The 70,642-nt window shown below is 47.1% G+C and overlaps 2 protein-coding genes across 2 annotated transcripts; one reads left to right on the top strand and one right to left on the bottom strand.

Annotated features, from left to right (window-relative positions):
- Positions 1 to 12,970: 12,970 nt before the first annotated feature.
- On the top strand, positions 12,971 to 31,401 carry Ap3m2 (adaptor related protein complex 3 subunit mu 2). The gene is made up of 9 exons (XM_052751836.1): positions 12,971 to 13,083; positions 14,580 to 14,924; positions 18,493 to 18,664; positions 21,296 to 21,433; positions 25,294 to 25,379; positions 25,602 to 25,735; positions 27,592 to 27,799; positions 28,050 to 28,194; positions 29,237 to 31,401. The coding sequence occupies exons 2-9, from the start codon at positions 14,652 to 14,654 to the stop codon at positions 29,335 to 29,337; spliced, it is 1,257 nt and encodes a 418-aa protein (XP_052607796.1). The 5' UTR covers positions 12,971 to 13,083; positions 14,580 to 14,651; the 3' UTR covers positions 29,338 to 31,401.
- A 4,251-nt stretch (positions 31,402 to 35,652) lies between these two features.
- Plat (plasminogen activator, tissue type) lies at positions 35,653 to 60,332 on the bottom strand. The gene is made up of 14 exons (XM_052751831.1): positions 60,107 to 60,332; positions 49,222 to 49,309; positions 48,198 to 48,240; positions 45,580 to 45,717; positions 45,053 to 45,163; positions 44,575 to 44,749; positions 43,636 to 43,727; positions 42,002 to 42,176; positions 40,620 to 40,705; positions 39,209 to 39,404; positions 38,947 to 39,083; positions 38,719 to 38,859; positions 38,098 to 38,261; positions 35,653 to 36,536 (listed from the first exon to the last, which is right to left on the bottom strand). Exons 2-14 carry the CDS (start codon positions 49,294 to 49,296, stop codon positions 36,378 to 36,380), a joined length of 1,692 nt encoding a protein of 563 aa, XP_052607791.1. The 5' UTR covers positions 49,297 to 49,309; positions 60,107 to 60,332; the 3' UTR covers positions 35,653 to 36,377.
- Between the last annotated feature and the right edge of the window lie 10,310 nt (positions 60,333 to 70,642).

Here is a 70,642-nt window from a genome sequence, read left to right as displayed (position 1 = left end):
GGCTGAGACCCACAGGTTGAGAACTGCTGCACTAAGGGGAGAAGTGTGCCACCTGCATACACAAAAGGTAGCCTGTACACTAAGTGTCCTTCTTGCTAACTGTAGACTCGCTGTGTCTCACCCCAGTTTGGGAAAGCTACAGACTCATTCGTCTGGGTGTTGCCGAGAATGGGTAAGATTGCTCCTGAACTTGAATGGAGAGATCTGAAACTTTTGCACAGGGCAGGGTCATCTAAAGAGACCGTGGGATATTTGGGGCTATTGTGATGTTAAGAAGAAGGAAGGAAAAATAAAGGGAGAGGAGGAAGGAAGGAAGGGAGGGAGGGAGGGGGAGGGAGGGAGGGAGGAAGGAAGGAAGGGAGGGAGGGAGGGAGGGAGGGAGGGAGGAAGGAAAGAAGGAAGAAAGGAAGGAGAAAGGGAGGGAGGGAACGAAGGAGGGAAGGAGGGAGGAAAGGAGGAACAGAAGGAAGGAAGGAAGGAAGGAGGGAGGGAGGGAGGGAGCAATGGAAGAAAGTAAGGAAAGAAAGAGGGAAGGAATCACTTATTTTGTAGGATTAGGTCCTTCTGCCTCAGGATACTTTCACAACCACCAATAAGAATTTTAGAAAGAAATGGAAAATGGGCTGGAGAGATGGCTCAGAGGTTAAGAGCACTGGCTCCTCTTCCAGAGGTCCTGAGTTCAATTCCCAGCAACCACATGGTGGCTCACAACCATCTGTAATGAGATCCGGTGCCCTCTTCTGACATGTAGGCATACATGCAGATAGAACACTGTACTAAATAAATAAATCTTTAAAAAAAAAAGAAATGGAAAATAAAGGTTTTGTGTGGTGACATACCTGCATCCCGACACTTGTGATGCTGAGGCAGGAGAGTCTGTGCAAGTTCGAGGCCAACAACCACAACCAAAAGTAGGAAATAAATCCATGAGGCACAAGCATTTTTTAACAAAATCTTGAGGAAGGTAAACAACTTACATTGAACCCATGTAGGTCACCCATAGCAGGGTAGGAAATGTTTAAAGATAGGAACACAGTCATAAGTACTCCTGTCTGGGTTGGTTAGGGTTAATAGTCCAGAAAGTTCACTCATACTCAGGAGTTGCCTCTGATGTCCTAAGTCAAGGTGTCAACACGTGTTCAGGGCGGTTGGGTGGTCTTTTGTTTGGCTGGATCATGCTGTCATTTGGATCTCCCATGTTCCCCAGAGGCTTGTGTGTTGGAGGTTTGGTCCCTAGTTTGGAGCTGTTAGGAGATGATAGAACTTTCAGAAAGTGGGGCATAGTAGAAGGAAGTTAAGTAATTGGGGACTTGCCCTTGTAGGGGGGATGGGGACTCCAGTCCCTCCCTCGTTTCTCTGCATTTTTGCCACCGAGAGATAAACAAGTTCCTTCAAAGGACAGAAACCCCTGTAACTGAGGAAACCTTCCTTTCTGTGATTTGACATTTTCAGGTATCTTGTTATCCCCAGGAAGCTGACACAGCCCCTGTCTGTCGACTGGTAATCTCCCAAACCCGCGCCCCACCCCACGACTTGCATTCTCTGGTTTTTGCAATTAAATTTAGAAGATTTCAGAAAATTTATCAATATTTTTTTTTCCTTAAGGAAGAATGAACTGATGGCAGTGAGATCTAGAAAACCACACTCAAGAGATCATCACAAACAATTCAGGAATGCAGGGGTCGATGGTGAGCAGACTGTAATTGGCACAGAAAGTGGAAAAGTGTAATGAATGAAGTCTACAAAGGATGAGTTTTGGAGAGACTGAGACGTAAGGATTCAGTCTGGGAATGTAGCTCAGTCCGTAGAGTGCTTTCCTAGCATGTAGGAGGTCTTGGGTTCTAGCCCACCATCACAAAATTGGATGTGGTGGGGCGCACCTGTGGTCCCAACAGTCCGGAAGTAGAATCAAGAAGATCACAAGCTCAAGGTATCCTCGGTGAGTTCAAGGGCAGTCCAGGTTACAGGAGATCTTGTTTCAAAGAGGAAAGAACAAGCAAGCAAGCAAAGCTAATAATTTCCTCATCTCCCAAGCAGAAAGGCACTGGATGGGATCTGAAATGGAACTGTACTAACTTCATCTTTTCATTAGCTCTCCTTGTCCTGTCCCCCACCCCCCACTTCCCTTCTTCTCTATGGACAACTCTTAACTTAGCTTTTAACTTTTCTTTGAATAGGAATAATGCATTTCACTACGAAAAAAATCATTGAAATTTTTGAAAATTTACTTTAGTGTGCTTCATTTTCATTTAAAAAAATCTGTCAAGTGAAAAGAAAAATTAAAGTATGTATTTTTCATTTAAAATGACATTTAGGCTGAGCACTGTAAGGCACACCTAAAATGGTAGTAGTCTGTTGTAGAATATTATTATAAGATGTGCTACATTTGTTTATGCTGTGGAACATTTGTTTAATGATGCAAAGATGTGTTGCATTCTTTTATGTTGCATTTGTTTAACTCTGTGAAGCTGTATTACTGTGCCTGTCTAAAACACCTGATGGTCTAGTAAAGAACTGAACAGCCAATAGCGAGGCAGGAGAAAGGATAGGAGGGACTGGCAAGAAGAGAGAATAAACAGAAGGAGAAAATGAGAGAAGGAAGGAGCAAGAAAAGGAGAGGAGGACTCCAGGGGTCAGCCACCCAGCCACCCAGCCAGCCATGGAGTAAGAAGTAAAGAAAGGTATACAGAATAAAGAAAAATAAAAGCCAGGGGCGGGAGGGGGGAGAACAAGGGAATCCGTGGCTGATATGTAGAACTGAATTGTATTTACAAAATTAAAAAAAAAGAGAACTCAAAAAAAAAAAGAAAAGAAAAAGAAAAGCCCAGAGGCAAAAGACAGATGGGATAATTTAAGTTAAAAAAAAAAAAAAAAAAAAAGCCGGGCGGTGGTGGCGCACACCTTTAATCCCAGCACTTGGGAGGCAGAGCCAGGCGGATCTCTGTGAGTTCGAGGCCAGCCTGGGCTACAGCGCGAGATCCAGGAAAGGCGCAAAGCTACACAGAGAAACCCTGTCTCGAAAAACCAAAAAAAAAAAAAAAAAAAAAAAAAAAAAGCTGGCTAGAAACAAGTCAAGCTGAGGCTGGGCATTCATAAGAAATAATAAGCCTCCATGTGTGATTTATTTGGGAGCTGGGTGGCAGGAACCCCCAAAAGAGCTGAAAGCAAAAGAGTAAAGAAAACAACCATCAATAGTAATCAGTAGGCTGAACCAGGAAGATCACAAGCTCAGTGCCAGCCTTGACTATGTAATGAGACCCTGTCCAGAAAATAAAAGCAACATCTGTACTTAACTTTACTCTAATAAAATAATTTGTTTTAAATAAATATAATAAAATAAATAAAAATAATAAAATAATAAGTTCCACACACTTGAGTGTGTGTGTGTGTGTGTGTATACCATATATGGATTTAATATTCACCTGAAGGTAATAATTGCTAGAATTTGGGGTTTTTCACCTCTGAAATTTGTTGTATTTTTTTGTTTGTTTTGTTTAATTTTTGAGACTGGATCTCTGGGAACCCAGACTGACCTAGAGCTCACTTTGTAGAGGTCAAAGTTGGCCTTGAATTTTTGATCTACTACCTCTGCCTCCTGAGAGTGGGGATTCCAGGTATGAGTCACGGCACCCAGCTTCACTTTCTTAACAGGTTTTACATAATTTGCGTTCTGAGCAAGCCATGAGGAGCAAGCCAGTAAGCAGCACTCCTCCATGGCCTCTGTATCAGTTCCTGCCTCCAGGTGGCCCTCTTCTCCTAAATTGCTTTTGGTCATGGTCTTTATCATAGCAATAGAAACCTAATTAAGACAGTGTCATGCCTAAAACTCCTAATCTAAGGTCACAGAGACTTCTACTGTTTCCTCATAACAGTTTTAGTTTTTAAAAATTATTTATTTTATGTGTATGTGACCAGCTGCCTCAGGCTCCTGCTACTGTGACTTTCCCACCACGATGAACTATGATCCACACTAAGTTCTTTCTACCTTAAATTGTGTTAATTCCACCTTGATGAACTGTGAGCCACAGTAAGTCCTCTCCTCCTTAAGTTGTGTTCATCAGGTATTTTGTAGCAGCAACAAGAGAAGTAACTAATATACCACTAAGCCACACCCCTGGCTATTTTGATTTGTTTGGGGCTTTTAAAACAAGGTCTCACTTTACAGTCTGGCTGACCTCTACTCCTCAATCCTTCTGCCTCTGCCTCCCAGAGCTGGGATGACTGGCGTGTGCCCTACCACATTTTAGTTTTATTTTTAATAGAAGCCATCCGGTGTATGTATGGCATACAAAAGTAAAACAATACAATAGTCAGGCATAGTGGCATGAGCCTATAATCCCAGCTACTTGGGAGGCTGAACTAGGAGGATCTCAAGTTCTGAGCCAGCCTGATGCACAGAGTGAGCAAGGCAAACCTGGGTGTTTAGTGAGACCTTGTCTCAAGAACAAACAAAACAAAACTACAAGCAAGTAAGCAAGCAACAATACAAACCCAGCACAATGGTACCACTCAGGACATAGACCCACAGCATTTAGGACTGGGTTCGTGGATGCACTGTCTAGCAGAGAGCTGGAAAGAGCATAGTTTTTAAAAAATGCCTTTTAGACATATAAGAATAGCTTAGTCAGGAACCCCACTACACCCAAGGCTGCACCTGATAACCAGAACCCAGTGACATCACTCACTCAAGATAACCAGACACAGTCCCAGAACCCATGTTGCCCACTGGACAGTATATAAGCAGAGACCAAGAGAAATGCTCTGCTCTGCACATCTGGAGAGATGTCGCCTTGATCTGCCCTGTAGCTGGAGAAACCCCCCCGCCCCAGGATCCCCACTTTCGAACCAGAGACCACCATGATAGACTAGACCCCATCTTCTGCTAAGATACCTCACACAGGTGAGCATCCTTGGAGAGATAGGCTTAGGATTGTAGTTAGGAATTTAGAGTGTGAATCTTGTGTGATGACCCTCAGCATAATAAATGATAGTATGCTTGTCTACCTTCTTGCTCTCGTCAGCACTCACAAGTAGACTTCCCACCTGGAGGTATGCTTGGCCTGGACACAGCAGTTCCACACTACAAGAAGAGCTAGCTGCCTTGCACTGCTGTACGTGTTTATAGGGGAGAGGAAGAGAGGAAGGATGGGAAATGCGTCAGCTGAGGAGGAGCAGGAACTTCCTGGGGGAGAAAATGGGCAGTTTCACAGCTGAGCGTGTGGGATCACCACAAACCACTGGTTCTATTGAGCTAACTCAGACTTGCTCAGCCAGCCCTTTGATGCAAACGTGTGGAGGTGGAAAGAATCAAGCTCCAGGCCCACTCTCCTTTTGTCTCACAGAAATAAGCAAAGACTGATTCTCTACACTACCTCAGCCCCTGTGTCCCACAGGCAAGCAACCTTCTTCCCTGTCTCTGTATAGCAGGACTGAGGCTAAGTATTCTTTTGTATCCATCCCTCTATTTACTGAGTATTAAGTAGAGAACACTATTGCCCAGGCATTATCACAGGTGCTGGAGATTCATTAGTAATTGAGCAAAGCTCCCATGTTGAACTAAAACATTATAGATAGCTAACACATGCTCATAATGAGCCAGGTAGCTTGGTGGTGACATTTCTTTCTACATTACGTTTATATTATTTATTTCTATATTATGTTTTCCTGTTCCATATCAGTTCTGTTGTTTGCTCAGTTGTTATTGTGCCCACATTCTTCTTCTCCCTTTCAACAGGACTGTGTGGCTTCTCTTTACTGTTTCACATTAGGTCAAATGCACAAGATATAAGTCAGTTCTTCTTTTCTCCTTTTTCTCTCTTAAAAATTCATGTGGATCACCAGACATCAGGACTCCTGGAACACAGAGGCAGCCAGATCTCTGTCAGTTCAAGGCCAGCCTGGTCTATACAGAGACTTGTAGGCCAGCGATGCTGGGTGTGGTGACACACACCTTTAGTCCCAGCACTTGAGAGGCAGTTGGGTCACTATGAGTTTGAAGCCAAATCTGGTTGACATAGCAAGTTCCAGACCATCCAAAGCTACACAGTGAGACCCTGTCTCAAGACATTAACAATAAAAAAAGAACCCAATCCCCCCAAAAAACAAACAAACAAACAAACAAAAATCCACATAGGTTTTACACACATCCTTTTCTATGGGTTTGTTTTCATTTGTTGACCTGCACATGCAGTGATTTCTTCCAGTTTAGATGCTGGTTACTTTCTCTTCATCATTAGCAAATCTCCTAGACTTTAAAACATAGCTTCCTTTCACGCATTTTCTCTTTTATCAATAGGTATTCCTGGTAGTAAAATAGCAGAGTCTGCACCGGTCTTCTGTGTTCTAACTGGATTTTGATTGTTGTTGCTGTTTGTTTTTAATTTTTTACCCCCACTCCATTTCTGCAGACTTCCTAGGCTTAACCTCTGAAAATTTTCTTATTCTTTGTTATTTTCTTTTCATATTATCTTGTTTTCATCCGTATTTCACCATATCTTAAAGGATGATATCTAACTAACTTTATTTCCCATTTCTTCTGTTATAATGGACCATTCTGATTTTCTTCTTCTTGAGTCACTATTTTTAATTTATGTTCTGCTTGGAAAAGAGCTTTGGATTTATTTCCATAGAACCCTATGAAGGAAATGTTTATTTTCAAGTCTTTTGTATAGCTGGGGTTATATGATTCATATTCATCTACATTAATTTCAACGTTTGTTCGTTTCATTTCTTCCTCTTCTACTTTTCTTTTTTCTCCAGTTTAGTGAATAAATACTTAGCTCCTTGTACCCTTATCATGAGATTTTAGTGAAGTATGGCATTGGGGTTAGCGGTGCTACATCAGTATATTAATATGAAAAATACTACTAAGCTAAGAATAGTCATTAAGGCTAATCAGCTAAGTACAAAATGTTCCTTCATCACTTCCTACTTTCTTCTATCTATTTATATGTGTGCTGAAATGTGGATAGAATTGAAGTCAGTGAGGAGTTGGCAGCCGTGGGTAGAAATGAAAACATACTTGTAGAGATAAAGGAACGAAAGAGGTAGCTTCGGCATTGATCTGTCTACGTGGTCAGACTCCTCAGCAAATTCTGCCAGATGACAGCATGCAAAGATGGCTATTTGATAGACGGGAACCATTAAGGAGTGGACATTTAAAACTGAGTGGAAGGGACCACATTCCACTCTCGCACGCAATTAGTGCTATAGCCATTCACTGATAACCCAGCAATAATACTGGGAATTATTTTACTAGAATATGTCCAAATACTTCCCTCAGAGTGTCTCCAAGCTCCAAGAAAAGGCCACTGAAATTATCACAATGTCTGAAATCTTGTATTTTTATTTTTCTTAATGTCCTGTGATCTTAACTGATGAGTTTTTTTTTTAAGGGGGATAATTATATATGTTTTTAAACAAAAAATTCTAATAGTTCTCTAAATTTCAATCTGTTTTTTTTTCCTCATAAAACTGGAGAAAATGGGGACTTCAGATCAGAATCCTATTTTTTTCCCAACACGATTAGAAAAAAAAATCCAAACATACCAAATGTGTGAAAGAAATGTAGGTACCCATATACTAACCACCTGAATTCTATAGTCAGAATTTCACCTTTATCAGCTAGAAGCCACATTTCCCTAGGCTTATGAGTGACATTGAATGGAGTTAATGTTCCACTGTAATTACACAGAAGAATTCTCTGTGCTTCATGAGAGTTCTGTACTATGGCCAATTCCCCGATTGCTTTCAAACAAGTCAACACAAGCCAGCTATTAGCTGGGTGGAGCAGCTTCCAGAGATGTCTTCCCAGCTTAAAGAAACAAAGTTTCAAAGTCATCTGGCTTGCTTCCTAAACATACCTACAGCTTTTGACTCTGAGAAGCCGGTGATAGCCACAGCATAAACTTAGAGCCTTCTTGGCTGGGCAACATGGGAGCAACTGCCACTATTCTGTCCCTGAAAAGGGACCTAGACTATGCGAGAGAGGAAGTGGTAACTGGTGTGGACTTCCTCTCAACATCAATTTTTCTACTCCAGGTTTACAGGCAACTGTCAGCCTGGATAATGCACATTCTCTCCACATTTGCACAACCTTCTCTGCTTTCCAGAGCATTAAAACGTTGTAAAGGCTAATGCAATTCCTCTCTTTAAAATATTTAATGTGTGTGTGTGTGTGTGTGTGTGTGTGTGTGTGTGTGTGCGTGCGCGCGCGCGCGCGCGCGCGCTTGAGTGCATTGCTCAGGAGCACACAGAAGTCAGAAGAGGGGATTCGATCCCCTAGAACTGGAGTTACAGGTGGTTGTGAACCACCAGGTGGGTGTTAGGAATCATACCCGAGTGCTCTGCAAGAACAGAAAAGTGCTCTTAACTACTAAGCCATCACTCCAGCCCTATTTCTTTTAAATATAAGGACAGCAGTGGCAGTCACCTCTGTAAGCCAGTTCCAGCTGTGGTATGTGATATCTGAGGGCTGACTGCACAGAGTTTGGGTTTTCAGACATGAGTTCAAACCCACACTGTAGCTGCCTTAGCTGCGTGAAATACAGCCATTAGAGAATGTAACTGTCTCTTCCCTTGTAAAATAGGAAAAGTTTTATAGATGAAATAATACCCATCAAATTCCTAATGTAGTGCTCAATGAGGGACACAAGTGTTCAGTCGATGAAACTCAAAATCACTGTTCATTAATTGCTAAGGATAATATTATTTTTGAATTCTCTGATTTCTTTTCAAGCTCTTGTACATGTATATATTTGTATGTTGAGCCTATTCCTTCTACCCTCCCCTTACTTACCTCTTTGGCCTCCTATCGGTCACCTTTGTCACCCCAAGGAAATGACTTTCGTCTGTGTAGAAAGATCATCCGTGACATTGGAATTCAAACGTTCATTATTTGGGCTGGCGAGGTGGCTCAGTGGTTGGAGGCGCTTGTGTGCAGACCTGGGGGGCGGGGCCTGAGTTTCACTCCCAGATCCCAGGAGGGTGGCAGGAGTGACTGACTCCTGAGAGTTGTCCTCTAACCTCCACGTGTGTTGTGGAGGTGTGTGCACATGCGCGCACACACAGATAGTCAAATACATTTTTACCTTTATTACTTTTTATTTCGATTGGCTCCCTTCCCCTCTCCCAGCTCCTCCCAGCTCCTCCCCACCTTGTACCCACCCAACCTCATGTTCTTTCTCTCTTCCTTGAATTCTTTAAAAGTTAATTCCAACGACGATACACTATTTTGCGTGAAAAAAAAAATGTAATGTCTGTATCTGCTTGATTTAGGATCCCTGTGGTTACTTTGATATTACAATAGATAGAGGTGCTATAGTTAAGATCTGAGGCCCTCCCTCCTCCCCCCCGCAAAAAGTCTATGTGTTGAAGATTGATCCCCAGTTCACGATGCTGTTGGTGGCTGAACCTTTAGGAAGAGGGACCTACTGGAAGGAAGCAGAACATCGGGAGTGTGTATTTGAAAGAGGTGTTGGAAGGTAGACTCTGGCTCTGTCTTTGCTTCTCACTGAAAGGAAAATGGCCAAATTAGTGGCTCGACCACCATACTCTGATAGGTTTGGCCACAAGCCCCAAACCAAGAGACCATAGACCCAAACCTTTGAGACAATCCCTCCCTGCTTACAAACTGTCTCTAGTACGCTGCCGTGGCTGGATTATGCAATGTGCTCCTCAAATGATCCAGGTCTCCTTCCACACCCTACAAGTTGAGAGGACAGGCAGGATTTGCTGTTTGGTTTGCCTTTATGACTACCTTTACTGTCTGTGGGCTGATGGTATGAATTTATGCCTGCACATTTTAAAACACATTAAAGTATTCAATAAACGTTCAGATGCCCTCAAGTGTTCCAAATCCCACTAGACAGAGAGTATTCAAACAGTTGCAGTTTTATTTTAAGTTCCTTGTTTAAACTTTTGCTTCTACAGATAATGATGCCTAGTACACCCGGCAAAACCGAAAACGGCAGGCTGTGCGGAGAGTTTTCATTTCCCTGACTCCAACCCCTGGTCTCACAGCTGCCCCAGCAACCACTTCCTGAAATGCAAACACCAACTCGTGCACACACTACCCCATACCATACAGGCTGATGATGGAGTACTCGGGAAGGCTCCACACCTTCGGTTCGCCCCCAGGGACCGGCTCTCATGGTGGAGAGACTAGCTCCAGCAACTTCTGGTCTCTCTACGGTGGTCCCTTTCTGCTTTTCTTCCAGTGACATGATTCTGTGTGGCTTTCCCGAGCCCGCTGGCCGGAGTCGCTGCTTGCAGAGCGGACGGGAAGCAGGTGTCTGGCGCCATCGGAGGGCAGGCCCGCGTGGGAGCCGCCTGTCCTCGCCGCGCATCCCAGGTGACTCCGGCCCGACCCGCCTCCCCTGGACCGAGGCGTTTAGAAGCACCTTAGAAACTGCACCACCCGTCAGCTGGCTTCAAAACAAAGAGTCCTTTCAGCCGCTTCAGATGCTGGCTCGTCGCCATGGCAACCGTCCTCCGCCTGCCTCCCTCCCCTCCCCTCCGCCGGGCGCCCCGCAGCTGCGTGGGTGGAGGCGCCGCTTTGTCCCCGGGGGCCGGCTTTATTTCCCGCCTTTGTGGTGGACCAGAGAGGAGTCACCCCCGGGAATTCACTGTAGAAATGCCAAGTTTCTTTTCAACCATCCTGGTTGGGTCCAGGAGAGTCCGTCCCCCTCAGGCCCAGCAGCGCCACCTTCCGTGGAGAAGAGCGCACTGCCCGGTCCGCCGCTGCGCAAAAAGCAGTATGGGTTCTGGCCATTGTCACTTTTCTAGTGGCGCTCAACATTTGAGCAGCGAGAGCTTTCTTGGCTGAAAAGACAGAATGGTTATGTAAACAATTAGGGCGTGTTTTCTGTTTGTTTTTTCCCCTCCCAGATGCTTATTTTAAATGATTATGTACTTTCAAAATTTTTGTATTAACTTTGATGACGTCCTCAATATTTACTTTCTCTTTTCTATGGAGGAACTCTTTTAAACATTAAAAATTAAAGGAGCCAGAAATCAATCTTTGGCTGCCATGTGAATTTGGGAGTTTGGGGGTCCTTCTAGGTAGACGCGTCTATAAGCTGTCTGAGGAATTGTAGAATGGGGACAGATGGGGCTTACAAGATCTGCCTGGAAATTTAAATAAAAAAAAAAAAAAGGAGTACAGCCTGAGAGCAAAAGATCAAGAGAGAGAAGGCAGAACAGTGTGCAGAGAAAAACAGACCGGTGTCCGTGTGCAGAGGAATATAGAGCGACATACTATGAGCTATGTGAAGTCACTTTTCAGCATCTGTGGGAGTGGTCACAGTTTTCCCAACGTTGTATTTCATAAAGGTAGATGCTGGAAGAAGAGTCTGAGGCAGCTGCATCATATTTCATTGAATCAATTTTTAATGTAACTTGAAAGCCATTGCCAAATGATAAAAAGGCTATCTGAAACACTCGGGGAATGCCGAGCGAGCGAGCCACGCACAGAAGAGAAGTCCAGCGGGTGAGAGAGGGAAGTTTTTCTCCTCTCGGTTCACAACTACAAAAAACCACATTTGATGAACAGGAAGCAGCCGGGTCTGGCACACAGTAGACAAGTGTTTGCAAAGCAGAGGTTTGGGTTTTCCTTCTGAGAGCAATCTTTATCTAAATAACTACTTAGAAAATAGTATGTTACTTGCAAACCTTTTTTTTTGTTTGTTTGTTTGTTTTTAGTCCAGGCTTTTTCCTTCCCTCAGGAAATCTTTTCATTTGATGAATATTTCTTCTCTAATTTCAAACGAGAGTTATGAAGCAATGTCACAAATTGCTCTTTTTATTATTTAGCTTTGAAATTATTTTTTTAATTTTCTTTTACAATCCCCCTCCGCACCCCGACTCTGCTCGGAGGCAGGGTGGGTAGCTCAAGCCTTTAATCCCAGCACTCGGGAGGCAGAGAAAAGCAGTTCAAGTTTAAGGTTAGCCTGGTCTACATAGTGACTTTCAGGCTAGCCAGCTGCCCAGAGAAACTCTGTCCCCAAAAATAAAACAAAAGGGAAAATCTTTTTTTTTTTTTTTTTTGCACGTACGAAATATGTGTTTGCATTCGTGCATGGAAGCCCCTTGTAGGAGTCGGAAGACAATTTTGAAGGTCACTCCTCACCTTTCACCTTGTTTGAGAAGGGGCCTCTGTTGTTTTCTTTTTGTTGTTTTTGTTTTGTTACTGCCAGAGACCTTCTGGAGACGAGTCTAGGTTGGCATTGCCATCATCACTACAGCTTGCCATTTTATCTTACAATGTGCCCAGCATTGCCGCAAAACCCTGTCACACCTCATCTTACCGAATGCCTCATTTTAGTGTAATTGAAGGTAAATTTTTCCTCTGACCTCTGCTTCACACCTTTCCGAGTCACAGGGACCCGGACCGCTTTAAATGTAAAGTGCTTTCAAAGATCTTTAAAACATCTTTATTTTACGATCGGGGAACTGGGATTCTGGAAGGAGAAGTGTTGGTCTCTGTCTCTCCTCTTCCCCTCCCTCCCCTGTTCTCCTTTCTCTCTCTCTCCGTGGACCCCCCCCCCTCCCCTTTTCTGGCTGGCTTGGAACTCCCTGTGTAGCCTAGGCTGGCCTCGAACTCACAGATAACATTGCTTGTCTCCTGAGTGCTGGGATTAAAGATCTGCCCTACAACGCCGGGCAGCAGTGGCTTCTTAAGTGCACCTGTGTAATGGAGGCTAGTCACGGTCGATGATCATCCATGACGCAGTAAATTAAGTAAGTCGTACCCCGGGAAATCAGTCTACCCTTCCAGTCACTTCCTAGTTTCCTGGAGGCCCTTTGTGACTGGATGACCGACCGTCTCCATCCTCCAACCAGGGCTGGGAGCCACAGGGCTACACCAATCGAAGGTTACCGGACCTTCAACAAAGGCCAATCGGATGCTAGAGCCTAGCGAGCGACGGGCGACCAATCAGAGCGCAGGAGCGGAGGCCAGGGAGCGGCTGGCCAATCAGCGTGCGAGCGGTGAAGAAGGAGGGGAGGAGCCTCCGCGCAAGATGCAGTGCGCCGCGCGACTGCGCTGCGGGAGCCGGAACGGAGCCTGGGACCTGGTGGAAGCTGGTAGGGCCGGGCGCGCGGGTGGGAAGGGCCGGGCTGGGCGTCGCCCAGGAGAGGTACGGGAGGAGTCGCGGGCTAGGGACGCCGTTGCCATGGCAACACAGGTGCACAGTCCTGGGACCAGGGTCCCTGCTCCTGGACCGTTCTCGGGCTGGAGCTCCTAGGCCCACAGGGCCGGCCTCCCGTACCCGAGGCTCGCAGGCTGCTGGGCTGCCATCTCTCCGCTGCCTGCCTGCCTCCCTTTTCAGCCTGCACACCAGCAATCCGGACTCTCCCCTCTGGGGCACTGGGAAAACAAGGCTTAGCCATGGGACCACTTGTATTAGCTCTCAGTCCGTTCGCCTCAGGCCACCCCTGGGGTGCAGCGCAGCTGCCTCATCCTGGAGACTGTCACTGTAGACAAACTAGGGTGTCTCCAGAGATTTTTTTTTTAAAGCCACCCAACGAAGTACTTTGTGCACAAATATTTCAGAGAATAGGGTCTGAGTGAATGAGTAAGGATCACGATGGCAAAAATTCCAGGGGCCAACTCTGCTCAGTAGAAATTGAAAGCGCATCATGCATGTTATTTCACATAGGAACCACCATAGGGTAACTAAGTTAAAATTTGATATATTTTACTTGACTCAAACATATTACCAGTGTTACATTAATGCTAAGATATTTAAAATTGTGTCTTTTTTTTCCACCCAAAGCCTCCCAATCCCTTTGTGTATCTTACCAGCCACATTTCAAGTTTCAGTGCCCATTTAGGTAGTGGCTGCCATCTTTGTTTAGTTAGGTTTCTTTTGAGCCAGGATCTTGCCATGTAACCCAGGCTGGCCTCAAACTTATGATCGTCCTCTCTCAGCCCGCAAGCACTGAGATTACAGGCATGTACTGTACTATGCAAAGTAGTATTTGAAAAGAAATCAAGTGTATTTGTGTGTGTGTGCATGTGGACAGCATCTAGCCAGTTCTCTTTGTTTACCTTACAGGTTCCAGGGAATTGAGTCTGTGTTGTTAGTTTCTGTAGCAAACCTTACCTGCTGAGCCGTCTCACAAACCCGAAAGTAGTGTTTTAAGTGGACATAATTCAGGCAATGGTGAAGATAAGTGAAAATATACAACTGGAAAACAAGATGACTGATAGTTATTTTTAGGAATTCAAGGGAAGGATCCTTTGGGCTCATGGAGCAGCAGGTGTGTCCAATCCGTGGCCTGGAGGCCACATGTGGCCCGGGACAGCTATGAATGTTGAGTAAACACTATTCCAACACCAAAGTGTAAGCTTAAGTAAAACGTTAGGAGATTTATTTTTCCGTTTTGTTTTGTAACTCAATTGTATGGTTCGTGAGAATGTGCTTTGTGGATGACAGCATCATGTCGCAATGTCAAAAGGTTGGACGTGCTGTGAAAGGACTTGAGCCTGGTCTTGAAAGAGGGTAAGCCTTGGACAGATGGAAAATAATGTTTTTAATTCATTGAAACTGAATCGAGCCTCTTTTTTTTTTTTTTAGGGTTGAAAAATTAGACACATCCAGAGGCTTGTGGACTGAAGAAGTGTTCCTCTCCCACCGGCAAGCTTCGCCATGATTCACAGCCTTTTCTTGATCAACTCCTCTGGAGATATTTTCCTAGAGAAACACTGGAAAAGCGTGGTCAGCCGTTCTGTGTGCGATTACTTTTTTGAGGCCCAAGAGAGGGCCACGGAGGCAGAAAATGTGCCTCCGGTTATCCCCACCCCACACCACTACCTCTTGAGTGTTTACCGACACAAGATCTTTTTCGTGGCTGTGATTCAGACAGAGGTCCCGCCTCTGTTTGTCATTGAATTCCTTCACCGAGTAGTGGACACATTTCAGGTTTGTAAATGTGGGAAGGTCTACATATATAAACTATAAACATTAAAAGACACACACACACACACACACACACACACACACACACACACACACACACACACACAGAGAGAGAGAGAGAGCCCCTTTGACAGGCTCTCATTCTGTAGCCCAGGCTGGCCGGAATTATGTAGCCCAGGCTAAACTCCTATTTGCAGCAGTCCTCCTGCCTCAGCCTTCTAGGTGCTGGGATTATAGGCATAAGCCTCCATACCATCTTGCAAAGTATTTTCACAGTCCTGTCTCCATTGTTTGTAGCTTGGGCTAAGAGCATTTTTGAAAATCAAAACCAAACATTCATCATTTCCTGTCTGATCTTAGATTCTTGTTTCTGTTTTCTTAGTTGGCTGCAAAAGGACCTATTGGATGCTTGTAAGCCTCTTCATGAGAGAGCCACCTGCTCCACATGAGTGTGTGGTCTTCTTAGGTTTGCTCCTACGTTTTGCTCACAAATTAGAGTTCAGATTTTTTTTTAATACTGTGAAGTTTTTGCTAACCCTTGTTAGCTACATTGCTTTGAGTTGTATCCAAAAGCAATGCATGTAAAGTTTTCTAAAAGCACAAACAGGAAAAGCTAAGTTTATTTTAACTGCCCCTGGCAGGGGTCATTGGTGAGTCAGCTGAGTACAGGTAGCATGTGTGCTGATATGACTTCTTGTTACAGTTTTCCATGCTTGTGAGAATGTGAGGTACACTGTGGTTTTCATTTTGATATGTAGCTAAGGCAGCGGTTCTCAATCTGTTGCCTATCAGATATCCTGCATATCAGATATTTACATTACAGTTCATAACAGAAACAAAATTACAGTTATGACATAGCAACGAAAATCATTTTGTGGTTGGGGGTCAGCACAACATGAGGAACTGTGTTAAGGGGTCAAGGTTGAGAACCACTGCTCTAAGGGAACATGATACAGGGAGGTGAGTTATACCAACATGTAAGAACCGCATAAGCACAGATTCCGGATCCACACAATGGAATCTTTGTCCTGATGATCACTCGACTTTAACTATGTGGCCGGCCATTCGCATTGCTTTTATGAGAGATTAGGATCAGAGCACTGTGGTTTAACTTCTCTGTCATGTGAGGTCCGGAGTTAGCCACATGTATACAAGAACTGTGGAGTTAGGAAAAGGGAGGAGCATATGATTGACAGCGGCAGAGCAAGTCTGTTCTGTCCACAGTGCTCACTCCCACATCACATGACTAGAACTGTTTTCAGTGGTAAGAGAATTAAAATACGTTTTTACCTCCAAATACTGTTCTGGATTCTAATCCCCATGCTGCATGCCAGTGACTTTGCACAGTGAAAAACTAAAATTACAAGACTATGGAGGAAACAGAAGAATCCAGTAGTTAAGCTGCTCAGCTGTTCTGCCTGGCCCTGCTGTGAGATCTATGTACTTTACCCATACACAAATTAACAGTCTTATTGTTATACCAATTACTGTGTAACTAACTGTAAGCCAGGGAGTGAGAAAGGTTGTCTATTTAAAACCATAGAGGTGGAGACTTGAGAAATGGCTCATCAGTTAAAAACACTAGCTGCCCGGGCAGCGGTGGCACATGCCTTTAATCTCAGCACTCTGAGGGCAGAAGCAGGTGGATCTCTGTGAGTTCGAGGCCAGCCTGGGCTACAAAGCAGATGCCAGGAGAGCCAGGACTGTTACACAGAGAAATCCTGTCTGGAACCCACCCCCCCCACACACACACAAAAAAATACCCCCCAAAAAACAAACAAACACTAGCTGCTCTTCAGAGGACCCAGGTTCAATTGCCAGCACCCATATGACAGCTCACAACTGTCTGTGACTTCAGTTCCAGGGGATATGGTGCCCTATTCTGGCCTCTGTGGACACTGCATGAACATGCCCAGCCAGATAATACCTGTACACAGAAAAGAAAAATTAGCAACCACACAATATTGAAACCACAGAGGGATTTTGGAAGGTAGACTAAAGATGGGTTTTGAAGCCACGGGTAAGAGTGGAGCAGTGTGGAGCTTAGTGTCTAGCTGAATGTTTGTCCTCTGGCAACATTTTCCCCCTAGTTCTTGAAGGTTATGGAGTCACAGCAGCAGAATTGCAACTGCTTTTGCTGTGGCGCCTAGCACTGTAGGGCTCCTTGAGTGTTGTGTTTGATTGACAGAACCCCCTGAAATGAGGGCTTGCTTTTAAAATACAATCACTCTTGGGAAAGAAATGTGGTATTTTCCTTCCATTATGCTCTCATTTTTTTTAAGATTTATTTATTTATTATGTATACAGAAGAGGGTGCCAGATCTCATTGCAGATGGTTGTGAGCCACCATGTGGTTGCTGGGAATTGAACTCGGGACCTCTGGAAGAGCATTCAGTGCTCTTAACCTCTGAGCCATCTCTCCAGCCCCCTCTCATTTTTTTTTTGTTCTAGGAATATATTCTTTGTTCTTGAATGAATTTATCTTGGACCCTCACTGATATTCATTGTGTCTGATGTTTAGTTTAGGCTACATCTCACAGAATCAGTTTGGTGGCCAGGTGGTGAGATTATCAGAGGCTCATCCCATTGCTTGAGCAGTGAAGGGCCCTCAGGAGTGTAATCTGGAGAAGAAAGAATAAGTGTGTGTTTGCAGATGGCTTCATGTAGAGGAACTGGGAAGCAGACTTCAGCTTAGCAGTCAAACTGTCCTTGAGTAGAACAGGATTTCTCAGCTGTGTGCCTTCCCATCTGGTGAATTGTATAACCATCTTAGGGGTCCTGTAAGAGCCAGGCCTGACACTTTGAGACACGTACATTGACAGAACACACATCTTTCTCCCCTAGCCACTTTTGCCACCATACTTACCATGTTTGGGGTTCACAACTTTCTCATGCGTCTGCATAGCGTTACCCACATTACACCATTCAATCAAGACCTAAATTAGTTAACGAGTGACAGGATTATAACCCAGGAGCCCCTGGATTTGATCCAGAGTGCTGGAAAAGAGAAGATGAGAAGAATATAATTTTCTAGATAATTTAAATGTAAGGTTAGCCCTTTAAGTAAATGATAGACTTTTGAGAATCCCAGCATCAGGGATGCTCTAAAGAGGCCTTCTGCTGAGCTCACAGTCTTCCTTTTCATCCTTTTCTGAATAAATTTCAAGAAAGCACACAGCAGAAGGATTAAAAGGTTTTGTGTATATTTCTGCGTTATGTCAATTATTACCACTCTGCATAGCTCATACGTTTTGTATATGAGCATATCTAGTCTAGATTAATGGTTTTTTCTTTTTTATATTTTATCAAGTGAGGAAATCAACCCAAAGAGCTTGACTTCCTCTGGTTTGTAGAGGGAGCTACTGACAGCACAGGTACCATCACCTGCCCTGTGTTGTTACCTCCAAGCCAAGCTGCCCAGGAGGACTGAGGTCTGCCCTCTTCTCTCCTGGAAGAATGTCCTGGACACTCTGGTTAAACCCCGTCGACAGACAAGTCCTTACTCTCAGGAATATTGTTTCACTTTTTTCTCCAGCCCCAGTGATGAATCCACTTGTTCTATCTTCACTAGGACTATTTTGGAGTCTGCTCAGAGCCAGTGATCAAGGACAATGTGGTTGTGGTCTACGAGGTCTTGGAAGAGATGCTGGACAACGGGTTCCCCTTGGCCACTGAGTCAAACATCCTCAAAGAACTGATAAAGCCCCCCACCATTCTCCGGACAGTGGTCAACACCATCACAGGTGTGAGCGGTTTGTGGGTGTGGGTGGGGCTTCAGGAGGCCGATGCTCCCCCCAAGTCCCGGCATCTCTGAGTCCTTGGGAATCTCATTTTACCTTTTATGTGCTGTGAGTCTGACCAGAAATTATAATCATATGTGGAAAGTACTTCAATTTTTATGTAGCTCCTGGTGGTAGAGCACTTAGCATGAAATCTCAGTTTTGAAAAAAAAATTATTTAACAGATTTTCTTCCAATTAAAGGTGAAAATATGATTAGTATGGAAACCTCAGAAACACAGGGAAGTACAAGAAGAGCATGAAATTTTCCAAATTTAACTACTTTTTAAAATATTTATACACATGTACGGTATGTGCATGTGTATATATTTTTCTCTTCTAGATAGATGAATGATGAGCAGATAGAATACATTTTTTATTTAAATTTTATGTATATTAAATTTATGTTTTGCCTGCATGAATATTTGTGCACCACTTGTATGTGTGGTTCCCTGAGAAGGCAGAAGAGGACATCTAATCCCCTGGAACTGGAGTTACAGACAGTTGTGAGGTGTCATGTGGGTGCTGGGAATTGAACCCCTGTCCTCTGGAAGAGCAGCCAGTGCTCTTAACCGATGAACCATCTCTCCAGCACTCAGATAGAATACGTCTAAATAATGTGTATATTTTTTAAATCTTGCCTCTTATTAATGTTTTATGAACATCCAATTGTGATATACTGACATTATTGTTAATGACTAGTGTTCTATGTTCAATGGACTCTGACATATTTATCTGTTTATGATGTTCTTGATATTTTTTATCCTTTCAAAGACAAAGGATTCTCATGTTTGAGTCTTGTCTACTCAGTTCTGGAAATGAGGGGTTTCGGAGATCCCCACACATCAGGCCAGAACAGTCATGGCTGCCTTTGCTTCCCACTGCAGAATCCATCCACTGTCACCAACCCCGCTAACTGTTGAGGCTGTGAACCACTAGATACACACTCACTTGTTGTTATGGGGAAGGTTTCAAACCTGTTTGCGTGTGGACTTTTCCCTCCGTTGTGACTGACTTTTTTGTACCCTCTTTTCATTTTTTATTGAGCTGGTTTTGGATCTTTCAGCACCAACTTGGAAGAAGGCCTTTCATGGGTGGTTGCCCTCTGCTATGGAGGTGTGCCCCTTGGTTGGTAGGCTCTGCTTTGAAAGTTGCATTCTCCATGTTCCCCACAGCCTGGGACTTCCACTTAGCTTTGTCATGGTGTTTGCTGAGCCCACATGTGAAATGTTTGATTTAGTGAGACTCATCTGTGTGATTCATTACGTTTTTACACGTTTAGTCTTGTTTAATAATGTAAATGGGGGTTTCAGCGAATTTGACAAACTAATTTTTGAAAATACGAGTCTGAAGAGTAGCAAGACAGTTAGTTCTGTGAAGGCATCACAGGAGGGTTGGTTTGCCCTGTCATCCGTCCAGACGCATTGAGTTTGTGTGGCTCATGAGACAGAAACTCAGAGTCACCACATTGGAAGAGACAAGACAGATCTACAGTTTGTTTTAAGGAAAGTGAGAGAAAATGTTGTACCAGATACATGCAATTCCATTTTGATGATTTAAAAAGCATTGTACTGACCCAGTAACAAATTTATTGTTTTTTGTTTTGTTTTTGTTTTTGTTTTGTTTTTTGCAGTAGTCTGAGTTTAGTTTAAACCTTAAAATCTTTGTGAGTGCTCTGTTAGAAACTTTTTAGAGCCCCGATCTCACTCAGCTGTAGAAAAAAATTCCTTTGAGACCCCCGTTTTGAAAAGCTGGCATGTTTTATACATGTGCTGACTATACCTGTGTTTCAGAGTTCTTTCTTTTTTTTTTTTTTTTTTTTTTTTGGTTTTTTGAGACAGGGTTTCTCTGTGTAGCTTTGGAGCCTCTCCTGGAACTCGCTCTGTAGACCAGGATGGCCTTGAACTCACAGAGATCCGCCTGGCTCTGCCTCCCGAGTGCTGGGATTAAAGGCGTGTGCCACCACCGCCCGGCTCGGAGTTCTTTCTTTAAAGAGATACAGGCGGTGGGAAAGGAAACAGGATTTAAATTGTTACTGTCATCAGTTCTCTCTAAAATAAGCTTTGATGTCTGGGAGCAGGGCAGCAAGGAGACAGTACAGCTACAGGGACCGGGCAGGGTCTGGCTGCGTTCTGTTCTGTTCACTGTTGGCATGAGGCAGATCCTGTTGATGTAAACACTTCCACCTTCTATCGCTGTGCCTGAGAACCTGCCTTAAACTAGAATACTGTCTCACTAATGGTGATGGTGTGTCAGTGTGTGGGTGCCCGCAACTCCAGAAACACGGTACCTTATCTAAGCTGCTGTGGAATTTGAGATCCTTCGATCTTCGTTACTCTCCAAACCAAATATGATACCCGCTTCTCGGGTGGCTTCCTTTAAACCTTTCCTCGAGGCAGCGGACCACATGTCGACAATGGACTTTAAAATTAGACCAGGCTGCCCTACATAGGAGAAGCGAAAGGCTTATCTTCCAAGTGGTATTGCATGAGTAACAAGGGGGTAGGAACTTCAAGGGGCATGTCCTTAGGTGGCTAGATTTGAAGTGGCATTAAAATACCAATTTGATTTTAGTCACCAGTATTAATTGTCTCAGGAAGCACCAATGTGGGGGACCAGCTTCCGACCGGGCAGCTGTCGGTGGTGCCTTGGCGACGGACTGGGGTGAAGTATACCAACAACGAGGCCTATTTCGATGTGGTTGAAGAGATAGACGCCATCATCGACAAGTCAGGTGGGTGCCGAGAAGTTGTTCTCTGAGTGTGGAGAGGGGGGACTGCTTCTCTTGAGTGTGTGTGATGATGCAGCCGAGAGGCTCACACTTCGCCCTTTGTGGAACTTCTCTTGAATGAGAAAGAGGAGTAGCAGGACTGAGGATTGCGGCAAGGCACAGGGTGGGGAAGGGTTACTCGGAGGGACAAGGCCAAGTATGGCAGTGCATACCCATCACTGAGTTGAGGCTGGAGGATCAAGATCTCCAGGCCGTTTGGGGCTATGCAGCCAGACCCTGTTTCAAGAAACCATGGAAGCAGTGGGGGAGGGGGCGGGAGGGAAGTCCTAAGTGAGCTCTTGTTGGTTAGATTTTCTGTTTGAAAGTATCGGCTTCCCAGGTCTGCAGGCAGAACTAGTCATTTAATGACAGGTTCTTCCCTGTTTTTGTTTTTTGTTTTCTTCAGTTAAGTAAATCGAAGTAGGAGTCCTGGGGCTGAGGATTTGGGAGTCCTTCACATTCTTGCACTTACCCATCCACTGTCTGCTGTTGGGAACTTGGTCACAGCACAGGGAGAGTCTGACCATCCAACCATTAATAGGACCCAGGCTGTTAGTCTGCGGCCGTGGAAAGGTGGTCCAGGGGAAGAAGTGCCGGCAGATGGGCTCGGCCATCATGCAGAGGCGGCTGCTCTGTCAGCAGAGTGCATCGATGATGGCCTCCCCGCTGCGCTGCTTGGGAGCTGCCTCCGCAGCAGGGTTCACAGAAATGAGCCTGGACTGAGGGGCGTGAAAGGAAAGTAAATAGCGAGACCTTAAAACTAGGGCGTCATGGGCTGGGGAGATGGCTCAGTGGTTAAGAGCACTGGCTGTTCTCCCAGAGGTCCTGAGTTCAATTCCCAGCAACCACAGGGTGGCTCACAACCATCTGTAATGAGATCTGGCGCCCTCTTCTGGCCTGCAGGGGCACATGCAGACAGAGCACGGTATACATAATAAGTAAATAAATCTAAAAAAAAGAAAAAAAACTAAGGCATCACAGTATTTCTTCATATTAACACAAATGAGAAATAACCCAACCATCCACTAAAAAAAATGATTAATAAGCCTTGATACAGTCACCCAGAGTACTCTACAGTAGTGAAAAAAAAAGAATAAGTTACTGATCCACCCATCAACATGTGTCTTACACTGTTGAGAAAAAAGTCAGACATATACATTATCCCATACAGTGAATTGCATTTAGTGACCCTTGAAAGCAGGTGCAATTAAGGCAATAGAAGTCAGAATTAGGGGGAAGAGGATGTCATTAGCTAGGAAGGACAGGGAGGCACACGCTGTCACGTTAGAAAATTTCCACATTTGATGTGGATGTATATATGTTCAGAAATTCCCTGAGCGATAAGGTTTTTACATTTTGATATTTTATATCACTGCAAAAAAAAATGTTTTTAATTGACCCTAGAGAGATGGTTCAGCAGTTAGGCGCCCTGGCTGACCCTCTGCTGGGCTCAGTTCCCAGCCCTGACATGGTGGTTTCCACCTGTCTATAGCTCCAGTCCCGGAGGATCCGATGCCCTCTTCTGGCCACCATAGGCACCATGCACACGTGGTCCACACCGTACAAGCAGACAATACACCCATACACATAGAATACAAATACCGGAAAAGTATTTTTTAAACTTTTTTATTAGAGCGGCAATCTATGTCAGGCTTGATGGCGCACGCCTTTATTCCAGCACTCTAGGAAGGCAGAGGCAGGTGGATCTCTGTGAATTCGAGGCCAGCCTGGTCTATATTGTGAGTTCCGGGCCAGTCAAGGCTAGATAGTGAGACCCTGACTTTAAAAACAAACGAATAGAAAAACACAGTGGTCAGTTGTGTCGCAGTGTGGGAGACTGATCTACAGTGAGGTGGACTGGAGGCAGCGGCAACATTGGAGGCTGTGCCTGAAGTCCTGGCTCAGAATATAGGTGAATAAATATTCCTGGACAGAGACAGAGGTGCATGCCTGCTATCCCAGCACTAGGAAGTGAGGCAGAAGGAGCAAGTTTGAGGCTAGCCTAAACTACAAAAAATAGTATTTAACTAGACATGGTAAGAGAAGAGGTGGGAGTATACTGGCATGTGTACCTGGCTCAGGCAGCTGGATGGATAGTGTCACCTCAAATGACAGGAATGGGAGCCATCAGGGAGTCAGAGCAAATTTGCTCTTGCAACAAGCTTGCAGCCTTGGTGACACCTGGAGAGGAATCCTTCAGTCAGCAGTGAGGCTGAGCTTGAAAATGCAGTGTGCCATAGGACCTGCACAGGTACCAGACAGACAGACAGACAGACAGGGTCCCAGTGCATCACAGGGCCTGCACAGGTACCAGCCAGCCAGGGTCCCAGTGCATCACAGGGCCTGCACAGGTGCCAGACAGACAGACAGACAGACAGGGTCCCAGTGCATCACAGGGCCTGCACAGGTACCAGATAGACAGGGTCCCAGTGCATCACAGGACCTGCACAGGTACCAGACAGACAGACAGACAGGGTCCCAGTGCATCACAGGGCCTGCACAGGTGCCAGACAGACAGACAGACAGACAGGGTCCCAGTGCATCACAGGGCCTGCACAGGTACCAGACAGACAGACAGACAGGGTCCCAGTGCATCACAGTATCTGCACAGGTGCAGGACAGACAGGGTCCTAGTGCATCACCGTATCTGCACAGGTGCAGGACAGACAGGGTTCCAGTGCTGAGATGGGAAATGGACACAAGCTCCCACCCTTAACCAGAAGCCATCAGCAATTGACAGTGACTTGCAAAGGAAAAATGAGTCTTCTCCGTTGGCGTCTCACTGGGGATATTAACCACACTTAAGGGCAGACTCTGTGCCATCTGTAGATGGCCAACGCAAAATGTACTCAGTGGTCAAATGGTTGCCTTTTGGCTCATTTGGCTTCGTGTGGGCATGTTTTGTTTTACTGGACTTTTGCTTGCCTATTTTGGCTTCCCATTTTGTGGTTTTGTGGGGTTTTTGTTTATGTTTTGATTATTTTTTTAAGATTTATTATTTTATTTAATGTCTATGCATGTACAACCTTATGCCAGAGAGGGCATCAGATCCCACTATAGGTGGCTGTGAGCCATCATGTGGTTGCTGGGAATCGAACTCAGGACCTCTGGAAGAGCAGCCAGTGAGTGCTCTTAACCACTGAGCCATCTCCCCAGCCCCGATTATTTGTTTTTTAAGCAGGGGTGGGGGGGTGGGCAAAAAGTTGGATGGGTAGGGAGGTGGGTAGAATCTGGGAGGAGTTGGAAGATGGGAAAAACATGATCAGAATATATCGTGTGGTAACAATTTTTTCCAATTATAGAAACACAATGCACATAATTGGGTGTGATAGAGACTGAAGCCTTGGGGAGGCTAAGTACTTCAGGGAGAATGAAAGAGGGGAAGTCAAGGCCTGAGTACACGTGCGGCATATTAGAACCTGCAGAGACCTGCACCTGCTGAGGAAGAGCATCTAGGAACGGACAGGAAGATGAGGGAAGGGGGGGAGGAGGAGGGAGGGAGGGGGGTTGTTTGTAGAGACCTGTAGGGTGAGGACCACGGGTCTCACAGATCTTCTGCAGTACCAGTTCAGGTGCTGGCGCTCTGTGGCTCTGGCGTTAGATGGAAACCCTTCTAGGCCTCCTAATCTCTCACTGGTCTCTGTCTCCACGCTTTCATCAGAGTTCTCAGACTGGAGCTTGGATGATGGACAGATGGACTGGACAGAACTGGGTGTCTAGACGGAAGAGAGGAGGGCAGGAGGGAGGGAGAATGGAGAGAGAGGCAGGAGGAACACAGGCTTCTGTGGTCTCCAGCGTCCTTGTCTTTGTCCTTTTCCGGTTAGGTTCCACAGTCACCGCTGAGATCCAGGGGGTGATTGACGCCTGTGTGAAGCTGACCGGGATGCCAGACCTCACCCTGTCCTTCATGGTACTGTCCAGAGCTGTTGTTAACCATTTTGGCATGGGAGATGAGGTGTTTCTGAAGGGAGTGATGAGAACTCACACAAGCAGCAATCAGGGTGGCCCTGAGGCCTCCGTGGGCTCGGGACGCTTGTGTGTGCTTAGTGAAAATGTCGTCTGAATTGCTGTTCAGAGAAAACCCTGGAGCTCACCCCCACCTCTTCTTCTTCTTCCCCGCCTGGTGCTGCAGAACCCCAGGTTGCTGGACGACGTTAGCTTCCATCCCTGTGTCCGTTTCAAGCGCTGGGAATCTGAGCGCATCCTCTCCTTCATCCCTCCTGATGGCAACTTTCGCCTGCTCTCCTACCACGTCAGTGCACAGAAGTAAGCAGGTCCCGGGAGCAGACTCCATGTCTGTGGAAGCTATGTCTGTAGTGGCTAGCCCCGTCCCTCGCCCCTGCCCCCGCACCCCCCCCCCCCCCCCACTTCCCTGGGTTCAGGTTCCAGCTCCTTGGGTTGCTCACTGCATCAATGCAGTGAGCTGCTTTCCCACTCCGTCTCTTTCTCTTCTGGGGATAGCGAGTGTCTTTCTGTGAGGACTGAGTGGACAGTGCTTCGCTCGGGGCAAGGGGGCACTGAGGCTGTCATTACTACTTTTGGTGGTGGTATCTGCTGGGTCAGTCTTGCTGTCTAGCCCAGCCTAGGCTGGCTTTGAACTCAAAGTCCTCCTGCTGGGCTGACAGGTGTGGGCCACTAGCACAGCCGCTGCTTTATATTGTTGCTCCCTTCCTCAGAAAATCAGTATTAAATCCCTTGACATCCAAAAGGCATCGTGCTTTGAAAGAGTGTCCATGCAGTGAGTTTGGGTCTCACGTGCTTCCTTATTTGGGAGCTCTGATTTTCAGTAGAAGGTATGTGGAGTTGGGATCCTAAGGACTCAGGACCAGTGCCTCCTCTCTGGTGACTCAGGTATCTGTGAGCCTGAATCCGATTGCCCCAACTCACACCTCTCCTTTCCTCATAGATATGACCAGGCAAGTTATTCAACCTCAGAGAAGCAGAAAGATGTTGGTATTCACGTATAAATCAGTACCTAACCAGAACACAGAACGTAAATGTTAGGAGCCACGGTTTCTTGAGCCCGTTGTAATGTCCCACACTGTGACAACCTATCCCATCTCTGGGGCCCTGTGTGGGTCAGGATGAAGTCAGATGCACTGTCTTGAAGAGGCTGGGGTGACAGTTCCCAGGAGTAGAGCTCCAGTCTAACAGCCATGAGACTCTAGCTTCAGTTCACAGTCCTGCTGTATAAACAAGCCATAAAAGGTCGGTGAGGTGTGAATAGTGTTGTCCCATATCCAGGAATGGTGACCTTGTGTCCTAAACACAGCCCAGAAAAAATGCTATAGCCCATGTCCTAAACACAGCCTGGAAATGCTATAGTCCTGTGTCCTAAACATAGCCCAGAAAAAATGCTATAGCCCATGTCCTAAACACAGCCTGGAAATGCTGTAGCCTGTGTCCTAAACACAGTCTGGAGTGACCTCTTGCTCCTTCCTGCTCCTGCTGATTCTCCAAACAACTTGGTGCATAGCTTAGTTTTCTTCATTCTTGCCCAAAGAGGCATCAGAAGAACTTCATTTTCTAGGCACCACCTTCATTTTTCAAAAACAAAAGCTGTATCCCTGTTTTCTGAGTATGTTATTTTTAAGATACTTCTCTGATGTTTAAGATACTTCTCTGCCTGTTTTCTGTGTATAAGTGTTTGCTTGCATGTATATATGTGCGCTGCCAGTGCCTGGTGCCTGGGGAGGCCAGAAGAGGGTGTCAGATCCCCTAGAACCGGAATTCTTGTGAGACTTCCCTGTAGGTGCTGGGGACCAAACCTGGTTCCTCCATAAGAGCAGCAAGTGCTTCTAAGTGCTGCTGCAGCTCTCCAGCCCTCAAAGGAGATTTTCTTTTTTTCAAAATTTCTTTAGATTTATTTATTTTATGTGCATGAGTGTTTCATTTATGTGTATGTATGTATGTACATTGCATGCATGCCTGGTGCCTGCCGAGGTCAGAAGAGGGTGTCTGATAGACTGGAACGGGAGTTACGGACAGTTGTGAGCTGTCCCAAGGGTGCTGGGAACCAAACCCAGGTCCTTTGCAAGAACAGCCAGTGCTCCTAATTGCTGAGCTGTCTCTCCAGCCCCTGGTGTTCTCTCTTTGAAGAGGGTATTTTGTCTCTTTTGCAGCCTGGTTGCGATTCCAGTCTATGTTAAACATGGTATCAGCTTCCGGGACAGCAGTTCACTTGGACGCTTTGAAATCACAGTGGGACCCAAGCAGACCATGGGAAAGACAATAGAGGGTGTGATTGTCACCAGCCAGATGCCCAAAGGTGTCCTGAATATGAGCCTCACTCCATCCCAGGGGACACACACGTTTGACCCCGTGACAAAGGTAAGGGACTGGGCATTTGAATCACCCTCAACACAGGCTGGATCCCTGGTTGGAAGGCAAGATCAATCAAAGGGACTTGGTCCTAAAGACCTTTGACAGAGGGTTCTCTGTGGAACCCCCCTCCCCGCCCCCGGTCAGAGGTGGCTGATAATATGGAAGGCCAATGGCTTGAGGTCGGAGCTCTGAGTTCAGATTAAAAACAACACAGTGGTTATGTGGGAAAACCCACTTCTATGTGTTTTCTTCCAAGATGCTGTCTTGGGATGTAGGAAAAATAAACCCACAAAAGCTGCCAAGTTTGAAGGGGACAATGAGTCTTCAGGTCGGAGCTTCTAAGCCAGATGAGAACCCCACAATTAACCTGCAGTTTAAGATCCAGCAGCTGGCCATTTCTGGTGAGTGACACATCTTGGGTGGTTTCTCCGTTGCCAGGCGCAGACCTCAGTGTCTGCTGGGACTCTCTGACGAAGGGTCTCACTGGGTCTGGTTCTATTCCCCTGTATGGACTCATCAGTGAGATCTTTCCCAGTTCGGACGACTCAGAAGCTAGCAGAAAGACCCGGAGTCAAACTGGCAGGGACCCAGTGAGAGATGGGTTGACAGAGGTCTCCGTAGGCCATGGTTGGATTGTGCTAGAGTTGTTGATTTGAGCTGCCCAAGGGCTTCAGTCTGAGGGTACTTCTCCATTCTTCCCCAGGCACGGGAAGAAATCAGCCCCACAGGTCTGCCAGCTTCAGCAGACCTCGCTGCTCACCAGTACTGTCTTTAGACATTGCCAGTCTTGACTTGCTTGACCACACTTAGGAAAGTAGGAAGATATAATATTTTCTGAGTATTTACTATGTTTCATCTACCCCAAGCATTTTTTTATTCTTGTTTAACTTTTAGACTAGCCTTCGGAAAGCCTTAGGAAGAAATGGGCTTTATCTTTAGAGAACATTCTTAGTTTTCTTTACTAAAAGACTCTTTAACTTAGGTGATTAAAGTTAAGTGATACGTTCTTCCTCCAAAACCACTTAATAGGCCATAAAGCGATCGACAAAATAATTTCTGTTCAGTTTGGCAGGATTGTTTCGGAAGCCTCCATTGATCAGCTCATTTCCTTCCATTATTCATTAATGCTGTTATCATTCTTCAGTCCAATAATTTGAGCAAAACAGTGTTATTTTGTCCTCACCCTCAATGCAATCTGCTTGACTCTCTGCCCTTTCCACTGAGAGGAGGGCTTCTCCCAGGAGAGCTGTTTGCTGACGTAATCTTTGCCGCAAATGTCCCTACCGAGATAGCAGGGCTGTTTGCCTCTGCTTCCAAGAATGGGCCCCTTCGACAGTCTCTTCCACACACCCCGCTTCTGTATTGACACAAACCCAGACAATTGTCTGCTGCTACTTCTGAGAGATGCTCACCTCCTACGCCTCTCTTCCTTCCTCCCTCCAGGACTCAAAGTGAACCGTCTGGACATGTATGGAGAGAAGTACAAGCCCTTTAAGGGCATCAAATACATGACCAAAGCCGGGAAGTTCCAAGTTCGAACCTGAAGGGCATGGGTCACTGGAGGAGCAGTCACGGACACTTTTTCCTTTCTTACTTGTCTAAAAGTAAAATGTCAGCCTGTTTCTTAGGTCAGTTCCCTCCAGGCTCCATCTGCTCCCTTGTCTTCAGCCTTCAGTGCCATGGAACTGATCAAGGGAGAAAAGGTTCATAGGGAAAACATGGCCAAACCCAGCACGGCACCGATTGAGTTCTAGAGACGTGTATGGTGGAGAGCAGTGATACGTGATATTGTATCTCACTACTTTTAACATGGTTGTCACAGCATGGGGAAGAAAGACCAGCATTTGCTGTTTGTTTGGTTTTCACTCTCTAGATCCAGTGGAAGATGTCTCTATTGAATTTTTTTTTAAGACAGAAAAAGTTGAAAGACCAAAAAAAAAAAAAAAAATTGCAAGAAAAATGAGTGTGAGTCCAAGAAAGACCAGTTGCAGATTGGATATGTGGGTCTGGGTTGTAACTCAGTGGCAGAGTGCTGGCCTAGGTCGTGTACAAACCCCGGTTCATTCCTAACACCGCCCGCAGTGAAAAACAGATCTGCTGTATGAGGGACAAGACAGAGGAGCTGATATGAAGAGAGTTGTGATGAGAGACGCCCCAGTGAAGGACGGGAAAGTGATCAGAGTTTCCACGGGGGTTACAAGGAGCAGGGTGGAGTGGTTTCTTTCTGACCCTTCTCATGTATAGAAAGGATTTGCATGCCCAGGACTTTCAAAGTTCAAGTCCACACTTGACGTGAAATCGCAATGGAATCAGTTTCCCTTGGAGACTGGAGTGCTATGGCCTGGCCTGTAGAATCTCGCTTGGGCTTGCTATCTGTGCTGGCCCATCATCTTGGTGGGAAGGTGACCTGCCAGAGCGGTTTACAGTCTTTTCCTGGTTATCTGACTCCTCGGTGGGAGCTCCCCCATAACGGTGTCTGGTGCAGCCAGATTTTATGAATTATAGTAGTGGAATTGAGATGGGAACTCATGTCCCACGGAGTGGACCTTGCCCATATGCAATGACTCCATTAGTGTTTGTCAGGCTGGATTGTCCCTAAGCCTTGCCCTTTCCGGTCTGAAGGTTCCCATCAGAAGCCCCAAGTGGGCACGGGCATACTGAGGACATGAGTCCATGAAGCTGCTTCCCACTGTCTGTACACTGTCATCTACCTGTTGACAGCAGACAGCTCCCAGGCCACTTTTAAGAGGAAAAAAAAAAAAAGGCATCTTGAACCTTTGAATAAAATCAAATGCCATAGGAGGGCAGACTGTGTTCTCTTGAGTGACCCACCAGTTTAAACCATGGCAGCTGAAGGAGCATGACTTTCCTAAAGAGCATTTCTTAATCTGTTCCAGTGTGTCCGTTGCTCATTTTAATATCTACATCAGTGGTGGGGTTTGTTGTTTTTAACTTATAGCTTAGGGAGCGAGCGGCTTGTGCTCTGTTGTGCGCGGAGGGAAGAAAGATCTGTTTCCTTCCGTCCGCACAACTCTCCCCTAAAGTCCTGTTTGTAAGTACTTGTGCTTAGTCATTTTTTATTTTTATTTTCTGGCCAGTTTTATCTTGCCGTGGCCAGTACTTAGTTTTGCTGCCAAGTGGAGTTTCACTGTGGTTTTCTTGTGGGGTGAACTGTGCTGTGTACAACCAGCTGATTCTTACCGCTCCACTCCCGAATCTGGACTAGCGTAGCTCCGCACACCAGTGTCGAAGGAGACACTCTGCAGACTTCTTTCAGAATGGGAAGTCACTTCCACAGGCCCCGCAGGATTCCGGGGTTTTTTGGGTCACAGGAAACTATTGATGTCAGTCCTTGAATATGTCTAGGAGGTTCCTTTATTCCATCTAGCACAGTATAGCTTGTCTATCTAGAAAGAGACAGTGTTGGAATGTGGGACCTGCAGGCCTAGACATCGTGGATATAGCCAGGCCTGGCTGTCCCCACCCAGCGACTGTCAGTCAGCAGGGGGGATGTGCGGGGTGTCTCAGTAGCTCCTCACTCTGTGTGGGGTCCATGTGCAGAAGTAGTATTTCTGTTTAAGTCTTAATAAAGCTTTACCAGTCTTCCAGTCTCTGTCTGGTTACTGAGACTAGCAGTAGCACCCCACTATGTTTCCCTAAGTAGAAAGAAGGTGCTTATTTGAGAACTCTAAAGACACCTGGAGTGTGTGATTCTCCAGTCACCCCTGGGGGACAGGTCATGTCGGCACTGGTGCTGTTTGTAAGGTTGGTGGCATCTAAGGTCCAGAGGAATCTAATGATTTTCCTAGGATAAAAAAAGCTGTTAAAGCCGGGCGGTGGTGGCGCACTCCTTTAATCCCAGCACTTGGGAGGCAGAGGCAGGCGGATCTCTGTGAGTTCGAGGCCAGCCTGGTCTCCAAAGTGAGTTCCAGGAAAGGCACAAAACTACACAGAGAAACCCTGTCTCGAAAAACCAAACAAACAAACAAAAGCTATTAAAGCCTTTGGTGCTATTTCATGTTCAGTGTTCTTTGTCCCTGCTGCAGGAAGCAGAGCCTTAAGGTCTCAGGTTTCTCTTGTAGAGGTTTCTGGGGGAACTAGGTATCAGGGGTGCCTTAGGCACTTTCCTGTTGCTGCGACAAAACACCATAACCAAAGCAACTTATAAAAGAAAGCACTTCATTGGCTGATGGTTTCAGAGGTTTGAGTCCATGATGGCGGCGCAAAGGCAGGGCAGCAGGAACAGCCGAGAACTTACATCTTAATCCGTGAGCAGAAGGCAGAGAGCGCACTGGAAATGGTGAGGGCTTTTGAAATCTCAAAGCCCACTGTCAGGGACACACCTCCTCCAATAAAGACACATCTAATCCTTCCCATGCAATTCTACCAACTGGGCCCCAAGTATCCAAACATAGGCACCTACAGGGAGCAATTCTCATTCAAACAACCACATGGGGTCTAGGGCCGCCAGCCAACATCAACATGTGGACACGGTCTAAACTGCTTTTCTACAGATTTCTGTTGACTCCCTGGAAGTGTGTGGTGCTTGTTCAAAGTTCAGTTTCTGTTTCTCGGAGACATTAAACTTGGGTATGTATGTACATGTTTGTGGGAGGGGGTGGGGGGTTATATATGCCACAGCCTGTATGTGGAAATCCAAGAACTCAAGGGAGTCACTTCTCTCCTTCCATTGCGTGAGTCCCGAGGACTAAACTCAAGTCATCAGGCCTGGTTGTAAGCACGTTTACTTGTGGAACCAGTTTGCTGCCCCTTCTCGGACATTCTTTAGTATGGTGCCCTCCCTACTTTCCTAGCAACTACCTTCTGAAAATAGGAAATGGAAAATTCCAGGAAAAGGTAACCTTTAAGTTGTGTACCATTCTGAGCAGCCTGATGAAGTCTCTACTGATCTCCATCCCATCCCACCCTGTCAGACACTGTCTCTCCCTGGACACAAATGGCACCTTGCCCCTGTGTCTACACTCTGCTTGCTTGTCTTCATTCTTAATTAACTCTTTGTGCTCAAGGAACCCTCACTCACTCACAGGGTAGTAGTGCAGGGGGGTTGGGTAGGTCAAAGAAAAGCCAAGAAGGTTGGAAGAAAATGCTTCCTCTCACTGAGAAATTCAAAGTTCCCAATAAAAAACAATCGTGTGTGAAGTCTGCTGAGATCTCAGCAAAAACAATACTTCTAACCGCAATTTTAAGCAGGAGAAAATGCGTTACAGGTCTACTCTGACCCTGCAGTGCCTTGGAGGTGAATAGCAAAGGCATCAGTGTCTCTGGGGGGGACGGAAGCAAACCTATATTCTGACTGCTGCTCTTCCTACATGCTGTGCTGCTGTGCGGAGGCCTGCCCCGGGACTTGGGGATTCCCTGGAACAAGAGACACCTGTCGAGTCTAGCTGGTTCTGCTCTGCCAGTGGTCACCACTAATGCCTTCCTGTATCTGATTGTAGTATACAACTTACAGGAGAAACAGACTTTGTCGGGGTAGGTGCTGTCTGTCTCCAGACACCCACTGGGACCTTAGAACATGTTCCTTCAGGATCAGGGCTGATTGCTATATTCCTCCCTTAGTCTGGATGGTTGGGGGCATGGGGAGCAGGAAATGGTATCTACTTATATTTCCTTCTAGGCCAGTAGGTGGTGACTAGGTACCATCAATACCATTTATAATTGTTAATGGCTTTAAAAAGGAATTTAATGAGAACCCCAAGCAGGTCTTAAATACTAAGGATTGTGTGTTCAGCTTTCATATATGGAGTTGAAAGTCTATAACACTTTGTGAGGTACAGGTCTGGGGGCGGGGAGGGGCAGGACCAGGGCTCTGTGCTCCTTTGGTCTTTAACAACCAAAACCAACCCATACAGTTACCTAGGACCATACTTGCTCTTTAGTTCTTTTGGCCTCTTTAATTAATCAGCCAGGACTAATGGGGCAGCATTTACTTTCCCTTTGACTCACTCTCTTCCTCTGGTGAATTCCAGACATTGCACCCTGCATTTCTTAACCAATACTGGGCAGGGAGGGATATGCTACTCTGACCCTTCAGTGTGATTCATATGACTTGTTGGACACTGCTCTGTAAGAGTCAGCAATTGTCTTCATCTGTGTATGGTTTCCAGGACTCCACTCAGGAATGTTGGGGCCTTTTGACTCTGTATTACCATCCCAGAAAGCTTTTCGGCTTCAGTCTCACTAACCCTAGGGTCTAAAGAAAAGCTTGCCCAGCGGGGGGTGGGGTGGGAGCCAGCTGCCTTGGGCAGGCCTGGGAGCCTTGCTTACTGCTGTCCTCAAGCAGCATTTTCCGGAATGGGATGAGATGTATTTCTTAGATCAGAACACGAAGGGAGACTTACGTGAAGTCAAGAAATCTGTGACCTAGTCTCTGATTCAAATTGATAGAACTGGTCTGGAGACTTCAGCGATTTTGGGAAACCACTCAACAACTCCCCCACCAAGTTCTTGGGCTACAGTGAATTTCTTTTGTGAGTTTAAACTATTTTTCTTCTAAGAGCCTCTCACAGGGCAGTACTGACAACCCCTCAAGAGATAAGAAAGACGTTTCTTCCTAAAAGAAACATTTACCCAGCCACACCCGAGAGTAATCGTTACATCATGAGAGAGTCTTGGGACTAAGATGTGGCGAAGCGAGCTGGAGACCACGGCAGGAAGAGACGTTGTGTCCCAAGAGTGGTGAGACAGTGTGCAAGGGCCAGCAGGGGGTCAGCTACAAAGACCGCCCACCACACCAGGCCTACAGTTTGATCCAGCCTGTGGCAGGAGAAATGACTTCTGAAAGTTGTCCTCTGACCTTTACACCTGCGCTATGTGTGGACACACCCTCAGACCCCATATCACACACACTAAAGGAGCTACTAGAACATTCAGGACATAAGCAGCATACTGGTGTGCACTGGTCTGTGAGCTAATTGTTTCCGAGGAGCAGAAAACAGAACAGAATGAGGGGAGAAAAGCAATCGGGAGAGTAGTGTCTAATATGGACCATCAGTTGAGCCGTTGCTGTGTTGATAAGGGATGGCTTGGGGTTTGTCTTCCTCTGTGTTGCTATAGTTACTGTCCACAGAGTAATGCAGCCATCGACTCAGTCTGTGGTCATAGTGTGGTTGATTTTCCAGATCCCTCTTCATTCATCACCTCCTGGAGCAAAACACACGTTTTGCCCTGCAGAGTCCCTAGCATCCGATCTACAGTCCTGATCAAGTTCCGATCAGGTTGGGGATATAGCTCTGTGGTAGAGTACTGGTTTAGCACACCCAAAGTCCCAAGTTCAATCCCCAGTGCTGCATTTGCAGGTGCCTGCCACTATAACCTGAGTCTAATCCCCAGGATCCACATGGTGGAAGCAAAGAACTGTAGGTACCCTCTGACCTTCGCGTGTGCATCAGGGCACTCATAAAACTGTCCTCCCCCACATATAATAAAGACAGACTGTCTGTCATTCCCTGTACTCTACTGCCTCTTTGACCGACAGGTCTTTGTTGTTGCAATAGTGAAATCCTGGGTCTCAGGACTGGCCTGCCTGCAACTGCCCAGTCTTACCCATTGTGTGAAACCCTTCTGAGTCCTACTGTTCCCGATGACCCCTTCTCACTCTCACAGCTGAGTTCTAGTGAGGTCTCTGCTGTGCTGGGACCGGCTCCAATCTACTTCATTTCTGTGAATGCCTCCTGCCCATGCCAGCTTTCCCCACCCCGTTTCTACTGTTGGTGGCACCCAGAATATTGCCTTGGGGGTAAGCAGGATTTCCCATGTTTGAAAGGAAGTCTTTCAACTGACTCCAAAAAAAAAAAGAATGGGGAACACAAATAAACCATGGATACATACCATTTGAAAAGTGTGAAAAATACCTCTGGGTTTATTATTTAAGTACAATATAATACAAAGTTATGGTAACAAAGTAAAAACTAAAATAGATTAATATATAAATATGCTAATGCTACTTCATCAATTATTAAAATCACATAGTTCTCCCAACCATCTATAATGTTTATAAAGATAAAAAGATTTACACTGTATACAAAGGAATACCTCCCAAGAGTTGAGGAGTGGGAAGGACGTGGAGAATATTTGATTTCAAGGGTTTTATAGGGCTGCGATCTGGCCAGCCAACACTCCTATCTCTTCTGCTGGGCCCTGCTGTAACTATAAATATGTATCCTTGTCCCCAATGCAAACTTCTCTCCTGAAAGATCAAGCTGTGTTTTACTGTTGAGACATGATCTTGTGTCTCGTAGTCCAGTGTACAAAATGGCGGACCAGGAGAGTGGACTTTGGTCTACCTTTCTCTTTTAAATCCTAGAGTTATGGGAGGGTTGGCATTTTCCCATCTTCTCATCAGACAGACTTTATCCTAAAGTCAGACCTTCATCCCTGAAAACTTAGGAACTGTGAAGTACCGGTGAAGTACGCTACGTCCTCTCCTACAGACCCTCCATCCCTCTGCCGAGTGGCAGTCTAGGAAGATGATAAAGTAAAGAACGTTTGGCCTTTTAGGTGTGTTTTCTATAGAAGGGGAAGGTAGGCCCTCCTCCGGATCCAAGGAGCTGGGTTTTCTTGGTCATTGCTTCATGTTGTCTTGAATCCAGTCTAGGTAATTAGTAACCTTTGTATATATCCCAGGGACATCCTTCTGCCCACAGCCAATGCCCCAGCTGATGATACCAACCAAGGTCATGTGTTTATTGATCATACACACCAGAGGTCCTCCGGAGTCACCCTGTGGAAGAGCATAGATTAATTGTTTGTACATATGGCAGAGTATTTGGATGGCTCTTTGTAGTACAAAGACTGTAGCCCTCAGAGAACTTGGTTTAGGGAGAGAGACTTGAGGCTACAGATTAAACTGTATCTTAATTCTGGTAAAACAGCATTAAGAGCCTGACACGGTGGCACATGCCTTTAATCACAGCATTCAAAAGGCAGAGGGAGGTGAATTTCTTGAGTTTAAGGCCAGCCTGGTCTACAAATAGGGTTCCATGACACTCAGGACCACACAGTGAATGAGATCCTGGTCTCAAAAAAATCCAATAAATAAATAAATATCCACTAAAAACCAAAAAACACAGACTTAACTGTTCAGAACTGGGGTGTGGCTCAGCAGTAAAGCAGTCACCTGACCTCTGAAAAAGCCAAGAGCTCCATTCTTAGCACCCAGAAAACAAAAACAAAAACCGCTCAAGCTTTATAAAATCTGATTTGAGTGGGTGACATGGTGGTGCACATCTTTAACCCCAACACTTCGGAGGAAGAGACAGGTAGCTCTCTGTGAGTTCGAGGCCAGCCTCTTCTACACAGAGTTCCAGGCCAGCCAGAACTACATAATGAGATCCATCTCTTAAATAAATAGATAAATAAATAAATAAATAAATAAATAAATAAATAAATAAATAAATAAAGTAAGTGTGATTGGGACTCTGCTACTAATTAGTTGTATGGCCTCAGTGAGCTATAATTCACTTTTCCTAATCAGGTGGTTACTATCCAGGTCTTAATGTGAACGGGTGCTCTGTGCTGGTTACTATCTGGGTGTTACTGTTAGTGATGCTCTGTGCTGGTTACTATCTGGATGTTACTGTTAGTGATGCTCTGTGCTGGTTACTATCTGGGTCTTAATGTCAGTGATGCTCTGTGCTGGTTACTATCTGGGTCTTAATGTCAGTGATGCTCTGTGCTGGTTACTATCTGGATGTTAATGTCAGTGATGCTCTGTGCTGGTTACTATCTGGGTCTTAATGTCAGTGATGCTCTGTGCTGGTTACTATCTGGGTCTTAATGTCAGCGATGCTCTGCCTGTTACTATCTGGGTCTTACATCAGTGGTTACTCTGTGCTTACACCCTAGCCCCTTAGTAATCAGGAATTGTGAGTACTAAGTCCAGTGAGGACTGAGAACCTAAAATGCTTTGCTTCCCAGGCACTTTAAGAACTCTTTCTCACATCCTATCAGTATCTTGCATCCCGGGGGCATGCCTTTCCTCATCCTACAAAGCAGGTCCAAGTTCCCCAACGCCTTCAGAAGACAAAGATTTAATTATGTTGCTTTACCTATCATTTCAATGGGGCTCGCAGGGAATTTCTGTGCTAGGTGGAGTTTCCTGTCCACAAACTCAGTTTTGCAGAAGTTCCCTGCAGTTTTGATTTCTTAAGTTTGAGGACCTTTGACCTTTCTCTATCATTTTCTCCCAAGTGTCACACCCTCCAGCGTGGCTCTTACTCTCCCCGCTGCTTAAGAACCTGCTGCAGAAAGGAGGACCCAGAGTGTTTGGACAGCATGTTTACCTGGCAGGCGTCATGGAGGTCTTGGGTGCCTCCACTCCGGGTGTCCCCGGCACACAGCATATTGTTTGTGACGGTTTTGTTAGACAAATGCTGTGATGTACAGCGGCTCGATGGGTACAGCCTAACATGAGCCTCCTTCAGCCGCTCAGAGAAGAACGGGGACGCTGAAAGAGAAGGTACAGATGGCTTAGGGTCTCAGTATCACTCAGAAGCCTTTTGGACAGAGAAAGCTGGCTTTTCCAGTAATAGTTGACATTATTAGAAAACTGAATGACATACCCAGGGTCCCACAACTAAGCCAGATGCAAGCTGGGGACACAAACTCAGCCTGTATAATTCCAGTATCTAAGAACACATCCACCTTTACACCCTTCCTGTCTGTCTCCACTGGACTGTAAAGCTCTTCAGAGCGCTTCCCTGTCCCAACTTTCTGTGACCCGCACACAGTGTCCCCAAGGAAGCGGATGGTAGCTTATCATCATACAGACAGGCAGAGTCCTCGCCTGCATTTCTCTGTGTCATGTCAGAATGGGGACCAGAACATTGTGTGACCGCTTCCCCTCCATCGGCCTGACTACCACATGATAGATGAGGATGGGACCAAGACTTCCTTCCACTTACATGCCTCATGCTTGCCGTAGCCAGACAGCTCACACTCTGTCCAGTCAGGAAGCTGCAGGTTGGGGTCAGGGAGGCAGGCCGTGCTGACAGATCTGCTCTCCTGGGCACACTGTTTGGAATCTGACCTCAGCTGCAGTAATGCTGGGAGGAGAGGAGTGAATCAGGGAGGAGGGGGAGGGGAGGGACCGGGCTGAGAAAGAAGGGCGCGTGAAAATAATGGCATTTTACCAATGTCGTTATCGTAAGTGTCGTCATCAAATTCCTTATGGACTATATATTTTTCAATCTCAAATGTCTGCTCCTCTTCGCCAGGGACCACCCTGTATGTTCTGCCCAAGACCACTTTAAGATGCTGGGGAGGAAACCTAGCAGAAAAACACTATTAGGATGTTTTGTAATTTTTTTTTTTTTTTAATTGCGGTTGGTGTTTGCCATGAGTGACTCCCATGGGCTACTAGCTCCAAAGCCTCAGAGAACGGGAAGCCCATACCTCTCCAGAAAGCAGTGGGCTGCAGACAGCACCCAGCAGGGACTGATCAGCACTCCTCCACACAGGAACCTCTCTCCAGGAGACCGCCTGTTCTTGACAAAGATGGCAGCCTGCCAAGGGTGTGAGGTGATGTCTGTGAAGAGTCCTCCTTTAATTCGAAACTGAGGCTGTTTGTATTGCCTCAGGCCACAGGTGACTGGAGAGGAAAGAACAGGGGAGGGGGAGGGGGTCAGACCTGCAGTGTGGGCACAGAGCTGAGAGAATCCACCATAGCTTTTCTTCCGTCAGAACCTTGATTTTTACAGGCTACTGCCCTTCGGCACACTGGTGCAGAATGATGGCGAAAGCTACCCCTTTCCTTTGCTGAGTGCAGTGATTGCCAAATATCATAGATGTGTATCTTAATCCTTCCCAACTAAATTGCAGGAAGTCAGGGAAACTTTCACTGGAGGTTCCAGTAACACCAGGACTAGACCCCAAGTCTTTCTGACTCCAAGGGAATCTTTCTTCTGTACATTCTGTACACCATTCCTTCCGATCTTGCCTACAGTGATTTCTTGGTTTAAGATACCACACAGGCTTTAGGCTTGCAGACTTCCTTCTGAGACCCCTTTTCTTTTCCATCTATTCAGCTTGATCTATCCTTCAAGGCCAGTCAAGTCCCACTGCATCACAAGGCTCTTATTAACACGGTAGCCTTTGAGGTCCTTGTGGACTTCCTGAGATGAACCCATCACAAATGACCTTAGCTGGGAGCTCAGTTTATGCTTTACTTTCCAATTAGAGTCTGCTCTTGGAGGAACACTCTGGCTTACCGTGTGTTCATGGGAACAGGGTAGTAATCTATTCTTGGGCAATTTCCAAACTAAACTTTCGTGCAGGGGACACGTGCCAACTTGAATTTTCTGGCTCCCGTTCTCCATTATCAACTCAGTTCCCCTGTGTTAACTGGGCTCTGTGGGGATGTGGAAGGGCACAGAACTCGGTAGGCCACATGACTTCTGAGGGCGTTTTCAGATAAATGGACACTAAAGTGTCCCTGTCACCAGGCTACTGGAGAAATGTAACAGCTGCTATCTAAGGAGCCACAATGTGAGACCTCTTTCTCTCCACGGTCACCAGGACTATCAGCACCTTCAACAGAGGTAGCCAGAGAGAAAAGCTAGGGCCTATTGCATTTGAAGAGAAAGTGATACATTGGTCTTCCTTTCTGTCCCTCCTTATTACCCCCGACGGATCTGGACAAGTATGACTGTCCACCCTAGCTTCAGTCACCGCTGCCCCAAAGGCCTGGCCTTCCTGGAGGTCCAGAGGTTACAGAGGCTAAGAGGGTGGTATAGACACAGGGGGTGGCAGAGAAAATAGTGAAGAGGTGAGCCTGGGGGAGGGGGAGTGGTGGAGTGTCTCTTACAGCATGGGGACACAGCGCAGTATTCCCACGTCAGCTTTCCGTCCTTCATCACGTGGCACCAAGGCCTGGCATCCCCGTCTGGGTTCCTGTAAAATAAGAGTTCGAGAGTTTCAGTGACAGTCACATCTCAGGAATAGAAGGAGGCCAGTCCCGTAGCCGAAGCAAGAAGCCCGGAGCAGGGACCCCAAGCTCTGCTCCACTCCAGCAGGCCCACCCTGGGGGAAGAGAATTCCTTTGAGCTTCTGTTTGTTGTATGAGTGGCACAGTGTTGGGGAGAACTGGAGCTGCCCTGTGGGGAGGTTTTTACAATAGAACATAATGGAAAAGAATAGGGCTTTTGTTTGTGAAATCTCTGTATCCGTAGGCCGGGGAGATGGCTCGTTTGGTAAAGTGCCTACTGCATTCTCATGAGAACCAGAGTCTGAATTTCTAGAACTCACATAAAAAGCCAGCAGCTCTGGGTCTGGTGGAGCACACCTTTCATTCCAGCACCCAGGAGACAGAGGCAGGAAGGTCTACAAGGCATGTCTTGTCCACACAGTGAGTTCCAGGCACGCCTTGTCCACACAGTGAGTTCCAGGCAAGCCTTGTCTACACAGTGAGTTCCAGGCAAGCCTTGTCTACACAGTGAGTTCCAGGCAAGCCTTGTCTACATAGTGAGACCTTGTCTGAAAAAAAAAAAAAAAATTCAGGCATGGCAACCTGCTCCTGTAATCCCAGTGGGGGCAGGAGGCAGGGGTTTCGGGGCAGAGAGCAGGTCTCTGAAGCTCAGTGGCCAGCCTAGTTTAGTAGATTAGTTTCAGGTTCAGTAAAAGACTCTGTCTCAAAAAATAAAGGTAGAAATCGAGAAGAATAAAGATACCTGATGTCAACCTCAGGCCGCACACACACATACACACACACACACACACACACACACACACACACACACACACACACCCCTATGTATGTATACATGTACCTTCATGCATGTGCATACACCCACACTAACAAGTACACATATACCCCACTCTACTCCTGCCAAAAATAACAAAACTGATGTATCTTGTTTCTCAAAAATAAGTCTAGGGCTGGAGAGCTTCCAGAGGTCCTGAGTTCAATTCCTAGCAACCACACGGTGGCTCATAGTTATCTCTAATGGGATCTGATGCTCTCTTCTGGCCTGCAAGTATACATACAGATAGAACACTATATACATAAAATAAATGAATCTTTAAAATTTAAAAAGATTGATGTATATAAGAAATAAGTTGAATTGTAGAAAACTAATAGGTTTGTCTAGATAATGTCCATTATCTTTCATGCTTAACACTGGGTCTTCTCCCACCCGATAACCCAGTCTCTCTGCTAGGAGCCGACTCCCTTAGATCACGGCTACATACCGGCAATAATTATGTCTGCCCAGGCCGAGTGCCTGTGAGTTGGTCCTCCATGCCGTGTAACTTTTGCCTATCAGGATCATGGAATTCCACGGGAGGCAGGAGACCTTAGATGTAGTGAGGCTGTGGGTGCCACGATAGGTTAACCCATTTCCAACGTAACATTCTTCACTTTTTCCTGGAACAAAATATATCTCAAGTTAAAGCCGAAGTGGTTAAATGTTGATGTAGCAAGCTGCGGAGGTTCATCAGGAAGGGGTGAGTCCCACCCGTGGTGACGGTGCTGAGAGATGCTGTGAAGGCGTTAGAGGGGTTACCGGGACAGTCCATGGTGAGGGGGCCCGGGCGCTGCCGTGGGGTCATGCTGGCAGCTCTGCCTTCTCAGCTTTGCTCTGCCAGCCTTACCCACTTCCGTCTATTTGCCCCACCCTGTCCTTGTTCCCCTCTGTGTGAAACTGACCATGTCGGCCTCTCTACTTCACTATGGTGGAAAGGTACCTGTAAAGTTATCCCGATCCTTGAACCCTAATGTTGACCAGAGGAGGAAGGGATCAGCAAGAGAAATCAGGCCTGGTACTGGAAACCTAGCCAGCTACCCAGGGCTATCAAAGTCATGGTATTGGAGGAGAACCTATAGCAGCCATTTTACTAAACCAGCACAATCCCTAATTACATTCTAAATATTTGTCCTCATACCCAGAGGTAAGTGTAGTCCTGACCCCTTGTCAAGGAAACTTCTCTTCAGAACAGAGAGACAGATCATTATAGAAAGAAAACCGCAACCAATCAAAATGAAGAGTTGTGGAGGCCCGTCCCATTGGATACAAATACTGCACCCAAGGCTCAGGAATCATTTGGGAAGAGGGGGCGGAAGGACAGCGTAAGAGCCAGAGGATCAAGGAGTTTGCTATGAGTCTCCTAGGAATGTCAGAAGCCACACCCATAAAGTCTCACCAACATGACTGCCTAAACAAGAGCAACAACAAGAGACCTGCCAAGCAGATGGGAGAAAGTCCACGAGGCCTCAGCCCGGCACAGAGAACTACAGGTGAATAAGGAATGCTGAGAACGGGAAATATAGTCTTCCCCAGGGAAGAACACACCAATTGGTCATCGGTACCAAATAGCCCTGAAAACATACATACAAGTAACTAAAGTTAAGAATATATATACATATATATATATATATACACATATATATATATATATATATATATGCATGCATGTAACAACAATTAATGAAAAAAAGAGGCCATGAATTTTTAAAAGAGCAGCAAAGTGTATATGGGAAGGTTTGGAGACAGGAAAGGGAAGAGGAAAATGATATTATAGTCTCAAAAACTAAAAGAAATAATTAAAAAAAACAAACAAACAACCCAAAAGGACTAGAAACCATGGGTTCAGCTTCATCCTATGCTTTATAGATGAGGATGTTGATGGGAGGTAGGGAATCAGCCCAAGGCTAAACAAACCCTAGCAGACAAGCTGGTTGAGGAGATAGCCTTTCGGCCGCTTCACTCCGCAGCCACAGTGGCTAGCTCCTAGCCTGCTCCTTCCTTCCTTGGGCATGAAAGGACAGTTAAATTTACAATCCTTGGAGATACTTCAGGGGAAGGTGCAGGGTAGCTGTCACTCACCTTTAGGGCAAGCTGGTGTGCTGCAGAACTCTGAGGTATACCTCCCTGCCTTGAAGACGTAGCACCAGGGCTTCGCGTCTCGGTCGGGGTTTCTGAAAAATCAGCCAGGGAGGACCGGTGAGGGTTGAACAGAAAGCCTCTCCTCCTGGCCCAAGGACTAGACACGCGTTTAGGGGCAAGGTTAGTGCATCATGGGCCAACTGCTGTCAAGTTTTACTATGTTAGGCACGAGTATGACTTCATTGCGCCCTTGATTGGGGGATTAAGCACATTATAAGGAAATGTATAAGGGTGCCAAGTTGACAAGTGTGTACAATTACTGCCCGTGTGTCAACACGGCTGACATATAGTCTCAGGTATGTAATTAGACAATGACCCAGGTACTGCTATAAAGATGTTTTGTAGCTGTGGCTAACATCCACAATCAGTTGAGTTTTAAGTTATCCCAGACAAGGAGGGTGCATTTTTGTCTTGACAGTTTAAGGCCGAAAAGCACCAAGAAAAGCAATGGCAGTTCCTGCCTGTTCCCAGCCCTACAATTCCAGATTCAGATGCCTACCCAGAGATGTGAATTGATGCCTTCAAAACTACCTCTTCTATCTACCTACCATCCATGTGCCAATCTACCAGTCACTGATAGATGAATGCATTGATATATCTATCGCCATCATCTATGTGTCTATTTATGTATGCATATACGTATCTATCATCTCTCTACCCATCTACATATGTATATGCAGTGTATGCATTTACATATCTATATAGCTATCTGTATCTACCAGTCTAAGGGGCATCAGCTCTGCTTTTCTAGAATACATGATCGATTGGCCAGGTCTTCCTCTGAATGTGGTGTTTCATACCAGACACACACACACACACACACACACACACACACACACACACACACCACACACTCACCCTGTGGAAGATACCTCTCACCTGCAGTAATTGTGATTCCCAAGGCCCAGCTTGATGGCATTCGGCCTCCTTGCATTATAGGGCTTCAGGGAGAGAACACTGCTATTCCAGTTGACGCATTCGGCCCCGTTTTCTGCTGTGCTCCACGTGCCCCTGTAGGTGATGCCCTGGTCCTGGAAGCATGTGGCTCTGGTATCTGATTGACAAAAGGACACCCAAGGGCTCTCAAAGGAACCTCTGCCTTGCCTCAGCACAGTGGAGCAGGCTGGCTGCTGAAGCCCCTGGAGCTCATCGTGAGCTGGGCGGACAGGGTCACACTGTGGCCAAGAGAGACCCTGACTGACCCTTCAGGCTCTGACCACTTGGCCCAATACTGTCCTTCTCGAAATGACCTCATCTCTCCTCCCCTGTCCCCTGCCCTCCAGCACACAGTTCCTTTCCTTCCCTGGTCTGTTTGAGAGGAGAATGTCGCTCACACCCACCCAACCAAAGTGCTCACCTATGTCACAGCGTTTCCCAATAAATCCATCAGGGCACTGGCAGACAAAGTCTGAGAAATACAGGGCCTGCTGACACGTACCCCCATTGAAGCATCTTGGCTCACTGCAACCTGTCGAGTGTGAACAAGGAAACCCCAAACTACTTTCAAAGCCGCTCCAAGAACATAGGAATTAAAATCGCAGAAGTGTTCTGTATGTCAGCCACCATTCCACAGTCCACAGCGCAACTAACCCCACTGCCAACTACACAGCATGCGTATTGTTTCCCGCTCCACATATATGGACACTGAGGCTGGGCAAGTGAAGGCTCCCCCCACCCACCCACCCCACCCCCTCCCCCCACCCCACCCCCTCCCCCCACCCCACCCCCTCCCACCTCAGTTTCCTGGAGTGCCTTCACCTTGGCCTGGGCAGATCACACCCAAAACATGCTGAAGATCTGACTGTGCTAGGAAGCACTGAGGAAGGGTTCGGGGCCCTGAGCCTGAGCTCCGGTGCAAGGCCTCCCTGAGAAGCTGGTACGTACTTCTGACAGGCACGGAGTGGCACTGCGCCGAGCCGCCGATGCACCTGCAGTATTCCACCCTGCTGCTTCTGACCACGGGGCGCAACCAGGACTGCTGCTGTTGGTAAGTGGTCTGTGTTTGCTCGTCTCTGCAGGTCACTGCAGCACAAAACAGGGTGGTCGCGTCAGGACACGCGCAAGAAGAGAGGAAAGCCCTACCACCCCGGACTCCGCGTTCAACCCACAGTGAACCCTCTGTAGCTCTTCTGTGGTGAGGCCTAGAGTCTGTCCTGAGCATGCGTGGTTTCCTTGTCACTATTCCTTACAAAATACGTCATAGTGCCCCGTTATTTTTATATCTGGGACCACAGCATTTAGAGTATATTAGACATCATGGATAATCTGCAAGTGACTTAAAGTGTATGGGAAGATGGGTTTTGCACAAATACCATGTCATTTTACAAAAAAAGATTTAAGCATCTGTGGATTTTGGTACCCCAGGGAGGCCCTAGAACCAATCCCCAGTAGATACGGGTGACTGTAATCTATTGTGTATTTCTCAGAAATATGATGATGATAGCAAATACTTTTTTTTGCCACTAGAACTCTTTTATTATTATCTTCCTTGGATGAACCTTTATTTTGAGATAATTTGACTATTAAAATAAATTTATATTAAGGAATAGTCTATTTTCCCACTTTTAGTTGGTAATTTGGGGGATAGTGGTGGTGGCGGTGGTGGTGAACGCCTTTAATCCAGCACTCAGGAGGCAGAGGCAGGCAGATCTTTGGATTCAAGGCCAGCCTGGTCTACAGAGCAAGTTGCAGAACAGCCAGGGATACACAGAGAAACCCTGTCTTGCAAAAGCAAAACAAACAAAATCAGCGAAAACAATACCTCTCTGTGTAACTCACTACCAGGGTTTCCAATCTGTAGAGTATTACCATTCAGAAAAAACGCTTTATGCTAAAGTAAGGGAAACTGGCACTTACGTCTGTCCGAAAATGTGCCACTTTAATAGAATTTTTCATGTAATGAAACTATAGCAGACATTTAGCAACCGTTTTTCTAAAGAAGTGTTGACTTGGACCACAGGGTAACTGAAAGCGGGATGAAAGAGGGCACATCTGCCTGTGTTTTGTCTGTCTCCTTTACTTTGAGTCAGACACTGACTCCGCTGAGGTTTATTATTCATGTAGTGTCCACCCCCCCAAAAAAAAAAAAACCACCCAGTGGTACCGAGGAATTCTATTCCTCTTCAAGTTGAAGGGACAAAGATTAGAGTCCCCAAGGCTCCAGATTCCAAAAGCTGCCTAAAGGTCTCCAATCATCTTCCTAAGCCTGCAATCACCTTGGCTTTCTCCAGTAACAGCAGAGCCTTGCAGATAAACCCCACCCCAGGGAGAGCTGTTATCCACAAGGAGGAGGCTGAGCCAACAAGAGGGACAGCATCTCAGCGGGAGCCCGCTCCCCTCTCAGGCCTCCTCTGGAGCAGAGCTGCTCCATTCTGCATACCTCTAGTTCCTTCTCTACCAAAAACAGGAGCTTTGAAAGCACCACAAGGGACAGTCTTGGAACACTGAACCCCTTTCTTTGTTCTTTGGAGTTTAGAGGAGTGTTCCAAAGCTAGCCTTGGTGGTACATGGCTGTCATCTCAGCACTTAGGAGGTGGAGGCCTGCACCAGTTACATGGTCAGTCTCAGTCCAGACTGGGCTATATAATGAGACTCCATCTCCAAAAACAAACAAACAAATTACAAAACTAAAAAATTAAAATGAAAGAAAATAAATGAGACAGAGAGAAGGGCCTAGCACCCCCTCACCTCACGAAAGAAAGAGTGAGGAGGAGGGGAGGGAGGAGACAGAGAAAGACAAAGAGAGAGAAATGGAGAGCTGGGGGAGGGATGAGTGGGTAGAAGGAAAGAGGGAGGGAGGGAGGGGCAGAGAGATAGAGAGGGGGAATGGTAGGGACCTGAGGCTGGACTTAGAGCTGGTTGATTTCCAGTCAAGAAAGTCCGTTGGGGGCATTTTTTACTCTTCTTGGAATCCTGATGGAAACCTGTGCTTTCTAGAATCAACTCAAGACAGGAACTTAGAAGATTTCTGTGAGGTAGCCCAGGTCAGTTATTCCGATTTTACCAACAGGAAGCGATGGAAACACAGGGATGGTAGCAGAGGTTAAGTGGACACAGGCCGGGAACACCTAGAGGACTGGGCAGCAATGCATTCCCAGGTTCTGCTGGGGGACCTTGGCAGCCTCTGTGAGTCATCTGTGTCCTTTAGGGCTGTTCTCTCATCTCTATATCAAATGCTTTGAGCCATATTGAGACGGGGTCTTGCTGTGCACCCCAGACTGGCCTAAGCTTCCCAAGTGCTGGGATTATAGGCATGTACGTACCACCCCCACACAGCTATATGTCACCAGCTTTATTATCCCAGGACAGCCTGATTAGGTTCCCCTGGAAACTGGGCTGGTTGGCCCCAGCTGACTGACAAACGGTGAGTAAGCAGGCATTTCCACAGAATCACCTGGGAAGATGTCATAACCATCCCACAAGCCGGTACTGGATGGAACAGAGATCCCATGAGTGTCAAAAGCATTATGAGGCCTGGGCCTGCCTCCCCATCCACCCCTTACCTTTGTAGGACCGGGCTCCTCTTCTGAACCTGTTGTGCATTCCCTGCAAAGAGACCAGGATGGAGGAGAGGTCAGTGCAGGCCGGGGAAGACCAATCAGGAGCCATCTGCTCATGAGCTCCCCTTCAGGTAAGTGGTCCGGACAGAGCACCTTTTTGTCAAAGTCTCTGCTCTTTCTACACACCTAATGCCACCCAGAAGAACTTGGGGCACAACAGAAATGCTTCCGATTTGTGTTGTCCAATGCTGGCGTCACTGATCCCATGTGGCCATAGACTGCTTAAAATGTAGCCAATGTGACCAATGAACTGAAACTCCAATTCTACTGAGGTCATTTTATATTTAAGTAGTGGCGCATGGATTGTGGATTCCAGAATGGGAATCCATTTGCATCCTTTATGTAGCTACTGGGATGCCCCCTTCTCACAAAAATCTTGTGCCCAGCTGTTGCCCATTTGGCCTTACACAGTGCCCTGTGTTGAGGTGAGGTTTTGGAAAGCGGGTGCAGCTTCTGTCAGCGTACCTACTCGGTGGTTCACGATGCCTGTCTTTTCTTAGTACCCTATGGATGCATTCAAATACACCCCCATCCCCAACTGGGGACCATATCCCTGCCCTAGGCAAGCTCTTTCCCACTGAGCTTCACCCTAGGCCTTGGTTCTTTGAAGCCTACGTTAAGGTCAAACCTGTGATCTCCCCGCCTCGGCCTCCTCACTGGTGGGATTGCAAATGTGTACCACTATTCACTGGCACACACATTCTTTAACAAACTGGCTCTAAAGAAGACAGTCAAAGGCACAGAAGCAACGTTAAGAGCTTTTCAGTCACAGACGTGCTCGGACTTTTCTGCCCGGTCTTGGATCGTAAGTATTCTACCCAGAAGGGAGTGTGTGCGGTATGTCTGTGACCACTCCTCGGAACTTCTCCCAACCCGACATGCTTGGGAGAAGCATGAACATTGGGTCACACCATGAACATCTGTAAGCTTGGTGGCCCAACGGGGTGAGGCATGGAGGTGGACCCACCTGGCCAGGCAATGTGAAAACCACTCCACAAAGCAGCACTACACACAACAGCTCGGTCTTCGTTTGGCTCCCCATTTCTTCCGTGTCCCTTAAGTTTTAGAAGAAAAAAACAAAAGCAATTATGCATGTGATGTGGGAGGGCAAAGGACCGTAGGAAATTCAGGACCCTGTGACTTTATTTCAGGGGAGCCTTTCAGCATTGACTCTTACAGACATTGTCTGGAAGATTTTACACACGTCTGTCTGTCTGTATATATATATATATATATATATATATATATATATATATACAGAGAGAGAGAGAGAGAGAGAGAGAGAGAGAGAGAGAGAGAGAGGGGTGTGTGTGTGTGTGTGTGTGTGTGTGTGTGTGTGTGTGTGTGTGGAGAGAGAGAGTGTGTGTGTACAGGTAGCATGAGATTTACCACCTTAATTATTAAATATTCAGCTCAGTGGCATTAAACACACACACACACACAGCCATGCACTCATCTCACCACCCATTTCCAGAACTTTATCCTGGTGAACTGAAATCCTTTCGCCATTAATAAATGGCTCTTTGCTCTCCCAACCCCTGGCCACCACCGTTCTACCTTCTGTGCCTGTGATTTTGACTACATTGCGTACATGACAGACATGGGCTCATACAGTGTCTGTCACTTAGCACGATGTCCTGAAAGGTCATCCACACTGCAGACTTCTTGCCCGTTTGGAGGCTGAATGACAGTCTGTTGTTGAGATCATGATTTGCTTACGCAGTTATCTGCTGATAGGCAATGGTTGCCGGAAGTGGTTTTTCCCAAGCATTCCTGTGGCCTGAAGAGTAAGACAGACCACCTCTGGCACTTCTTGGCCACTCAGGGGCCACATCACCTGGGCCTGACTTCCTGAGAAGGAACCCCGTCCTGGGATGAGCTAGGAGTCACAGTACGGTCTTCTCTAATTGTTGTTTTTTACTCTTTACTCTTTTAGGGGGCCCACCACCCAACTCCCAAATAAGTTACACACAGAGGCTGATTCTTAATTATAAACACCTGGCCTTAGCTTGGCTTAGCGTCTAGTCAGCTTTTCTTAACTTTAAATTATCCCTTCTACCTTTTGCCTCTGAGTTTTTACCTTTTTCTATTTCTGTGTATCTCTCTTACTCTGTGTAGCTGGATGGCTGGCCCCGGCATCCTCCTCCTTCTCTCTCTCCTTCCTCTTTTTCTCCCAGATTTCTCCTCCTATTCATTCTCTCTGCCTGGCAGCCCCACCTAGCCTTTCTCTTGCCTCGCTATTGGCCATTCAGCTCTTTATTAGACCATCAGGTGTTTTAGACAGGCAAAGAATCACAGCTTCACTGAGTTAAACAAACGCAACAAAAACAACGCAACACATCTTTGCATCATTAAGCAAATGTTCCACAGCATAAACAAAAGTAACACTCCTTAGAATAACTAACTACCTCAGAAGGAGTTGTGGAGATTCTATTACTGGCATGTCATGGTGCCAGGTGACCTGCCTCAGATGCCCCAGCTTTGGTAACTGTAATGGATAATCCTGCTTCTGAGGCATGGCCTTCTCCCATCAAAGGGGAGGCTCCCTCCATGTTGGCCCCAGTTCCCTTTGGAACACCTGTCTCTTTTTATGTAGACACACAGATCTGGTGAAGAGCAGATCTACAGCAACAGTGGTGGCATCTGCTGTTTGCTCACTGAACTGGATCTCTCTTGACCCCCCACCCCCATCCAGTCTCCACTCCCCTTCCCCCACGCTTTCTGCTTTTGGTGGCTGAAAGTAGGTTAGTTGGCCCGGTTCTCTTGTGGTCTGGCCAGCCCTCTCACTCCTCCGTCCACAGCATCAAAGCAGGACTTTCCTCCCCTGACTCATTTCCCTTCAGTCACAACAACTGATTCCCACCACTACCCACTCAGGCCCCCCCAAGCCACTGGCTCCGAAGTTACCAGCATCCATCCTGCCTGCCGACTCTGCTTTTTGAAAAGGACTGACTTTCTGGAGTGCCACCTAGCCTCTTCATGTGCCCCAAGATCCCTTCGGCTCCAAGGTGAAAACAGAAAAGGAGGCTGAGCTGGGAGACTAGTGCCTGCTGCGTTCATCTGGAGCTGCAGGGAGGGAGCACAGAGCGATAGTGAGAATGTAGAGGAGCAGAGAAGGTGGTTCAGTAAGAAAGTGCAGGATGGGATGATGGCGATGGCCACGGTGGAGGGAGTGTGGAGCCTCAGAGGAAGAAGTACAGAGACCCAGGGGAGGAAACAAAAAGCTGTGTGGGGAGAGAGTGAGCGCACTGGAGATGAGCTCACGAGGAGTCCTGTCCTGCGGGACCCACCCTCCGTGACTAGTGACTATTCTCCCTGGCAGGGATGGAAGGGCTCCCAGGATCTTTGCTCTTCTTGACCTGCCCCTAGCAGGGTTGACTGGGGGCTGTGGAAGCCTTTCCTCACTGAGGGCCAGCAGGGCTATAGCACCTTTCTGCCTTTGACAATTCCAAAAGGAAGGAAGTGGCAAGGGAGGCCACCCCAACGGGCATGTGGGATCTCTTCATGGGGAGTTTTCCCTTTCCCAGCTTCCTTTAACTTCTCTCTTTCCCAGTTTCCCCAAAATTCCACTTCACTTCGCCCTTAATTCTGTCACTAGAGTTCAGTGTAGCTATCCCCTGATTTTCCTGCCTTAGTTCCTGGTGGCCTGGAGGACAGGAAGAAACTGAACAGTTTTGCAAATGTGACTCAATGACTCAAGCTCTCTTCTTTTCACACCAGTCAGCCCATTGCGGGGGGGGGGGGGGGGGGGGGGGGGGGGGGGCGCGGGGGGGGGGCGGGGGGGCTTTCTAGTCTCTGCTCTAGAAACCTACTAAGTTACTGGGGTTGTTTCTGTGGTTCTGAGACAGGATCCGGCTGTGTAGCCAGTTTGGTCTTGATGACAGGGCAATGGTCCAATCCTGCTTCAGCATCTGGAGTGCTGGTATCTTAGTAACTTTCTATTACTGTGAAGAGACGCAGTGCCAAGCCCAAGGCAATTTACAAAAGAGAACATTTAAGGGGGGGATTGCTTACAGTTTCAGAGGGTGAATTCATGACCAACATAGCAGTATCATGGCAGCAAGCAGGCTGGGCTCTGGAGAAGTAGCTGAGAACTTACCTCTTGATCCATAAGCATGAGGCAGAGGTGGGGGTGGGGGATGGGGTGGGGAGCAAACTAGGAATAGTGTGGGGTTTTTAAACCCCAAAGCCCACTTCCAAAGACACACCTCCTGCAACAAGGCCACACCTCTTAATTCTTCCCAAACAGTTCCACCAACTTCGGACCAAGCATTCAAATATGAGTATGAGGGGGTCATTCTCATTCAAACCACCACACTAGGATTATAGGAGTCCGCCACCGTACCCAACTAACTCGGGGCTTGCTAGATGTCAGACAATTACAGAGTAAAAAAGTGCATCAATGATGCATATGCGCACCCTGCTCTCCCCCAAGAGGCCAGCTCTTTTTCTGGACAGCAGGACAGAAGGGGCAGCGGATAAAGAGGCGGAGCTCACAGACAGGGCTGGCTGTGAAGACTCCAACGGCTGCATGGCATCATAGTAAGTCCCTTCTCTACAGGAGGGACAGGAGCTCAGGGTTAAGGACTTGTCACTTGCTCGCATCTATCTGGGCTTTTGGCCTTGCTGGGCCTTGAGCCAGTGAAGATGAGTTGCGCATAAACAACCAATCTCTCTTTCTACACTGAGAGAATTCTAGCAGGCTGCTGGATGGGCCACATGGCATTAAGAGGATGACAGGGGAGTTAGTCACAAGCCAGATGAAAAACAGTGCAGCCCCAAAAGCAGGAGAAAGAAGGGGAGGAAAACCTGGAAGCTTGGTTTGATTTTGTGGAAACTGGGTGGAGAGGTCACGGTCGATGCTGGGACAGAAAATAAAGCGGCCAGTAGAAGTGTGGACCTAAACTCAAGGCCCAGAGGGTGAGAGTTTGACTCCATAGACTCTGGGCACCCACCAGAGGTGTTCATGGGTGCTCGTGGGTGGGGTTTAAGGAATCCATCTGAGGCTTGCTTTATGAGTACAAATATATAAATTTTTTTCTGTGTTCTCTTCATGTTGCATATATAGTAATTTCCCAGTATTATTAAAGAACTAAAGTGAAACAAAATAAACAAGCAAAAGGAAGGAAGGAAAGGAGGAAGGGAGGGAGGGAGGGAGGAAGGGAGGGAGGGAGAATAGAAGGGAGGAGCAAATGGAAGGGAAGGGATTGGGAGGCAGGGAAGATGTCTGTCTTAACTTTTGTTAGGCTGTTGTCCCTGAATACTGAGAGGGGTGGTAAAAATGGCTGTGAGACTGTCATCTCTAAGGTCCCAAAGTCCCGGCTCTGGCAGGCCCACCCTTGCACAAAATTGGGTTTTATGGATTTGAAAGAAGCACTTTCTTTAGTGACAGTCCAGCAAGTTGACATAGCTTCTGTTGTATGAATTAGAAAACGCGGGGTACATGGCTTTGCCAATAAAGCTCGGTCTAGATTTCCAGGAAGCGTGGTGTTGACGGGCATTCTTGGGGAGTGTGCAACCTGCACATCTGCATTTGTCAGTCGAATCCTCTTCTGAAATACGTGCTCATCTCATGGGTGGCTCGGCCCTTCCTGCCTGGGTGCAGGTGCAGTCCTGTGAGCTGCAGCAACCATGCACTGCTAACTGCCCCCCTCATCTGCTAATGATGGGAGAAAGGGAAGAAGATGGGGGACTTGCTCTAAGCTGGCTCTCCTTGGAGATGGATGGACTGTTTCCAAGAGCCAAGAAGAGCATGGACCATTTTGAGAGAGCGGAGATTGTATCAGAAGCGTGCCACAAGTCGGAAGAGTGCTTGATGGATGCCGGGAAGTAACTGCTAGATTCTGGATCAGACAAAGCTACTGAAATACCGATAAGCTGATTGACAGGAAGCTTTGGGAAAGGCAGAGGACATGTCCTCAGGGCCTTTGCATGGCTCTGTCCTCTTTACATCCCTCACACAGCCATCTTTCCCCAACAAAATCTGCTCTCAGGAAGGAATTTAATAACTCATTGAGAGGAAGGAAAAAAAATGACTGAATGAAGAGATGAATAATGATGCTGCTCCCCATGCTGAGATAGAAAATGAGCTCCCTGCAAAGCAAACCCAAGTGGCTGGACTTGGCGTCCTCCTCCAGAGCTGGTTTTCTGGGGCTTCTGTTGTGATATAAGTGGTAAGTGGATAGTGTGCTTTTATTCACACACTGGCCATAGTTCCCTTCTTTATAATATATGGGAAAGTGATTCGCAATAAAGGAACTCCGTCCATGTGGTCAACTATATACATTCAGTCGGAGATTGTGTGCAAGCTATGCTGTTGTTCATCTAGATGTTGGTGCACTAGAGGACTTGCACTTTGAACTTGAGCAAGGGAGCCAGCAGGTAAGACGAGGCCAGAGCCTGACAGGCCACTGGGAAGCCACACTGCTGTCCTACTTCGTACCTTACGCTACGTTGTACTGCTTCCGTCTTTGCCAAGGACGCTCCGGGGGTTCTTATAGCTTTGTCGAAAAATTTCTCGGAGAGCTGAGTTGGAGAGTCAGCTTGTAAGAGCAACAATAATCCCAAGATAACACATGGCCTTGAAGCCACACTTCTACCCACGCGCCACCGCCACCACAGCCCAGAAAGCCAGCCAATTAAGAGAAGTCTCCAGAACCCCTGCAACACCACAGACATGTTTCTAGAACAGATAAAGAGGTGAGGTGAGTTGTTAGTAGGTAGTGGGTCTAGGAAAGGGGATCAGGTTACCACATCAGCTCCCCTCTGGCCTGGCCTGGTGGCACACACCCAGAACCCTAGCACTTAGTGGCAGAGGGAAAAGGACCACAACAACTTTGAGGCCAACCTGGGCTACATATTGAGGTCCAGCCACACAGAGACCCTGACTCAAAAGAAAGAAAAAACAGCTTACCTCTCCTTGTCCAAGCAGAGACAGCCCACCCCACCCCTATACACGGTTCAGTCTGGGGCTTTTATTTGCCTCCCTGTGCAGGGAGTGGATATACCGGCGATTAAATCAGCATGCTGAGCAAGCTAGGCTCTACCATTGACCCACATTCTTGGCCCTTGGTTTTTTTCTTTCTGGGGCCTTATTGTTTGTTTCTGTTGTTGTTTGGTGTTAGACAGGATCTCCCTAGGTAGCTCAGGCTGACTTAGAACTTGCTGTATCCTTCAGGCTGGTCTTGAAGTTTTGACCTTCCTGTGTTTGTTTACTGGATGGCTGTATGATAGGCATGCACCACCACGCCCAGCTAAACTATTTTCAAAATCGGCCAGCGTATAAGAAACTCTAGCGCTGATGAGACGCTTCAGCAGGTCGAGGCAACGATGACCTGAGTTCAAGCTCAGAGACCCACGTGGTGGAGAAGAGAATCAACTGGAAGTTGGTCTGTGATCCCAAGCATGAGTGCTCATGCATGCACACACACATACACAAACAAATGAATAAACAAATAAATGTGATTTTCAAAAGCAATTCTTAACTTCTCAAAAAAAGTAATTTTCCGTAGGTCAAATGCTTATCTTCTCTTTTCAATTTTGAACAGAGTTCTTTATAACAAAGAGAGAATTTCCCCTTCCTTCCTCCCTCCCTCTGTCTCTGTCTCTGTCTCTGTCTCTGTCTCTGTCTCTGTCTCTGTCTCTCTCTCTCTCTCTCTGTGTGTGTGTGTGTGTGTGTGTGTGTGTGTGTGTGTGTGTGTGTGTGTGTGTGTGTGGTTAAACAAAGAGAGTCCAGGATCCATCTAGGCTCCCAGGCTCCTTTCACTCCCTAAAGTGAACCCCACCCTACCCAGGTGCAATGAATCAACCGTGAAATGCCCCTGGCTGGTAACACTCTTGAATCAGGTCATGATCAGAAGGGCTCATCATGCCATTCCACAAATGAATCTGAATTTTTCCAGCCTTTCCAGAAAGCAGCGCTGCAGTGAATGAGAACTGGGCATGGATGAACCCACATCCCCACTTACTCAGCAGGGATCTTAATGCCAACACTTGCCTGGCATTGGGTTTTCAAAGCACCTTATGTTCATTAATCACTTAAGACAACATATCTCATTTTACAGATATGAAACCAAGACAGAACTTCAAAAGCACTCTCTGAGGTGGTTGGTAGCTTGGGGACTGACACCTGCCTCCTGAGTTATCTCAGTCTCTGAGTTGTTGTTGTTGTTGTTTTGTTCTTCTTCTCTCTCTCTCTCTCTCTCTCTCTCTCTCTCTCTCTCTCTCTCTCTCTCTCTCTCTCTCTCAAGTTTCTGGAGCTGTGGGTTGCACCCAGAGCCTTGCACATACTTAGCAGCACATGCTCAACCACTGACCTACAACCCAGCCCTACTAGTAACAGAGAGAGCTAGCATTTCTCAATGCAAGGAACATGACCCTTGAACTCTCAACTTAGACCCCCCCACCTCCCCCCACCCCCCTGTTTACAGGTCTGGATGGGCAATGCTGCTTCTCCGAGTCTTAGTCTCCTGGGCTTCCTAATGAGCTAATCCTTTCCACCTTGGGTATTTTTCCAGAAGTTAGAGAAGTAAGAGATACAGATCCTGGAGACCTGATGCATGGCCGGTATGCACTGCACTCGTCATGAATACCCTTGTCAACAGCTCAAATTGCTTGAAGCTACTGATAAAGAAGAAGTGCCAAGCCCTCTGGGGTCCTCACAGTCTTCAAGAGTTAATAACAAATTTTCCTAGCTCATATGACAGATGACAGAATTTGTCATGCCCTTCCTTCATCAGTGTTCAGAGAGCAGTATGAACAGGAGCCATTATTTCCTGAGAGCAAAGTGATATCTTGTATCCCATCTTTAATCTGTTTTCTTCTGTGTCTTTTTCAGGCCAATTTACACCACACACCAGGGCCTCAAAAGCTTTTTGGGAATTTGGAATTAGCAGCTGACACATCTAGCCACTTCCGTGTGGTGTCCTTAATCCTTAGGTGTAAGCTAACAGAACATTTGCCTCCACATAAAAGACTTTCAGTACAAAAGTCTACAGTGCGTGGGGCCAGCCTAACCTTGCAGTGATCACTTCAGGGGCCCCAGGTGGACTCGGGTCTTCTAGGTCAATCCCCAGAGAAAATGCTAGAGGCCTCTGTCTGATGTGTACCAGGAGCATCGCATAGTCAGTCTGTACACCTCAGTCGGACCTGTCAATCACAGGTCCCCCCCAGAATCTTGGCCAGTGGCATGGTAAGCGCTGCTAAGGACACCTAGTTCCTTAATTACTGCACGGAGAAGAGCTGGCTCCTGTTTCCTGGGCTGCGCTGACACAGCTCTCCTGGGCCGCCCCTTCAAACATGCCAGAGATATGAGTGCTACATGCCCAGCATTCTGCTTCATTCTCTGTTCCAGTAACCAGGAATCGAGCTTAATCTTACCTTGTGTTCCTACCTATGAAAGTCTGTCTCCCACAAAGGTGAAAGTAGACAGTTGGGCCAGTATTAGAAGACGATGGCGTTTAACCAAGGCTCTGAGACTCTCTACTTGTAACTTCCTTTTTCTTTCTTTCCTTCCTTCTTTCTCTCTCTCTCTCTCTCTCTCTCTCTCTCTCTCTCTCTCTTTCTCCCTTTCTCTTTCTTTCTTTCTCCTTTTCTTTCTTTCTTTCTTTCTTTCTTTCTTTCTTTCTTTCTTTCTTTCTTTCTTTCTTTCTTTCTTTCTTTCTTTCTTTCTTTCTGAGATAAGATCTCATTGTATTCCAGGCTAGCCTCGAACTTCTGATCTCCTTGCCTCTATCTCCAGAGTGCTAGGGATCACAGGTGTTCGCCACCACACCCAGTTTATGTGGTGCTGGGAATCAAGCCTAAAGGCTCCCTGCATGCTAGGTGCACACTCTGCCAGCTAAGCTACAGCCCCAGCTCTGGCTCTAATTTTCTATAAATCTGGGCCATCAGCACTCTGGGTTTGAAGTGAGACCTGTCACATGGCTAGCTCGAAGCCGGCATTCATTCTCCGTTTCTGTGTTTAGTCACTTCATGCAGAATTTTCTGCCAATATGCCCAAAGCAAATGGCCCCCCAAAAGGAATTAACAGAATAGTCCAGTTCTTCGTGACCCGATTTTACCAGACCACAGCTGAAATCACTCAGAGAAAACAAAGAAGCGAGAAACTATTCTGAGACAGTAGATGCACAGTGGCCGAGCAGTCAGATTGCAGTAACTATTTCAACTCAGACCGCAAACGGCTCTCACTCACAGACTTGGTGTCTCAGAGAAGTGTGGGAATTTTACGATTTGAATGGACTAAGCCCACTGCCATTGCTGATGAGCCACGTTGCAGCCTCCACCACAGACTGAAAACAACCACATATGTTTTCACCCTAAAGCTCACACCAGTTCTTCCAGTTGATGAGCCCTGCACGACTCTGTGAGTCATTTTCACTCCCTGGCTGAGCACACTGCGCTCTGAATGTATGCACCTCTTCCTCTCCTCATCAGTCCCCAAAGCCTTCGCAGAAACTCGGATGCTCCTCAGCCCTTCCCGGCTGCATCAAGCATCCTGGGTCTGGGAGGAAGCAGACCAGCTTCACAGGAGGCTTCCCAAATAATCTGGGGGTGTCCTGGAAAGTCTGCCCTAATCCAGCTTTGGTGTATGGTGTGTGTGTGTGTGTGTGTGTGTGTGTGTGTGTGTGTGTGTGTGTGTGTGTATGTAGCTAGTATTGCTTCTACCAAGAGACAGGCTGGCTCTCCTGAGAACACTTGAGGTGGAACAAACTGATGGGCAGAGGGAACTATTTACATTTTAGTGTTTCCAATAGTCTGTCTGGGATTGAATATGATTTAACCCCGGCTGGCTGTATGCACTCAGCATGCTGCTGACCTGCATTGATTGGTTCTGGATAGGCCAGGGTCTGGAGCTCAGCAAAACATTCCTAAATAGTCTTTCAGTAAGTATATTCCATGCATTTGTGATTGTAAACCCCCACCTGAACCACACACACACACACACACACACACACACACACACACACACACACACATTTTTTTTTGTATATGCCCCCACCCCATTATCCGATGCGGAAGACCACTGTATCATTCCAAACTGGCCACCAAATAAACCATGGCTACGGCATTTCTTGGCACTGAGGTTTGTTCTTAGTTATCTGGGAGCTCTGCATACTTTTCCTTCCCTCCCCCACCCTCCGGGGTCCTCCCACTGTCTCAGTGAGGTTAGGAAAACAAAGGTCCTGAATCCCGAGAGATCCCGAGAGCTTTTAGACTTTTCCTACCGCAGCGTGAGAAAGCAAACGCATTGGTGCGTGATGAGCAAGGGGTGAAACTGACTGGTAAAACGTTGAGACGATGTGATGGACCGGGCGAGGGACCAGACGCAGTTTTGCATCCTGACTCCAAGTGGTAATGAGAGGTTCCTAAAAGTCCCGACTTCTCTCTCCCAGCACTTCCTGCCTATTAATCATGCTGTCCAGGCGAATCCCCCTCCTTGATGCCCAGCCTGTTTCTTAGCGGGGCCACTGAGGAAAGAAGGCAGCCATACAGCATCCGCCAGGATCCTCTCAGCTCTCCAGCTGAATGCAGCTACTGCCCGTTAGTGCCGCTCCCATTGTCTATTCAGAGAACCCGAGTCATTCTGTTTACTTTCTCCCCTTACTGTGCAAGCAAAACTTCTGCAAGAAACGCATCTCTCCTGTTCTCTCCCTCTAGGAACCCCTTCAGCTTACCCGGAGTCATTGCAAAAACCTCCCCCTTAAGTGTGGATGCTAGCTGGTCCTCTTTCTGCCCGAATTACAAATCTGTGCTTCCAACAAGCATTCCTTCACTGGCTCAGTTTATCCCCAAACACTTCAAAAGGAGAGAAGAGGAGTCGGCTGTGACATAGGCGCAGAAATGCAGCTTACCGCGAATGCTTGCTTCTTTCTCAGCCTTGCAGGGGCTTCTCCTTGGCGCTGAGCTGTTGGGTTACCGCAGGCTCGGTCTCCCTGAACAGCTCAAGCCGATTTTAAGGGTGAAGGAGGGGTGGGGCCAGTGGCTCCGTGTAGGCGGGTTCCTCCTGTGCCGGTGGGTGCCGGGTGGACCGGGCCACTCGAAGAGCCAATGGAGCAGTCTGTGTCTCTAAGGAGGGGGAGGAAGTGCGCGCGGAGGAGCACAGCCAACCTTGGCTTGGCGCCAGCTTGATTATTCACCGTACTGATGTCATCGAATCACAGGAATTTTCAGAGTTGGAAGGGACTTAAGAATCATCCTGTTTTCAAATCCTGGTCTCAAAGGCCTAAAAGGGACTCTTAGGCTCGGCTGCTCTAAGCCCCTGTGGTGACTGACCATGAGTTTATAGTTCTAAACAGCCCCGCCCGACTAGGGATGTCTTCTGGAATTTGAAGAAGTTAACTACCCATCAAGGACTCGTGGACACCAGGCAGCCGTGTGCGGGGTTGGGAGTGACTGGGGACAGTCAGCACATGACGTCAGGGCTGTTGATGCTCTCCCTACCTCTGACCTGCTACTCTCCCAGGCCGCTGGGCTGAGACGCTTCCCCGCCACTTCTCAGCGGAGAGCTCTCAGGGAATGGAGAAAAGCGAAGGACAAATGGAGCAGGTCTTTTCGGCGTCGGCCCTCTGAAATTCCATTACAAGCCATCCTTCCCCTAAGCCTTCCCCCTCAATGAAAGCTCCTGAAAACTGCCCTCCTGATGGCCTACACCCTTTCACAACCGACAGAAGCCTCCATGGTCCCGGGGCACCAAGACACCCAAAACTCCAGTTTAGTCTCCCTCTGCAGATGTCTGCACATCATAGAGGCTCGGCAAGTGACCTCTGTCTGTGACTCTTGGCTGATGAGTAGCCAAGAGGAGCGTTTCTTAGCAGTCATAGTTGCTCCAGTTTTGCTGAAATACACACAAAGGACAGGACCAGCTAAAACCGGATAGTTCCAGAAACCTCAGCTTTTATGTTTCTACCGTCCATGCGTTTGTTTCCCCGTCAGACTCCAGGGGAGCCCCAGACGCCAGACATAGGGTAGGGCAAGCTGAAGCCCTGACCATGGGAACTTTGATTTTAGTCAAAGGATTGCATGGGGTGGGAAAATGAAAATAAATCTTGGTGACCTCACATCCTGGGAAAATTGCCTAGAAGCCCTTTGCTCTGAAGAGAAATAAAATCCACGTCTGATAACAGGGATGGGTGGGTGAGAAGTGTGGAAAAAAGAATCCCTAAGGCAGGCTTCTGCAGTGGGGGTCCTCTCTAGAGAGAGTGTTGTGGGCAGAGGGCAGTGGACAGCTGATGGGCACCGGGACAGAGACCAGCATGACACCCATCACCAAAGGAGAAGTGATGTGGTTCCGAGAAAAGCCCAAGGAAAGAGACATGGGCAAGAAGCTGGCTGTGTGGCTGCGAACCAGGAGGCAGGTGTTCTGTTTACCACCTAAGAGGGCCTCCTTTTAAAGGGAAACACCCAGCTGGGGTTATTGGAGCATACCCTGGTGGCTGTGCCCCCTCATGGCATGCCATGGCTGGTCCTGTCTCGAAATTAGACCCTACCAAGATCCAAGGCTCACAGACCTGCATCTCCCTGTCCCCACTTCTTCCAGAGGATGTATGGGCTATTAACAAATGCCCTGGTGGTGAGGGTCTGTTCTTCTGTGATATAACTATATACCTGTGCTCCCATAGGTCACCCCTCACCCATACTCTATACGTAATCCTCGTTTAAACTCACTGTTCAATTCTCCAAGCTAGACTCATGGAATTTTTTCTTTTGTCTGTCTCAGTAATGTGTCTAGGGTGAATAGATAACTGTTTATATTTCCTAAGAAGTATAAGCATCATACCGTCTAGGCCTCTATCTAGACTGGAGACTTGGCACTGGCCAGCTGGACCAGATGTGTGAATTGCACACTCACACACATTCTGAGAAACATTAGATGTGACAAAGGGAAGTATGAAAGCAGCTCTTAGAAATGGTGATACCTAGGGAGAATCACTCCCCAGGCATGCTAGAGGGCCTTACACTATTCTTTCAAATCCCTAGTAAGTTTGAAATCATAAAAATTAAAAGTTAAAAATCAGGTAATTCTCTTGAAGTAGTCCTTTCTCAGAATTTTTATCTTTTTTTTTTTTTTTTTTTTGGTTTTTCGAGACAGGGTTTCTCTGTGTAGCTTTGCGCCTTTCCTGGAACTCACTTGGTAGCCCAGGCTGGCCTCAAACTCACAGAGATCCGCCTGGCTCTGCCTCCCGAGTGCTGGGATTAAAGGCGTGCGCCACCACCGCCCGGCTGCGCCACCACCGCCCAGCCCTTTCTCAGAATTTTTAATCTGATAATAATAAGTTTTTAAATTCCACATGTGATTATAATAGATCTAAAGCATTGGGGCTTTTTTGTTTGTTTGTTTGTTTGTTTGTTTGTTTGTTTTGAGACTGGCTATGTAATTTAGGCTGACCTCGAACTCCCAAGACCACAACACACCATCAAGCCTGGTCTAAAACACCGTTTTGATTATGTGACGCTGGAAATAATTAAGTTCAAAAATAGAGGAACAGTGCCATACAACATATTAGCAAGGTACAGTATTGTTTAGTATTAGGATGGTTGACAAAATAATTACATAGACGTATCAAAATTAGTAATATCACCTTGTCCCCAGGTAAGTGGAAAACAAGTTTGTATGTGAGCTGTGGTGTGAATTCTACAAGCCCTACAGGAATGAGTGGATAAAGATTAAAACAGAACATTAGTGTTGGAGTGTTGTAGCGTCTGGTGGATTCTTCTCAGTTCCTCTCATGGTACCTGCCCACTGCTCTGAGAAAAGGAAAGTGACTCCATACTGGAAGCAGGCAAGTCTGGATGTGCCCAGCCCATGACTGTATCTGACAGGCAAGAGGAAGCTATGGCTGTCCATAGGGGCAGCTTCCAGTGATAGCAATTTGCCTTTAATAACGTGTCATGGACTTGTTCATGGATTTATCCAACTTCTTTCCCAATACATTCTATTTTTAGTCCATTCCTTGGCAGTGGGGAACAAGTTTCTTAGGTTGGTTCTTTGAATCTCCAAAATAGGATTTCTTTTCCCCCTTTGGGCTTACCGCCCCTCGGTGGAGCTTCCAATCCCACGCAGAGTCACCCAAGAGCTATGTGGCCCATTGAGAGACCAGGGTCGGACACCAGGAAGTTTGTTCTCTCGTCTCTCTGTTTGCCTTGTGTTTAGATTTGCTTTCTTGTGTTTCAGATGAGAGTGGTAGAGTCATAGGGTGAGTACGTGACTCAGATAGGAAGCCATGGGAAAGAAAATGCTCTTCGCTGAATGATTTGCTATTGGGGGTTTAATAAACCACTTATGATTTTCAGGACTGGGGATGTGGGTCAGGGGCAAGGTGGCTGCCTCTGCTCAGGTGGGAAGCCCTTTGGAAGGGAAGGTTCTGTGTTTTTCCAGAGATGGTGAAGGGGCCTTTAAAGATTTCCCGCATCAAACTTTCTCAAACTGTCTTCTAAGCCACGCTGCTGTCCCACACGTGAACAAAACCACCGTATCCAGTGCAAGGTAATATGAGGGAAAGCTGGAGGACAAGAGGTGTGTGGGAACTCTGTGCCTTCTCCTTGACTTTTCTATAAACCTAAGTGCTCTCAGAGGGCTGGAGAGATACCTCAGTCATTAAGAGCATGTACTGCTCTTATAGAGGACCTGAGTTTGGTTCTCAGCCCCCACATCAACTGGCAGCTGCCTGTAACTCCAGCTCCAGGGGCTCCAATGTCTCTGGCCTAAGCACACATGATTAAAAAAAATAATAAAAATATAAAAACAAATCTTCTTAAAAACTGCTCTAAGAAAGTCTATTCATTTAAAAAGTGCTTGAAATGTATATTAGAGCCATTTCTGATATTAAAACGTATCTATAGAACATTTACTATACACATTATACATAAGATCTTACTTATTTTGATGAGATAAGTTGCTCTGTGAATTCATTCACTGCCCCCCTGTTTTCGTGCCAGCATATTTCATGCCCAGGCAGAAGTGCTCTGTCATACTTTTGTACCTTTAAACGCGTCCATGATTAATACGTTTAGCATAATAGAGGTATTCTAATCCAAGTTGTCGTTTCTTTCTTTTTTTTTTTTCTTCTGTTTAGTTTTATTTTCCTTTGTGGTGCTGGATCTAGTACTCAGTCCTCATGCTCGGTGAGTGCATTCCCACTGTCCAGCTGCCCACGCCCAGCTCTTGCATTTCAAGCTTGAGGACACAGAAAAGTGACAGCCTGGAAATCCTGCCAGCCAACGCAGGGACACGAGGCTTCGGCTCTTACTCTTCCTTTCCTGTGGCCTGCGGAATGTTTTGTTCCCTTTCAACCATCTTGGGAGCAATTTGGGAGTTTATTTTGTTTGTTTGTTTATTTTAAAAAGAATAACAATGACCATAACCCAAACCAATTGACTACGTCAGTCCACTTCCTTCTGGTCCCCAAAGTAGTTGTGCTGTGGGCAGGCTCTGTGGAGAGAGCCTGGAGCCTTCACTGCAAGCTCCTCAGGAGCGAGGCCCACTCCGAACCGGCATAGTGACTTAGGCAGTGGCTGCTCTTCCAGCTGCCTGTTCCGGTTTCCAGCTGGGGGCTGCACACGTCCAGGGGAACAGGAGCACCAGTGTTTACGCTGAGCTCACCTTCCCTCTGCGCACCGCGGGACACTCTTCTCCACCTTCTTCCTGGGCCAGGTATTTTTACCTGGTAAACACAGCTTCAGTATCACTTCCCACAACTCCCCTCATGCAAATGAGGCATGATTTATAAAGATGCCCTTTTACCTCATTCTAACTGCATCACACATTTCCCCCCATGAAGGATTTATAGCAATCCAAACAAATCTGAGGTCATTTTCCTGGCCCCAGCCTTCCTTTATCTATGGGGCACAGGGTTTCCTGTCTGATTTTAGTCACAGACTGGAATGGTGACATCTTGACTGTCCCTTGATCTGTCTTACCACCTTTTCAGGAGTGGCTGGGTAGTCCACAACTTTTATTAGAAAATTGAGGAAGTAAATCGGAGGTGGAATTCAGCAGAATAGAATAGAGGCCTAGCCTGTGAGAGGCTCTGTGGTCTTCCACACCAGCACTGAAAAGAGAGAGAGAGAGAGAGAGAGAGAGAGAGAGAGAGAGAGAGAGAGAGAGAGAGAGAGAAAAAGAAAAAGAGAATCCATGAGGAGGAATCAGCAGACAACAGAGCACTGAATGGACTCTGTGGAGCTGATACCTCACCTAATGCTGCCTGAAGAAAAAGACCCATTGTCAGCAGTGAGCTGGCAGAGCCATGGCCAGCCACTCCCCTCATTCTAAAGTTACCCTTGGCTGTGTAAGGACTAGTACAGACATTATATTGTGATGTGGAAAACTGAATCAGGTAATAAGAGCCGTTGGCGTGGGTTTTTAGAATGCACTCTACACGAGGTCCTGACACAGGTACTCAGTACAGACACAGGTACTCAGTACAGTCCAGAGAGCCCAGAGAGAAGGGCTTTGGCTGTGGCTGCAAAAGGCACCTGGTGTCCTTTGATATACAAGGGACAGGTGAGGCCCTGGAGGAGGGAGCTGTCGTCATCACCTACCTGTAAAAGGTATCTTCGGCCACCTTAGCAGGAGAGATAATATTAGGCAGCAGTGAGACCTCCTGGGGACATGATTCTTTTAAACATGCCTAAAAGCAAGTTTCTCGACAGGAGGTGTGCACTCGGAGTGAGGAGGCAGAAAGAACAAAGATGTTTGGTTAGTGTGGAGAGAATGGAAGTGCTCTTTGTAGATCGGCAATGACCAAGGTTAACCACGATGCTGCCCTCCCAGGGGATCTTGGAGAACTGAGGTCAATACGCTGAGGGCCACACCCTGAGAACAGCTCTTCGACCCTGAGTTTCAGCAGGTCACCAGCACCAGAGCCTCACTACGTTTCTGTTGCCCCTTGTCAGTGGTGCACGGAGAACCCAGCACCTGTCTCCCCACGGACCGAGGCTGATAAAATTTCGTCTGCCTGCTACCCATAGAGACGGCACGTACAATTCAAAGTCACCACCGTCCACAGGCCAGAAGGGACCCTGCTATGGCAGATCTATGCACCAAGTGGCACTCTGACCCTCCTGCACCTGACTCACCTTCACACGTTCATAGCAAGGCCAGCAAGGCTCGTGGCTCTGCACTGTTCCAAAGACCTCAAATGGTTCTTTATCCACGTGGCTCTTGCCTCGTGGGAACAGAAAAGCCTTCTTTGAGTCTTGTGACTGACTGTCAAATCTTTTCCTGGGCCTTTCTGCTCCCAAGCCCTTCAGAAACTACTCAACACAGGGATGCTTGCTCTCAAAGGTCACGACCTCCTGACTGGGGGAGGGTATTGACCCCGGGTTGTTGCAGCTGTAAAGGCATTCAACTCTCACCTTTTTCTGTGTTGTCATGCCTGAGAGGACAGGTCACTCCATCCAGGGAGATGCCCAAAGCATCCTGTGGTGAGAGGAAACTGTCCCTGTGTCTGGTACCCTGTGGGAAGCAGAGGGATGTCAGGGGAGCATCCTGGCCCATGGCCACTCTCTGGCTGAGAGAAGCAGGGGTGGGTTTGTGAGATAAGTAGACCACATCTGGAGCACATCTGCCCAAAGGCTCTGACATTCTGGGTTAGCAGTGACATGGTTGAGAACTCTAGCCGTGACCAAGGTTATTGGCCGAGGACAACTAAGCCAGTCATTTGACTTCTCCAAGCTAGTGGTCTCATCTGTAACATTGGAGTTTGGGAGAACCCCAAACCTTTGTGACACTGGGAAGTACACATACACTGAATTATCTCCTCCTTGGGGATATAGCTCAGTGGTAGAGTCCTTGCCTTGTATGAACAAGGTCTTTGGTTCCATTCCCGGCACCATGAACAAAACCTAGTCTCTACGAAGCTCCTTTGCAGAGTCCAGACCGGAACGGAGGTGGCATGGAGGCTGGAGATGGAGTGAGCAGCCTCGTGGATTTCGTGGGGTCACCTTGAGGCCATCTAGCTGTGCTGTGACTGGGGTGGGGTTGACAGCAAAGGGTTGGAAAGACCTCACAGCACATTTTCCTAAACACTCCGTCCTCTCCTAAACAGGAAGCGGGCCCGAGTGCTGCATTCCTGTAAATGACTTGAGGTAAAGCAACAAACAAGAATGCGTCTGAAGTTGTTCTATCCGGCTGGGGGTTGGGCAAAAAGGAAGGGGATGGGGAGGGGGGCAAGTGCAGACATGGACTAGTGTGAGCAGGTGATAGCCCTCTTGTACTGAAAGCAACTCTTGTCTCCGTGGTAGTCCAAGCTTCCACTACTGTAATGAGAGCTATCAGAGACCTGTGGCTCCCCCCAACCCCCAACAGCATGCATTTGTACATTCCCTGGAGAGAACATTCTGGGGGCCCTGGACCTACATCCTTTTTTCCCTAGGCGTCGGGTCCATTGGATGTGGCTGTGTTCTCAGAAGTGGCCGCTGCTGGCCACTGCACGGTTAGTTCTGCGACGCTGTGTGTCTCCTTTCTGAGGTGTTGTGAAGGAATTGGACCTGACGTGCTGGAGAAGGTACAGCACCTCCTGAGGCGGAAGCATTGGCCTGGCTGAACAGTGAGCGGGCCTGCCAGGAGCAGACCACGCTTTGTCCTCCATCTCTCTGCTGTGTGGGCTTCTCTCTCAGTTGGGTGCTGCAGACCCTGAGTCACCGACACTATTAACTCTAGGCTCAGATTTTACAGCCCGTGACCATTGACACATCCTCGGGATCTGACTAGCCTGGGTTACGTATCTACTACTAGGGTTGATGAGTAGCATCTCGTACCTGAAGAAGCAAGAGAGGTGTGCTAGTTACTCTTCTATTACCACAATAAAATACCTGAAAGTCTCAACATACAAAGAGAAAAAGGTCACAGTTTGAAAGTGCAAGTCCAGGAAAGCTTGGTGGAACAAAAACTCCTAGGTCATGAGCCCAGTAGCCAAGAAGATAGAGAAAGAAGTTGGCCCAGCCTCACTGAGTGCTCCCGCGACCTGGGAACCTCCCGCGACCTGGGAACCTCCCGCGACCTGGAACCTCCCGCTAGGACTCACAGGCCACAGGCCCACCACCTCCCAATAGCTCCACCTTACAGACCAAGCTTTTAGCACATAAGCCTTTGGGGGATAGTTCAGATTCAAACCCTAGCAAAGGGATCCAGGATCACAAATAAGGTGCCCAGAATACTGCCGCGTGGAAATGCTGCTCTTCCTCTCTCATGCGAAGATTCTCCGTCCCCGTGAACAGGAAGGGAATTCTGTATTAACAAACCAGCCTTTCAGGATCACAGAACTGTAAAAAGAAAAATCTTTCATTTGGTCTAGCTGATTATTTTACATTTTCATCTCTCTGAACTCTTATATACTCAACCAGCCAGTGATGTAACCAAGGCAAGACTCCAGCTCTCTTCCTAGCACGTCGTGAAATGAACATTCTGGCTAAATAATTAAATCAGATGAAGTTGAATACTGCCATAAAGGCAGGGATACTGTATGCCGAAGAAGGTAGGTACAAAACACCTTTGCCAGTCAGTGCTACTATCATTTCATAGCAAACTGACTCTGGTATCTGCACACCCTGACGATGAACTCCCCCTCCGATAGAGGTCGATTTAGACAGCTCTTGTCAGATTTCTGCTCCCCACTGCCCAACTGTGTGCTTTTCCGGGGGCGTCACGGGCTCTCTCAGAAGCACTTTGTGGGCAGGCGAATCTCCCGTAACTAGTTGGGCTTTTCACAACACTGGCCAGCTGCTCTACTGTGCCATTTCTTTCTGGTGTCCCTATTAGGAGCTGACTAGCCTTGTCTGCGTCAAGTAGATGCAGTGTCTCGGTATTCAAGCCACACGGTGGGCGCCCTCTCCCTAGGCGCCAAGAAGACAGCAGCTGGGTTATCTAGGGAGTCCTTCACACCTTGCTCGTTGAGTTCTTGTCTGAGCTTCGCTGGGCGCACCAGTCAAATTCACTCCTTACCCTTGGGTAGCCAACTGTCTGCTGAGGGCAAAGGTGTGTGCATCAGAGCAGATGGCTGACACATTTTCTGGTAAAGAGCTAGATGGTAAGTATTTCAGGCACCGAGGCTGTATAAGCGCTGTCATAGCTCTGCCTCTGCCATCTTGCATGTTTTGTATCTGGAATGTTCCCCAAAGGGCTGTGTGCTAAAGACTCGGTCCCTAGCCTCTGGCACTGTTGGAGTCGGGTCTAATGGGAGGGGTTCGGTCACCCACGGCGTGTTCTTGAAGAGGGTATTGAGATCCTGAACGCTCTCCTCCCCTTTCTCTCTTCCTCTTCCTTCTCCTCCTTTTCCCTCCTCTCCTTCCCCCTCCTCCGCTCCCCACCTTCCCCCTTCCTCTCCTCTCCTCTCCTCCTCTTCAATCCCTCTTTCCCCCCTCTCCTCATTTTCCTTCTCTTCACCTCCTCTCCCCTCCCCCTTTTCTCCCTCCTTTCTCTTCTCCCTTCTTCCCTCTCCCCTCCCCTCCTCCCCTCCTCCCCTCCCTTCCCTTCTTCTGGTCGTACTGCTTTGAGGCTAGTTGTCTCCATCGACACGTGGTCCTACCACAGTGTTCTGTGCTGCCACAGGCCCCCCAAAGAAACGTGGCCAAGCAATGATAGGCTGGAACCACAAGCCCTAGTAAATGTTTCCTTGTGATAAATTATGTATCTTGGATATTCTTCACTAAGAGAAAGGTGCTGACATACCATTCTGATATGAAACCAGCCTTCAACAAAATATAATCCAATGAGTGTCGCTGTGTTCCGATAAAGCTTTATTTGGAGAATCAGGCAGTAAACCGGACATAGTGACGCAAGCATGCCTTTAATCCCAGCACTCGGGAGGCAGAGGCAGGTGGACCTCTGTGAGTTCGAGGCCAGTCTGGTCTACAGAGCGAGATCCAGGACAGCCAGGGCTACACAGTGAGACCCTGTCTCAAACAAACAAACAAACAAACAAACAAAAACAAAACAAACTACCAAAAAAAAAAAGTCAAGTGGTGATTGGACTTGACCTAGGCTCCACACTAGATGTTCAGGAGAGAAGTGAGTACTGAGTACAGATTGGCTTAAAGGAGACAGCACCTTGCCTGAGGAGGGAGTTCGGAGGAAGCGACTTTAAACACAAGTATGGATTTACCGAGCGGGCCACGCCAAGGGAGGAACAGCATTGCCGGACAGAGGCCCGTGCTGAAGCAAAGACTGTAGAATGGACAACATGGGAGTTTAGGCAGCCACCTTGGACCCGTGCGACTGGCACTGGGGGAAACCGGGAGCCAGATTCAGACAGAGGAGAAGAGGCAGCTCAGGGTGGGGCCTTGGGCCCTTCTGGGGACCTTTGGGCCTTCTTTTAAGGGTACAGCAAGGGGAAGAAGACATAAGGATCCGCCGCCATCCATCAGACAGGTAAAGAATCTCTCTTCGTCCT

The sequence above is a fragment of the Peromyscus californicus genome, unplaced genomic scaffold (assembly GCF_007827085.1).
Source record: "Peromyscus californicus insignis strain IS unplaced genomic scaffold, ASM782708v3 Scaffold_23__1_contigs__length_62951481, whole genome shotgun sequence".
Classification (NCBI taxonomy): Eukaryota; Metazoa; Chordata; class Mammalia; order Rodentia; family Cricetidae; genus Peromyscus; species Peromyscus californicus.
This window is presented reverse-complemented; position numbering and strand designations above follow the sequence as displayed.

Coding starts and splice junctions, on each gene's coding strand:
- Ap3m2 (XM_052751836.1), top strand. CDS start 14,652: ATGATTCACAGCCTTTTCTTGATCAACTCCTCTGGAGATATTTTCCTA. Junction 18,665..21,295: donor AGTGGTCAACACCATCACAG/GTGTGAGCGGTT, acceptor TAATTGTCTCAG/GAAGCACCAATGTGGGGGAC. Junction 28,195..29,236: donor CCAGCAGCTGGCCATTTCTG/GTGAGTGACACA, acceptor TCCTCCCTCCAG/GACTCAAAGTGAACCGTCTG.
- Plat (XM_052751831.1), bottom strand. CDS start 49,296: ATGGGGAGCCAAACGAAGACCGAGCTGTTGTGTGTAGTGCTGCTTTGT. Junction 40,706..42,001: donor GGCAGACATAATTATTGCCG/GTATGTAGCCGT, acceptor CTTATTTTACAG/GAACCCAGACGGGGATGCCA. Junction 39,405..40,619: donor CTGCGCTGTGTCCCCATGCT/GTAAGAGACACT, acceptor TTTCCTCTCCAG/TCACCTGTGGCCTGAGGCAA.